This window comes from Papio anubis, chromosome 5 (genome assembly GCF_008728515.1).
Source record: "Papio anubis isolate 15944 chromosome 5, Panubis1.0, whole genome shotgun sequence".
NCBI lineage: Eukaryota > Metazoa > Chordata > Mammalia > Primates > Cercopithecidae > Papio > Papio anubis.
In genome coordinates, this window is record NC_044980.1 from 7,560,325 (window position 1) to 7,632,413 (window position 72,089).

The 72,089-nt window shown below is 38.8% G+C and overlaps 1 long non-coding RNA gene across 2 annotated transcripts; it reads left to right on the plus strand.

Moving 5' to 3' along the window:
- Positions 1 to 3,192: 3,192 nt before the first annotated feature.
- On the plus strand, positions 3,193 to 36,025 carry LOC101009192. Of its 2 annotated transcripts, none has more exons than XR_001903224.2 (3): positions 3,193 to 3,292; positions 28,715 to 28,788; positions 35,727 to 36,025. It is a non-coding gene; the product is annotated as an uncharacterized LOC101009192 (long non-coding RNA). The 2 variants fall into 2 exon arrangements; XR_001903225.2 differs by having other exon boundaries at positions 35,730 to 36,025.
- The last annotated feature ends 36,064 nt before the right edge of the window (positions 36,026 to 72,089 follow it).

Below are 72,089 nucleotides of genomic sequence, written 5' to 3' on the forward strand. Positions count from 1 at the left end.
AAGTAAAACAGTCTTTTTGCTCATCTGGGGAAAGTTTTAGCAGTCTGGATAGGTCAAATCAGACATATCATTCCCTTAAGCCAATGTTTAATCCAGAACAAAGCCCCAGTTCTCTTCTTTTCTATGACGACTGAGAGACATAAGAAAGCTGCAGAAAAGTTTAAAGCTGGCAGACACTGGCTGATGAGGATTAAGGAAAGAAGCTGTCTCCATACATAAAAGTGCAACGTGAAGCAGCAAGTGCCAATGTAGACACTGCCACAAGTTATCCAGAAGATCATTGATAAAGGTGGCTACACTGAACAACAGTTTTTCAGTGTAGACAAAATAGCCTTATGTGGAATGAGATGCTGTCTAGGACTTCATCTGACATGCTTTATTGTGATAATCACTTTATTGAGGTGGTCTGGAACTGAATCCCCAATATCTCTGACATATGCCTGTAATTTGCAAGGGGGGAAAACAACTTTCTGCTATTACATTCAAAATGGATTTTGAAGGGGTCAGTTTTCCTTTTTCTTCCTTTTCTTTTTTTTTTGAGACGGAGTCTTGCTCTATCACTCAGGCTGGAGTATAATGGCACAATTTCTGCTCACTGCAACCTCCACCTCCTGGGCTCAAGCAATTCTGCTACCTCAGCCTCCCAAGTAGCTGGGACTATAGGCACATGTCACCGTGCCTGGCTAATTTTTGTATTTTAGTAGAGATGGATTTCACCATATTGGTCAGGCTGGTCTTGAACTCCTGATGTCGTGATCTGCCCACCTTGGCCTCCCAAAGTGCTGGGATTACAGGTGTGAGCCACTGCCCCTGGCCCAGGAATCAATTTTCTATATCACTTGACTTTCTTTGCTCAGAAAGTTCAGCAACATGTTGCTCTAGGTCTTTGTTTAAAAAAATGCTATTGTGCCCAAATTATTAGAAACTTTCTAAGACTTAGTATCTGTTTCTTTATTAGAACTAAGAAAAAGAGAGATCACAGGTAGTGTCTGATCAAAAACCACAAGTATGCTGCACACTTGGCCTATTTAGGATTCAAGTTAGAAACTGTTAACCGAGAGATGTTAATTATCTTCTTTTTAAAAGTTGCTTGTAGATCCCCTTTTTCAGCCCAGAATATTTCATAAAATGACACTGATATGTTTTGAATATATGTCCCCACCAAATCTCACGCTAAATTTTAATCCCCAATGTTGGAGGCAGGGGCCAGTGGGAGGTGTTTGGGTCATGGAGGCAGATCCCTCAGGCTTGGTGCTGACTTCCTGATACGGAGTTCCTGCAAGATCTGGTTGTTGCAAATTGTGTCACCTCCCCACTGTTTTTCTCTCTTGCTCCTGCTGGCCTTCCACCATGAATAAAAGCTCCCTGAGGCCTCTCCCAGGAGCCTAACAGATGCCAGCACCATGCTTGTACAGCCTGCAGAACTGTGAGCCATTTAAACCTCTTTTCTTTATAAACTACCCAGTCTCAGGTATTGTACTGTATTTCTTTAAAGAATGGACTAATACGGACATACCATTTTTTTGTGTGTGGTAAATTCTTCCAATTTCTCACCTTGTATTCCCAGCGCTGCCCTAACCGGACCTGGGGAGTTTCATCTTACTTCTTTCAATACAAAGATTGTGAATATCTACGAACTCTTTTAAGACAATTTGTATTCTGCCACCAGGCTTCCTAAGCCTCCTTGTGGATCCACATGCAACAGAATTAGAACTTTCAAGGCAGTCACCAAACATGTAATTGACAGCTTTTTTAAAAAAATTCAAAATGAGATTAACAAGCACCAAAAGTGTTATTCTCTTGTATTTCTTTTAGCAGCATTCCATCACTATGTTTCTTCCATTTCAGAAATCTGCAAAACTGCTGTAGAATATCAAGCAATTGTTCTTGTAAAGTGAATTTTTGTTTTTTAGCTCACTGCAAAACATCTATTCCCCCATGTTTTAGTCTTTTGTTCATTCTCTTCCAAGTTTGTACTTGGGAAAACAACAGGACACCAACCAGACAAGCTCATTACCATTGTCTGCAGATAATCTTTTACAGTCGGTGTGAAAAATCTCACCCTGAACTATGGTAGCTATAGTGAAAAGACCCATGGACACAAGTATGACTTGTGAACATGATTCATAAAGCACCCAGAGCCCCAGTGTGGCAACACCAGATGAATGAAAAAGGTTCTTCTACCAAGTTATCAAAATCGTGTCATTCTCACTTTCCCTCAACAGTACCCAAATTTTAAAAAGAATATAAGTATAATGATGAAATACTACAAAAGTATCATGAGATCACACCGCACTCAATGAAAATTATCCATGTTTATGAAAATAAAGATCTGTATCCAAAAAAGATAGCGAAATGTCCACAATAAATTATAAACACCAGAACATCAGGGACTTTGATCCCAAGGCTTAGAAAACTGCCCAGCACCTAATAACAATATTAACTTTTGAACATTTCACCACGTGCCAGGCACAGTTCTGATAGGCTCCATGTTTCAACTTAAGGCTTACAGGCCACCAGTGAGTCTATAAAGTTTCAGTTTATATATGAGAACTGAAGCACGGGGTTAGATAATCTTCCCAGACAACACAAGTTAGTAGCAGATGGGTTAAACTCAGGCCGCGCATGTCTAGAATATGCACGCTTACATGCTTGTTGAAAAAACCGTGTTGATTAGGATCAAACTAGTTTTAGAAAATAGAAGTTAAAAAAGGCAATAGACTTTGGCCAATTATTTGGGTAAAACGTCAAATGTCAGATATGTCGAGGCATGGGTAGCCTTCTAAGGAGCCATGGCTATGGAAGGAAAAAGTTTGACTTAACAAATAGTAAAGTGAGAGAAATAATGAAACAGTAAAATAACAGGATCGTGATGGGGCAGAGGTGGCCTGCCTCGCGGGAGACGAGGGGACGACTCAGCAGGACAGAAGGGAGGGAAGCTCCAGATGCCAGGGCCCTCTTCCAGATGAAAGAACCTCCCATCCTAAGTGTCTGGCGTTCCAGGAACACCTTCGCTGGCTGAGCCGGCTCAGTGAAGCAGAGCGGCCAAGCCTTCAGCCCACCTCCCCAGCCGCTGAAAAACCGAGGACCGCGCAACGCAGCGGCTCCGCGCACGCGTAACAGGAGGAGACACCGCCCACACGCTAGACGCGCTGTGATTGGCCCCAGCTACCCCCCGACCGAAATTCCTATTGGTCCCAGGTGCCGAGCATGCGCACTTTGGACGTGGGCGCGTGTGTGGATTGGGAGGAGGTCGCGCTGTCCATGGGCTTCCCTGGCCTGCGCCGCCCGGGTGAGCGCTCCAGAGGCTGCGATCCCCGGGTCCCGACCGCCCGCCTAGCACTGGCCTGATGGGCAAGCGTCCTGGGGCTGGAAGGGCAGCCGGCTTGCCCGCGTGGTTCCCACGCCCCTCAGGCTCAGGGGGTCGCTGCGAGTGGTGGCTGCGCGCTCGGTCGTAGGGGGGACCCCAGGAGCTCGTCCCTGGAGCCCGCGTCGGCCTCTGCGCAGGGAAGCCCCTGGGCGGTGTGAGGCCTCTCCGCTTGCCGCGCCTTTGGCTCTAGGCGCTTCCCAGGCCCGGGGAAACCGCACGCGTGGACGCGGGGAACGGGGGACGTGACGGGGAGGGGCGCGCCCCGGGGACCCGGGGAACTGCCGAGCGTCCACCTGGCCGGAAGCCCCGCCCGCCGTCGCAAAGTCCCTGGGGCCCCTGCTGACAGGCGTGAGAAGGTGGTGCTGGGTTGTGGCCCTGTTGCAGGGATGAGGGGTTGATCTGGGAAGCCCTCAGGATGTATGTGGCTCCCACAACACCACGTTTCCGCAGAACTTGGTTATAATAACTATATTGCCTTCCATGTAGTACTTTTGGGGAGTTACTCATTTTAACAGATACTACGTGTTGAATGTTCTCTTGTTTGCCAGGTGCAGTTCTCATCTCTAGGGGTGGAGACTTGAAGAAGATATATTCCGTTATTTTCTTTTTTAATGTGTGAGCTAACAATGATTTTATCCTTTGCCGCCTTTTTTTTTTCCTCTCAAATTTATTTATTTATTTTTTATTATTATACTTTAAGTTCTAGGGTACATGTGCACAACGTGCAGGTTTGTTACATATGTATAAATGTGCTGTATTGGTGTGCTGCACCCGTTAACTCGTCATTTACATTAGGTATATCTCCTAATGCTATCCCTCCCACTTCTTCCCACCCCATGACAGGCCCCGGTGTGTGATGTTCCCCACCCTATGTCCAAGTGTTCTCATTGTTCAATTCCCACCTATGAGTGAGAACATGCGGTGTTTGATTTTCTGTCCTTGCGATAGTTTGCTCAGAATGATGGTTTCCAGCTTCATCCATGTCCCTACAAAGGACTTGACCTCATCCTTTTTTATAGCTGCATAGTATTCCATGGTGTATATGTACCACATTTTCTTAATCCAGTCTGTCACTGATGGACATTTGGGTTGATTCCAAGTATTTGCTATTGTGAATAGTGCCGCAATAAACATACGTGTGCATGTGTCTTTATAGCAGCATGATTTATAATTCTTTGAGTGTATGCCCAGTAATGGGATGGCTGGGTCAAATGGTATTTCTAGTTCTAAATCCTGGAGGAATTGCCACACTGTCTTCAACAATGGTTGAACTAGTTTACAGTCCCACCAACAGTGTAAAAGCATTCCTATTTCTCCACATCCTCTCCAGCACCTGTTGTTTCCTGACTTTTTAATGATTGCCATTCTAACTGGTGTGAGATGGTATCTCATTGTGGTTTTGATTTGCATTTCTCTGATGGCCAGTGATGATGAGCATTTTTTCATGTGTCTGTTGGCTGTATGAATGTCTTCTTTTGAGAGTGTCTGTTCATATCCTTTGCCCACTTTTTGATGGAGTTGTTTGAGTTTTTCTTGTAAATTTGTTGAAGTTCTTTGTAGATTCTGGATATTAGACCTTTGTCAGATGGATAGATTGTAAAAACTTTCTCCCATTCTATAGGTTGCCTGTTCACTCTGATGGTAGTTTCTTTTGCTGTGCACAAGCTCTTTAGTTTAATTAGATCCCATTTTTCAATTTTGACTTTTGTTGCCATTGCTTTTGGTGTTTTAGTCATAAAGTCCTTGCCCATGCCTATGGCCTGAATGGTATTGCTTAGGTTTTCTTCTAGGGTTTTTATGGTTTTAGGTATAACATTTAAGTATTTAATCCATCTTGAATTAATTTTTGTATAAGGTGTAAGGAAGGGATCCAGTTTCAGCTTTCTACATATGACTAGCCAATTTTCCCAGCACCATTGATTAAATAGGGAATCCTGTCCCCATTTGTTGTTTTTCTCAGCTTTCTCAAAGATCAGGTGGTTGTAGATGTGTGGTATTATTTCTGGGGGCTCTATTCTGTTCCAATGTTCTACATCTCTGTTTTGGTACCAGTACCATGCTGTTTTGGTTACTGTAGCCTTGTAGTACAATTTGAAGTCAGGTAGCGTGATGCCTCCAGCTTTATTCTTTTGGCTTAGGATTATCTTGGCAATGTGGGCTCTTTTTTGGTTCCATATGAACTTTAAAGTAGTTTTTTCCAATTCTGTGAAGAAAGTCATTGGTAGTTTGATGGGGATGGCATTGAATCTATAAATTACCTTGGGCAGTATAGCCATTTTCACAGTATTGATTCTTCCTATCCATGAGCATGGAATGTTCTTCCATTTGTGTCCCATTTTATTTCATTGAGCGGTGGTTTGTAGTTCTCCTTGAAGAGGTCCTTCATATCCCTTGTAAGTTGGATTCCTAGGTATTTTTATTCTCGTAGAAGCAATTGTGAATGGGAGTTCACTCCTGATTTGGCTCTGTTTGTCTGTTATTGTTGTATAGGAATGCTTGTGATTTTTGCACATTGATTTTGTATCCTGAGACTTTGCTGAAGTTGCTTATCAACTTAAGGAGATTTTGGGCTGAAACAATGGGGTTTCCTAAATATTATAATCATGTTATCTACAAACAGGGACAATTTGACTTCCTCTTTTCCTAATTGAATACCGTTTATTTCTTTCTCTTGCCTGATTGCCCTGGCCAGAACTTCCAACACTATGTTGAATAGGAGTGGTGAGAGAGGACATCCCTGTCTTGTGCCAGTTTTCAAAGGGAATGCTTCCAGTTTTTTCCTATTCAGTATTATATTGGCTGTGGGTTTGTCATAAATAGCTCTTATTATTTTGAGATACATCCCATCAATACCTAGTTTGTTGAGAGTTTTCAGCCTTTGCCTTCTTAAAGGTTTAATTTGCCCTTAGGTGGACAGAGAAGCATAAAGTTAATTTTAACTACTAGTTGGTTGCAGTTCAAAAGCCTTATGTGTGGTTTGAGTTTCAGCTTAGATCTTTCCTTACATGTCTTTCCTGACAGCTCCTCAGATTTAGATAGTGTGAGGATCAAAACTGTATGAAGGTGCTTTACTCTTGATAATCTGTGAACGTCAACTAGGATAATTTTGAGTGCATTTGAAATGTTTTTTGAACTCTTTGAGAGTCTAGGCAATTTCACTTGGGTTCTATGATTAATTTGCTAAGTATTAGGATTAAATCAAGAAACCTGCAGTTTTATTTGAATTGCCTTTGATTTTGTTTCTCAAAAAATGGGACAACAAAAATACCCACTTAGGACTACTGTTTCAGGCACTGTCTAATTGCATTTATCAGATCTTCTTGTATTCATTCCATGAGGAATCGAAGACCAGTTCAGTCAAGCAGCTGCCAAGGTTACATGTATAATAAAGGGCACATTCCCAGATCAAGCCCATGTAGACTGATTCTAGATTCTGATTTTGAACTGCTCTATTTCTGAATTGGAGTTTAACTTCTCTGTTACCCCTAGATTAATGGTGAGTGTTTTCTCTCTCTCACCCGAGTTAATTCCACTAACTCTAATCAGAACCCTAATTTAGCGTATTTCCAGTAGAGTTATCCTACTCTAGAGTTTTTGTGCTATGTCTTAACTGTATGTTATAAATGAAGGGACATATTCCTCTGTAACATATGGGTGTATTGTATAATCTTTGAACAGGCAAAGGCATTCCAGAGAAAAGATAGATGAATTTCATATATTTGTATTAAAGCAATTCATTTTATTAAAACATAGATAAATAGTGGATTATTTAGGCAAGTTGCAGTCTATGTAGGTTAACCACTAAGCTATGCTTCCTGTCTTTGCATGCATGTGTGTATACGTGTGTTTTTCCTAAAGATGTATCGAGGCTTAGTACTTTCAGGATGAGTTTAGTCCTGCACTGTGCCTTGAAAGATGAAGGGAAGGAGTTAGAGACAAAGATAAATTAACTGGTTAGCAGGATCCAGGTCCAAGTCCTTAGATGCCTATTAAAGAGTTCAGGCTTCACCCTGGCGGGAAGTAGGAAGATTTTTGAAAGACTGAGTACTAGAAGGACGTGATCAGGTTTGCAACTTAGAATTATCACTGTGGCTGCAGACATAAGAGTAGATGAGAAGGGTGGGTAGAAAGGTTAGGAAACTACGTTTTCCAAAGAAAAACATGGAAAGAACTGAAAGGGTGATCCTTGGAGTCAGAGCCAGGTAGAGAGTTTAGGACTTAAGGAGGATTTGGTAAGAGATTTATTGTGAATCCTACATCCTAAAATTTTAATTTTTTTTTCTTTTCTAGAGATGATAAATAGCCAAAGATGTCAGTGGCACTCATGGACATAGTAAGCATAGTAGGAGCTGAAAAACTAGAAACAATGAAAATGTCAACTATTTTGACCTAAAAGAAGCAGTGTCTTCGGAACATTTGGTCATAAAACCAGAAATTAAATGATGAGAAAACATTTTTCTGAAGCTTATACTTTCACATTTACTAGAGAGCATATTTGTATGGATGGTGTTGGGTAAACACTCAACAAAAGTTTCTTTAAAAAGAAGAAACCATCCTGGTTTGATGTTACATAATCACCAGTTACCCACTGCTCCCTTCCCTCCCCAAACTGCCCTGTTGCTTGCAGGCTCACCTGAGCTGAGAGGCAGCCCTCACTCCCCATTGGCACCTCACTGGGGCCTTCTTTATACCCTGGAGAACTTCACAGGGAATCTGTATCTGTAACACAAAGGCTTCCTGGTCCAGATGTAGATACTAGGTCTGACTGGATATTTAAGTCCTGTGGACTTACTCTGCCAAAATTATTTAATCATGTAAAAATAATTTATAATTCTTATAAAGTATCCCATTCATAAAATAATGAATGTTGGGGTTATTGCATTTACTTGCACATGTACAGTATACAAGATTATACATTAATAATAATGTTTTCAAATAGTTATTGTCAAAGCTGTTTTTCTTATGTTTATGAAAGTGCTTATAAAATTAATGTTTTATGAGGCTAGAGATGTATATTTTGTAATTTCATTCTGATATTTGTTAATACTCTCTTCCACTGCTGGGTTTGGTTGAGAAGATTGGCATTGTCTAATTTCAAGCTTTTTGAGTGTGTACTCTTTCATGGCAAGTACGAAATAACTAGTAAAAAATATACAAATATGCTTAACAATCAGTAGACTTTCTCACATTGATTACTTACAACAGCTTTAGGTGGGGTGAATCAGATGCCTGTATTACAGAAGCATCTAATGCAAAGCAAAATCAAATGACTTGTATGAGCGCACAGAGGTAGGTGTGGAAGAAAGTGAAACACTATTTTAGGTTTTAGTTACACTCTGCTGTGGTGTGCTGCCTCGTATTTGCATTAACCTGCAAATACTGGGGTTATGAATTGTTTCTAAGTCTATTATTAAAAATAGCCTTGCTTCATTTCTTCCTAAAATGGAGACAAACGTGTATAGTGTCTATCTTACCAGTATGTGTAAGAATAATATCTTAATGTGTGTAACATGTTTATAGGAACCTGTATTTCAAAGAGCTATTTTTGCAAGTGAGACTAACCTTCTAAGAAACTTTTTTATTCAAACTTTTTTCTCCATTTATAACTGTTCTATTATTTCTTAATGTTCAGAACCCTTTTCATTATCTGTAAGGCTAAGTTTTAGGTAAGTTATGAGAAAATAATAATAATATATGGAAAAGGAATGAATGAGGAGTCAAGATGTCTGTCAATCAAGAATGAGTATGTCAGTCCTTGTATTATGATTTTACCTGGGAGGTGATAATTATTGGATGATGTAATGTAAGGGCAGTGATACTACATAGTATGTAACACTGTTAAAATCACTGAGGTAAGATATTACTTGAACTAAGCACAGAAATAGAGACAGATTTTTAATGCATTTAATTATCAAAATATCTAAATTGAAGATTTGGTGTGGCTGTTCACTGGAAACAAATGGCAGACAAACAGAATATTTCTTGGAGTCATAAATGACATCATACTGTTTCCAACTTTCTGTGTAGCTTCTTTCTTCAGTTGGTCTTTGCTTAGATTTCCCTCTGTCAGAGAAGACTTCCCTGGACATCAGTGACAGTTATTGATTGCTCATGCTATGAGCTCTTCCCATTTCTCAGCCCGCTTGCAGTAGGTGAGGCCATGATACTAGTTATAGCTGATTGCTTAAAGACTTTAAGGCTCCATATGTGACTTTCCAGCTCTTGTCCACTGCTACTGCAGCTCTGGCAGGACTACGGAGGTGCCCTGTGTTTCAGATAGGGCAGCCTCCATCCGCTCTGTGTCCTGAATGACTAGAGCACAACCACTGGTGACCTGTGGTGGACACAGAATGTGGGTAAGAAATAAACTTATGCTACACCACTGGGGTTCAGGGGCTAACTTGTTACCACAGCATAGTCAACCTTTTCTAGCACCCCATTCTGTCTAAATTTTGCAGTCCTACCCCACTCCATGCCTCCCCAACCCTTCACTCTGCTTAGTTTCTTTGTAGCACTGGTCACCGCATGACCTGTCTTTGTTTTACTTTCTCACATCACTTCTCCCTGCCTCCATGCACATACACAAAAATTTAAACTCCATGCCTGGCCAAAATAAATGTTTGGTAAATAAATTCTGCCAGTTCTGTTTGCAATTTCTCAGAAGCAAGGAAAGAAATCCTATATAAAGTGGATCTGTGCTTTGGCAATTTTCATTTAGGGTAATTGCCCTTTTTAAAAATGGCTGTGCATTTTTTATGATGAATATAAAGTATTTAGTGGAAATATTTTTTATTAAAATTGTTGAGCTTGTGGAATGACTCTAGCAGCCTGTGTGAAAGAAACACTATGCTAGAGGGTCATCTTTCTGCCACGTGTAATCGTTACATTTAGCTCTAGTTCTCCATGGGAGATCCATGCAGAGATGTGAAAATGGGACGTGTCTTCCTTCTTGAAAGTTGCTCCAGGTTTTGGCTTCAGGTGCCTCCTGTTTTCTGCCCTCCCTTTTCCCTGGGAGTTCCTTCTGTTTACTTTCATGAGGACTCTGGGCATAAAACATATTTGTATACCTGGGTGTGTGGGAAGGAATTGAAGGCAAAGGTAGCAGTCATTTCAGGCTGAAGATGTTAAGTAGTCATCTAGCACTTGGTTTTTGTAGAACCTCCTGTGGCAATCTCCACAGTGTCGTATTGGAAAGAAATCTTGTGTAAGAACTGGTCTAAGGGCCACTGACCGCGAATGATGGATGTGGTGACAGCATGGCCATTTTAGAGACAGGCAGACCAGATATTGGTTACTTTGATTTTAGTTGACAAAGTTTACTTGCTTTTAAGTTTTGAAACAATACAGCAGTGTGAACTTCAAGTTGTAAACTTTCATTTAGAAAGTTCAAAATTTAGTTCAAATATAAAATATTCTGAATTTGAATAAAAACTTTAAAACTCATTCTTCCTTTTCAGTTGTTTTAAACACAAATGAATAAAGAATATGATTATCACCAATTATTACATGTTTATATTTCTGTTGTATACTGAAGGGAGTGGTAAAATGAATGCTGGAGGAGGATTTTGGTTGAGAAATTGGGAAGAGGATGAAGTAGCAACTAAGACTGAAACGAATGGCCAGTTAGGAAACTCAAGAATATTAAACAGTAGGGAACAATAAAGTGTTTCAAAAAGAACTTAAGGTGCAACTGAGTCTATTACAATTGATAGGTCAAGTAGGAGGAGAACAGAAGTATCCATAGAATTTGACAGCATTCAGGTCATGGAGACTGAGGAGTGATTTTTGTGAAGTGGTAGGCACAAAAACCTGACATGGGTGGTTGTAAGAGGAATCAAGGAGAATGAGAATCCATGATTATTAGGGGTATTTCAGTTCAAGACATATTGAGGCTGGGCGTGGTGGCTCACACCTGTAATCTCAGCATTTTGGGAGGCCAAGGAGAGCAGATCACTCCAGCCCAGGAGTCAAGTCTAACCTAGGCAACGTGGTGAAACCTGGTCTCCACAGAAAGTTCAAAAATTAGCCAGGTGTGTAATGTAGTCCCAGCTACTTGGGAGGCTGAGGTGGGAGGATTGTTTGAACCCAGGAGGTCGAGCAAGCATGCAGTGAGCCATGATCTTGCCACGTACTCCAGCCTAGAAGATAAAGCGAGACCCTGTGTTAAAAAAAAGAAAAAAGACATTGAAAAGTAAAGTAAAAAAATCTGTTTAAAGTTAGAGAGCTAGATAAGAGAATAATGAAATAAAGCCAGTAGAAGGAAATAAATGAGAAAAAAACAGGCAATGACATAATAGAAAAATTTTAAAAAATAATAAACCTAAATCTATTATTGAAATGACTGATAAAAACTGAGGGAAAAGAGCAGAAATAGACATCATGATAAAAAAAGGGGGACATAACTATAGGTACAATAATTTTTAAAGAATCTGAAATAACATGCACTGCTTTCTGTGACCTCTTGGCTCTCAGCATCCATTTCTACATCATCATGATGAGGGGAAAATCAGGGTCTAGAGTCACAAAATAGGAACTGTGGCTTCTCAGAGGGGCAGTAGAGCATAGTGGTTTAAAAGCATAGACTCTGGTGTCAGACCACATGGGTTTGAAAACGTCCTGACCCTTATTGGTTGTGACTTGGCTAATACCTCAGTTTCTCATCTTTAAATGAGGATAATGGGAGTCCTTATGGCGTTATGTGAAAAAACAAGTCAGTTTGTGAAGAAGCACTTAGAATAGCTCCTAACATAAAGTGAACACTGTCTCGTGTGGGTATAATTGAGTACAAAAATTTGTTTCATATATATGTGTGTGTGTGTGTGTATATGGTTTTTTTGTTTGTTTGTTTGTTTGTTTTTGAGACGGAGTCTCGCTCTGTCACCCAGGCTGGAGTGCAGTGGTGCAATCTCAGCTCACTGCAAGCTCTGCCTCCCGGGTTCACGCCATTCTCCTGCCTCAGCCTCCTAAGTAGCTAGGACTACAGGTGCCCGCCACCACGCCTGGCTAATTTTTTTTTGTATTTTTAATAGAGATGGGGTTTCACCATGTTAGCCAGGATGGTCTTGATTTCCTGACCTCGTAATCCACCTGCCTCAGCCTCCCAAAGTGCTGGGATTACAGGCATGAGGCACCGCAACTGGCCTGTTACATAATTTTTAACTCTACTGACTGAAATGTATTATACCCCCTTCTTTAAAATGCAGCCAAGATAAATTAGGATCATTAGTGGCAACTTTATTTTGATTCTGAGGTATTAGTAAATCCTTTATTTTATAATTTTAAGCATTAAGTGAGCATTTGTAAACTTGAAAGGTTTAAGCTAGATCTACTCCTATCCAGAGCTAAATGAGTAGAAAATCAATACCCCAAGTTACCTGCTGACAGCCTAGTCACTCCCTTGTGTCCAGGGCCAGGTGTTCCTAAGTGCCTTCTGTTCTGAGTGATCCAGATTAGTCTAGGAAGCCTGTAAGTTGTTCTCTTGGTGCAATTTTGCTTAGAGTACCTACGTATCAAAGTGGCTTATTACCTCGAAACCCTAAAATCCTAATTTTAGTATGTTTAAAATACTTCAGCTGACATGATAAACTTTCCCCATCTGCAGAGGACATTAACTCAATTGCTAATAAAAGACTTATATATGATGTTTTAAAATTATTTTTCCACATTTTTATCTCTGTTAAATGCTGACCTTTTTCATTTTAAATATTACTGGCTGATACTTAAAGGAAATCCAAATACTGTCTTTGACAACCCTTAGATATTCATGGCTAGAGCTTATGAATCATGGTTTTCTTGAGTTAGGAAACGTTACTATTAAAATAATTTTTCAGAGTGAGAGAATGCTAACGTAGATTAGTTTATTTATGTCTAAACAACCTAACTTTAGCATTTATTGTTTTCTGTTTGTGTGTGTATAATCTATCATTGTTATCAGAGACATAGCCAAAGAGGTGAAGATCCAGCTCACATGCTGTAAGGGGGTACAGCTACTCATGTGTCCTTCATCTGCAGAGTTTAGCAGAGGTCCTTATTAAGCGAGCTAAAAGTACTCACACAGGTGCTAAACACTGTGCCCAATATTTGTGTTGAAAGCAAACAAAAACAGCCCCTGACATCCAGAACTGATCTGACATTCACATTTAGACCTCAGTACAAGCTAGTCTGATGTTCATGGCCAGACCCTTGTGTTCTGCCCTTGGGCATGTACAGTCTCACAGAATGTCAGAAGTGCAGTCTGGAATCATAATAAAATGAGACAATAACAAGATCACTCTGCAACACAAAATTCTAAACATTCCCGTCACCAAATGAGTGCCTGCTACTGTACCAGTTATAGCTGTATCTTCATGCTAGTCTGTCCTCCCTATGGATAAGATTTATTGAGATACCCAATTATAGGTTCACTCAGAAATCTGTAATTTCTGACACCCTCCAATCTAGAGCAAGCCCCCACTTCCTTAGATGCTCTGCCAATTTGCCCAACCAAAGCCCAGTTCCTGTAAGAAGCTCTTAATAACACCGTCTTATTGAGACATCTCTTGGTTCCCTATGCTGTGTCTTCTCACTAATTGCAAGGAGGAATAAACCCAACCTGTTTATAGGTCTGTTCCAGTGGGCTTTGGGTAAAGGGTGTTGATGATGTATATTGTCTATTAAATCCTCAAGGCAATTCCATGACTTAGTTCTGTCAATTGAGAAAAATGATGACACAAATCTCAGTCATTTTAGGAGATTTATTTGCCAAAGTTAAGGATACGTCTGCGAGACAGGTCTATGCCCTTCTCCACAGATGATTTTGAGGGCTCCAAATTTAAAAAGGAAAGGGTGGGAAATTGAGATGTACACAATTTTCATGTAAGAGGGGCATAGAGAAAAATAGTTAATCATGCCTTTGGCTCAGCGAATCTGCATTTTTTACATAAGATGACAGAAACAAATGGGGCAGAGGAAAAATATAGGGAATCTGCATTTTACATAAGATAAACAGACAAAATGGGGAAGGGGAATAATCAGATAGACATTTATGTCTGGTGGGCCAGGGTAACTGCACCTGTAAAGATAAGCTGTCAATTAACATTCTCATGAAATTTTAACAGGCCACTAGGAATTTCCTTGTGGGCAAAATATGAGGAGGCATGTAGCTTTTCATCTTGTAGCCATCTTATTTAAAACCAAAACGGGGATGTGGGTTTGTGTGACCTAATTCCCAGCTTGACTTTTTCCTTTGGCTAAATGAGTTTAGGATCCCAAAATTTAATTTCCTTTCACGGTTCTCATTATTCTCATTCTCCAGGTGAGGAAGCTGAAATTCAGAAAGCTTAAGTACCTTGCCTAAGTTGATGTGGATGATAAATGGCACATCCAGGCTTCAGAATTAGGTCTGTTGTGCTCCCAATCCTATGCTCTTTAAAATTCAAGTTTTCAAATTGCCATAATATTTTATACAGGCCAAAAATGAAATGTAACATGCATTTAAGTTATGATACATATTAAAATGAACACACATGAATTTGCTGCCCAACTTAGGAACAGGCAGGAATTTTAGATCTATCATTGTATATTTCTTAAGGCTTTAAAAAATCCTATCCTATCTTTTTTATCTTATTTCCCAGAGCAAATCAGTTACCTATGTATTATGGTTATCATTGCCTTCCATTTTTTTCTTTATTTTGTAAAATTTTGAAGGCAACTCAAATTTACAGAACAAAAATGCAGGTATAAAGTAACTTTTTCTTTTGTTTTTTTCTTTTTTATCTCTTAAGAAATAACTTTTTCTAGACCATTTTCAAGTAAGTTGCAGACCTGATGCCCTGATCACCCCCAAATATTTAGTATTTTCTACTAATAAGAACATTCTTCTGCTTAACGGCAATGCACAATCAAAATCATGAAATTAATGTTGATGCATAATTATCATACAATCCTTGATCTCCATTCATGTTTTACAGATTGTTCTCATAATGCCCTTCATATAAAGTAGAAGAGATCAGTTTAGAATCATACATTAGTTGTCAACTAATCAATCAGCTAATCATCATAGAATCAATACTTAGTTGTCATGTCTCTTCCAGTGCTTGTGGTGTACATTTTGATCACCTGATTAAGGTGGTGTCCTCCAGATTACTCTGCTATAAAGTTGTTTTATTTTCCTTTGTAATGAACAGGTATTTTGTGGAGAAGGTCTTTAAAACTACGCATGTAGTATGTTCCTCATGAAACTTTACGTTAGTTGTTCATATCAATAAGACTCATGGTGGTTTATTTCATTCATTGGATTATAACCCATCACTATCATATATTTTGATGCTCAAATTCTTCCAGATTTAGCCCATGGGAGACTATTCATGTACTCTTGTTTCTTTTAGTGAAGAATATTTTAAATCAAAATCTTGGCTGTAAGTGTGCTTACAGTTATTGGAGTGCCCTTGCTCTCATCTGAATGCATAGAGCAAGAGAATGTAGAAAACCCTCTTTTTGATGCTCAGGCTCTGATACACCAACCCCATCCATGCCCACATCCATCTTGGGTTCTGACATTCCACACCAACTGATCATGGTCAGGCTTCTGACTTTGCTCAATCTTTGACAGTCATCCTTCCTTTGCATGGACATCTTCCCACCCACCTCAAGCTTTGACCCAAGTACAGCTGCTCCTTCTCATGGACATGCTCCTCACACCCTGTGGGCCCTGTCCTCCTATTGCCAGCTTAGATGATTTTCAGGAACGGACTTCTTACACTGGGCTTACCTATGAGATCATGCTTCTCTCCACAGGAATCCTCCATGCTTGTGCGTGTAATAGTTACCTAATTTGTTTTTACTGATGAATATTTTTCGAGGTATAAGTATGTCCAAATTTAAATGTCCATTTTTTGAAGATGCATATTCAGCTTGTTTCCAATGCATCCCTTTATGGACAACACTTCTTCATATGTACATTTGTATACATGTCTTCAGTATTCATACATATTCCTGTAGTGTGTCTCTAAGGACAGAATTGCTGGACCATAAGGTATACTGATGTTTCATTTATATTACAAGATAACATTATAATTTTTAAAAGCACATCTATTAACTTACTTCAGCCAGCATAAGCATATTGATACCTATGGTCACTAATATCTTGACATTTTCAGATGTTTTGTTTTCCAAACTAATGGTGGTAAGGTATCTAACTGTGGGTTTAATTAGCATTCTTGGTTACTAAAGTTGTAAGTTTTAGCATTTTTTTCTACATTATGATAGGAAAATCATTTTTATCTCTTCAAAAATATCTTACCCATTATTGGTTCTTTGTTCTTCAATATACAACAAAAAAGTAGCTCATCAAGTTGTTCAAAAAACAGTTTTGGGATTTTGATTGGTGTTTTATTGAACGAATGAATCTTTTTTCCTTTTTTTTTTTTTTTTTTAGAAATGAAAGCTTTATCATTTTTCAGCTTTCTGTCCTTAAGCAAGTTATAGCTTCCCATTTATATAGATCTTTCTAAATATCTTTCAGTACAATTTTACATGTTTTTACATAGGCTATATATATATTTGTTAATTTATTCCTAGATATAACATCTCTTCCTGTTTTAAAATTATATCTTTTGAAAAGTTCCATGTTCTAAATTATATTTACTAATGTATGTAAATGTGATTGGCTTTTCTGTATTGCTATTGTATATTTATTAAATTTGAAACACTTGCTCATGAATTCTAATACTTTACCTGCAGATTACTTAGATTTGATCTATAGAAAATCATATTGTCTGAAAATATGAGTTGTATTTCTTGATTTCCAATCTTCATGTATACATTGTCTTTATTTTTTTAAATTTTACAAAACTGTGTAGTACCTCTGGTATAACATTGACTGTAAGTGCTAACAGTAATTATGTAAATCTTATTTCTGATTTAAAGGATATTTATAATGCTATACTCATTGTATTATATCATTTTCACACTCTATAAAGAACTGCCAGGGACTGTGTAATGTATAAAGGAAAGAGGATTAATTGACTCACAGTTCCACAGGGATAGGGAGGCCTCGGGAAACTATAATAACGCTGGAAGGGAAGCAAACAGATCCTTCTTCACATGGTGGCAGGAAGGAGAAGTGCCAAGCAAATGGGGGAAAAGTCTCTTATAAAACCATCAGATCTCATGAGAACTCACTATCACAAGAACAGAATGGGGGTAAACACTCCCATGATTTAATTACCTCCCACCGAGTCCCTTCCACAAATGTGGGGATTATGGGAACTGTAATTCAAGATTAAATTTGGGTGGGCACATAGCTGAACCACATTCGACCCCTGACCACTCCCCAACCTCATGTCCTCACATTTGAAAACACAATCATGCATTTCCAACAGTCCCACCAAGGTCTTAAATCCTTCCAGCAGTAACCCAAGAGTCTAAGTCCAAAGTCTCATCTGAGACAAGGCAAGTCCCTTTTGCCTATGAACCTGTAAAGTCGAAAGCAAGTTAGTCACCTCCTAGATACAGTGGGGATACAGGCATTGGGTAAATGCACCCATTCCAAATGAGAGAAATTTGCCAAAACAAGCTACAGGCCACATGCAGGTCAGAAATCCAGTAGGGCTGTCATTAAACCTTAATGTTCCAAAATGATCTCCTTTAACTCCATATCTCACATCCAGGTTATGTTGATACAAGAGGGAATCACGTATCCTTGGGCAACTCCAACTCTGTATCTTTGCATGGTACAGCCCTGCTCTTGGCTGCTTTCACTGGCTGGCCTTGAGTGCCTGCGGCTTTTTCAGGTGCATGGTGCAAGCTGTTGGTGGATCTACCATTATGGGGTATGGAGGATAGTGGCTGTCTTCTCACAGCTCTACTGAGTATGCCCCAGTGGGGACTGTGTGGCTCCAACTACACATTTCTCTTCTGCACTGCCTTAGCAGATGGTCTCCATGAGGGCTCCATCACTGCAACAAACTTCTGTCTGGACATCCAAGCATTTCCATACATCATCTAAAATCTAGGCAGAGGTTCCCAAACATCAGTTCTTGACTTCTGTGCACCTGTAGGCCCAAAATCACCTAAAAGCTGCCAAGGCTTGGGGCTTGCACCCTCTGAAGCAATGGCCTGAGTTGTACATTGACTGCTTTTAACCATGGCTGGAGTTGAAGCAGGGCACCATGTCCCAAGGCTAAGCCTGGAAGGGGCCCTGGGCCCAGCCGATGAAACCAATTTTTCTTCCTAGGCTTCCTGGCCTGTGATGGGAGTGACTGCTGTGAAGGTCTCTGACATGCGCTGGAGACATTTTACCCATCGTTTTGATGATTAACATTTGACTCCTCATTACTTATGCAAATTTCTGCAGTGAGCTTGAATTTCTTCTCAGAAAATGAGTGTTTCTTTTCTATTGCATTGTCAGGCTGGAATTTTCCAAACTTTTTTGTTCTGCTACCTTTTGAATGCTTTGCCACTTAGTGATTTCTTCTGCCAGATACACTGAATCATCTCTCTCAAGTTCAAAATTCCACAGATCTCTAGGTCAGGAGCAAAATACTGCCAGTCTCTTTGCTAAAGCATAGCAAGAATCACCTATATGCTAGTTCCCAACAAGTTCCTCATCTCCAACTGAGACCACCTTAGCCTGGACTTCATTATTCGTATCCCTATCAGCATTTTGTTCAAAGCCATTCAACAAGTCTCTAGGAAGTTCCAAACTTTCCCACATCTTTCTGTCTTCTGAGCACTCCAAGACTCTAGAAAATTTCAAACTTTCTCACATTTTCCTGTCTTCTTCAGAGTCCCACAAACTGTTTCGATTTCTAACTCTTATGCAGTTCCAAAGTCAGATACCCACATTTTTGGGTATCTGTATAGCAGCACCCCACTCTCTGAGGTATCAATTTACTGTATTAAGCTGTTCTCACACTCCTATTAAAAAAAACTGCCAGAGACTGGGTAATTTACAAAGGAAAGAGATTTAGCTGACTCAGTTCCACAGGGCTGATGCAGTCTCAGGAACTTACAATTATGGTGGAAGGGGAAGTAAACATGTCCTTCACATGGCAACAGGAAGGAGAAATGCCGAGCAAGGGAGGAAATGCCCCTTGTAAAACCATCAGACCTCCTGAGAACTCACTCACTACTAGGAGAACAGCATGGGAATAACCGCCCCATGATTCAATTGCCTTCCACCATGTCCCTCCATGAAATGTGAGGATTAGGAGAACTACAATTCAAGATGAGATTTGGGTGGGAAATTTCTCAGTTTTGTTATTGTAAGCTTTTAAAAAAATACACTGTATTTTTAATGTTCATAATTTTGAGAATAAGATTTACCTGTATATTTTTTCTATAATTTTCTTGCCTAACATTAAGCATATTTATGCCTCATGAGCTGATTTGGGGAGAAAACAACTTATTTAAATTTTTGGAAGAGTTTGTAAGATATTTTAATGATTCATACTTTGAAATTTTGGTAGAACTCGGTGTAAAACTCAGTGTAGAATTTTCTTTATGGAAATCAGGAAGACAACACTTCTCTGGTATGTAGTGCTTCACACGTGCTATCACAACTTATTCCTAGAGGAATCAAATGTGTCATCCTGTGTGACTCCACAGGGAGAGAACTCTAGGAAGCTTGCTCCTGCTTTCCTCTGGACTTCACTTCATGTGCCTTTTCTCTCTGCTGAATTTGCTTTGTATCCTCTTGCTATAATAAACTGTAGGCAGAAGTGTGCCTATATGCTCAGTCCTGTGAATATACTTAGCAAGTCATCAAACCTGGGGGTGATCTTGGTGACCAACAACACAGTGATATTTTCCCAGAAAATTTTTCATTTAATTTCAATTTTCTAAATTATTGTCATGTGTGTTCATACTACTTGTGTTATATTTTAGAATTTAAAAACTATTGTTCCTTTTTAAATTTAATATTTCATGTTAAATATTTTTTATTTAGATTTTTTCTTATTAGCCTATATTATTTTGTCCATTTCTTTAGTATTTTGAAATAAACTTCTTTTAGATATGTTGATTTTCTCTACTGTATCTTGTTTTCTATTTCATTGTTATTTAATTTTATCTTTATTATCTTTCATTCTCTTTGGTCTCATTTATTTGATTTGTGATCTAACTTAATATGTATATGTAACTCCTTAGTTATCAGCCTTTTCTTTTCTAACATAAATATTTAAAACTATGTATTCCCTTCTTAGTGTTTATTTTAACATGTTCCACTAATTTTTATTTGTGATAAATTTTTTACTATTCTAATTTTTTGACTACTAAATTAGTCAGTTGTCAGAATACATATGGTATATTTCTCACTATGGTTGACACAGGATTCCTTCTGTGCCACTTCACCAGATGGAAATCTCAGTGGCAAGGGCACCCTTGCCTGGGCCTCTCTTGGCTCCATACTCGCTACTGGGCTTGCTTCACCTACTCTGCCTGGCAGCCTGCACTCAGCTCATGCTACCGGCCTGGATTCTGTGCTCAGCCTGTGGGTGGGCTGGGCATGCAGCAGCCTGCTTCCACCTTGGGTACTGGCATCTGGATGAGGGAATGTGGTGGAACCTGTAAACTAGTAGATGACAGAAACTGCAGAGCCCAAGCGGTGTTGTGGCTCTCACCCACAGAGTCCCAAGGTCTGAGCCCCCAAGCACTTTTACTGTTCTCTCTCCTTCCCACCACCCACAGATAAGCAAATGGGGCTGTTGGCGGGGGGGCCGTGGTGGGCGTTACAGATTGTTCATGTTACAGCTCATGTTACAGCTCCCATTTGTTCCTCCCAATTGGTGGGTTTTGGGTTCTTGTCCTGCATCCAAGAAAAATTAGGCTACATGGACACTAGAGAGTGAGGAATGTAGAAAAGGGTTTTGTTAAGTGACAAAACATCTCTTGTCATGAGAGGGTACCTCTCATACAACACATGAGTGGGTGGCCCTCTGTGTGAGAGGGGGCCCAAAAATGAATAGCCCCACATGTGGCTGAGTCTGGGGTAATTATGGGCTCAAAATGGGGGAATGTGAGGTGATTGGTCCATGAACAGGCCAGGGAAAAGCCCCATTTGATTGGCTAAAAGGCATCAAAGAAGTTCTCACTCTAATCATGGACTCTACCTGGACTGCCAGCCCTGTTTTCAGGCTTTAAATTGTCCTTGGTTTGAAGGTTGGGTTTTACTGGGGACCTTTCCCTGTCTGCCTAGGAATTTTTCTCCCTCCTGCTGCTATCAGTCTCCCCTCTGAAAAGGTACATCTAACTGACGTTAGGGTAAGGACAGTTACTGCTCTCTTACTGCTTCATGTTGACGGGGGGGCATTGTTTTGGGAAAATGCAGTCAGATTTCTCTCAGAGGTTTATCTAAGGGTCCCCAGTGAAAGCCATTACCCAAGGCTCCATTTGCATAACCATTTGGAGTTTGATGGTCTCTAGGTGAGAAGAAACAAATTTTACAGGAAGATTAAGTATGAATGGGCCAAGTATTAGTATTATACAAAGAGGAGCTAAGAGGAAAATTCTAGTGCCAAAGATAACAGAAATAAGAAGTAAAAGAGACTAATCATTCTAAAAACAATGTTGTGGCCAGAACTGTTTCACTCTGGTGAAAAATAATTAAATCTTTATAAGGGGCAGTTAAACTTTAGAGGAGAAATAACTGTTTATGGAAGCAGATAATCCCATGGGAATTCGGGATTAAGGGGTCCTTGGCAAACATGCCTGATGGTGAGGAACAGAACAAAGGTGATAACAGCAAGCATAGGGGAGGCCATAAAGAGGATATTCATGGAAAGTTAATTATTGACACTTATCTTTGTGATTGTTTGCCTGAGGTCTCCAATTTCTTCACACTGATATTTTGGGTGCTCTTCTAGGTCTATAGAGGTAATTCTGTCAGTTTCCCAGGCCTTTACTTGAGTATAATCAATCCAGGAATATATTTCAGTGACCTTACTGTCATAGGAGTAGAAAGAAGAACAGTGTAAGGTCCCTCCCACTCTGAGCCTAGAGAGGGAGAAAGGGAAAGAGGTGCCTTTACCAGTACTAAGTCCCCTGGGTTGAACAGACATGGCCCTAGTTCACAGGGTTAGGCCTCCAACAATTGTTTCAGTTCCTGTTGTAAATGGGCCAACATAGTTACATGTTTGATTAAATCAGAGGTTTCTTGGTCTGGCAAGAAATCATTAGCGGGAAAAGACCATCCATATCATTTCAAAGAGACTTAAACCCAGCTTCAAAGGGGTGTTTCTAACAGGTAGCAGGGCTATGGGAAGAAGAGTAATCCAGGGACGACGAGTCTCTTGAGACACTTTCCTGAGGTGTCTTTTGATAATATCATTTGTCTTTTCTCCCTCTCCTGAGGACTGTGGTCTCCAATCACAATAAAGATGATATTGTGTGCATAGTGCATTTGAGACACCCTGGGTGACAGCCACCTTGAACAAGGGGCCATTATCACTCTGGAAGTACTCAGGGAGTCTAAAGTGAGAAATTATTTCATTAATTCATACTTTTATTACCTCAGAAGCTTTCTCTGTTTGACATAGAAAGGCTTCTACCTAGTTAGTGAAGGTGTCTGCCCATATTAGGAAGTACTGGATGTCTTTTGTCTTTGGCATATTGGTGAAACCAGTCTTCCCCTGGGTAGCCTGTCATTCTTTGGTTTCCAGCAGGAATAAGTCAATAATTTAAGAGATTGCATTAGAGTAAGGGAGTAAGGTTGTCAAGATCATAAGAGGATTGTAGAGATACTCTGAGTTGTACTGAGTGCTTCCTCGCAGCGAATATGATTACATAATTACAGATATTTTTTGAACTTTCATTGCCTAGACTACTACCATTTATTCTAATTAGCCACCATTTTTTATACAGCTGGCTATCGCACACAGCTTTCCTTCAGTGCACTGTCAGTGCATGGGGCTTTGAAAGCTACCATGGCTCTTGGCAGGAAAAGTCTGAGGTGTGCTTGGAGCACTCTCCACACCATTTGATTCAAAATATGAAACTAATGCTGAGGGGGAAAAAAGCACATTCACACAAATTTTTATTCATGTTCCAGGTCCCCTGCTAAACAATTTTTTTAAAACAATAATGTATCATTTATTCCTCACAATTACCCTATGAAGCGGTTGCTACAAAGACCCTTCAGCTGTGGCTATTTCTGCTCATTCTGAGCCAGGGTTCTGATTGTACAGTCGTCATTAAAAGGCTACCCCTTTTGGAGGATGTTTCTCTTTCACTGCTCATGTCGACTCTCCATGAGTCTTAGCAAAGGTTGGCATATTTGTCACGTGGGTGTATTGTAGAATGTGAAATTAAAATGAGACTTGCTTGAGAGAGATTTTTGTTCTGAAGGGAGTACTGTAGAATGTGAAATTAAAATAAGACTTGCCTGAGAGAGGTTTTTGTTCTGAAGGGAGAACAGTATTTTAGTACTTATTTCCATCACTCTTAGGATACACGGACAGAAAATGTCTGCCTGAAAGAATTGGTCGAATGAAGCTGCCAAGGTTACAAGAAACACGGTGGTAGGAGAAAGAAGGCCAGGGAGCATTGCTTTTTAGGTCTTTATACAGAACACGAGGCTTGGAAAAAGCCATTCTTCCAGCAGCTTTTCTTCCTTGTGTTGCTTCTGTGGGCCAGAGGATTCAGTTTGGGAAGGATATTGGTATTCTTTTTACCACATGCAATGCTTTCTGCATAAAGAATGTTTTTTTCTATATTTCCTTAAAACCATATCATTTTCTCTAACATTCTTTAATTTCTGCCAGTTACTTTCTCAGTGAGTTTTGCAATATCACACTTGTTTTTTTCTTTTCCTTACCTAAGATTTTTTTTTTTTTCTAAAGATTTCTTTCTCATCCATGTTTACATTTTTGGGTATGTTCTTTTTATCATCATCATTATCATCACCAGTATTATTCTAGATTGAACACAAAATTAACATATAAATCTTTGACAGTTAAGAAAAATGTGATTTAATTTAGTTTTGTGTAGTGGAAAGAGTACTTGAAATCACACAATCTCTATTTGAATCCTGACTCTGCAGTGCCCTCCCCTTCTGCCACATTGGATGAGAGCTTTGTATTCTCTTTAGTCTTCAATTTTCTCATTTGTGAGATGAAGAAGTTAAATCAAATACTCTCTAGCCCCTCTTCCAGCACTGCTAACACAAGGACCAGCTTTTTCCCAATACGATACTGCCTCACACAGTGATTTAATTTTTCTGTTTATACCCACCTTCTTCCAAAAATTGTTTGAGGGTATCTGAAGGATACACAAGAAACCAATAACATGGGTTATTTTTGGGTGAAGGAACATCAAGGCTGGGAAACAGAAGTAGAAAAGAAGATTCAAGTCATCTGGATTTTGGCCAGATAAACCCGCTTTCAATTCCAACAAATAAACAAAATGTAAAGCTGTAATTAAGAGAAGTTATCTGAGCAGAATTTTTTAAATTCATTTTGGTCTATTCTGTGATTATAGTGACTCAAAATAATACTTTACTAAAGCTGTAAGGGTAGGAAAAAATCAGTAGAATTTCACTTTTTCTTTACCATTTTATTAGTAGAAAGAAATGCTAATGAACAGCAAAATAGCCAGAAAAAATAAAAAATTTGAGTAATGTATTGAGACTTTTAGCACTGGAGACTTGCATTTTTGCAATATTTATTGGGTCTCTGTTTTATATTTCTAGACAAATCTAGAGCTAAGACTTGTGAGTCTAACATTCTCTGCACACACACTTAAGAAAGATGTTGGCCGGGCGTAGTGGCTCACACTTGTAATAACAGCATTTTGGGAAGCCGAGGTGGGCAGATCACGAGGTCAGGAGTTTGAGACCAGCCTGGCCAACATGGTGAAACCCCATTTTTACTAAAGATACAAAAAATTAGCCAGGCGTGGTGGTGTGCACCCATAATCCCAGCTACTTGGGAGACTGAGGCACCAGAGTCACTTGAACCTGGGTGGTTGCAGTGAGCCAAGATCATGCCATTGCACTCCCGCCTAGGCAACGGGAGAGACTCTGTCTCAAAAAAGAAAAAGAAAGGAAGGGAGGGAGGGAGGGAGGGACGGAGGGAGATGTTCCACAAGACCTTTACTCCCCCAGCTGTTATTATAGGCCTCAAACTTTATTAAGCAATTATACTGTTCTACACATGTTGATAAGGACATTTAAATATGGTTATTCATTTTTAGAAAAATTTAATATAGAAAATGAGAAGTTATGTCCAGTTTGTGAAAATAATCCAATTAAACACAAATTTTAAAAGTTACAAAAATTACTCTGAGTAAATAGACACATTCAAAAACATTTTGTATGTCTTCTAACTAATAATCATTACCTTTTTTTCAGGTATGTTGGGGCAAATCAGTGTTTAAACACCTGTTCAGAAGAATTAACAGAATGTAGTATAGCAGAAGTACTATCCCTCTGGTCTTTACTTATTTTGGCACATAGGCATGGAAGCATTTTGTTTGCTCAAGGCTAATTAGTCTGTATTGATTCTTCACAGAGAAATGAATATTAAAAAATTACTTTAGCTCAAGCCTGTAATCCCAGCACTTTGGGAGGCCGACGGGCGGATCACAAGGTCAGGAGATCGAGACCATCCTGGCTAACATGGTGAAACCCTGCTTACTAAAAATACAAAAACTAGCCGGGCGAGGTGGCGGGCTTCTGTAGTCCCAGCTACTCGGGAGGCTGAGGCAGAATGGCGAACTCCAGGCAGCGGAAGCCGCAGTGAGCCGAGACCGGCCACTGCACTCCAGCCTGGGCGATACAGAGCGGTGACCTGCCTCAAAAAAAAAAAAAAAAATTACTTTAAAATTGTACTTAATTTTTTAAAAGAGCATCCTTTGCTATATAATATTTGTTAAATCAAACTAAAATTTGGCCTGATAAAGACTTCATACTTGCCTTCTGTATTAGCTCCTTCTCCCGCTGCTATCAAGAAATACCAGAGAATGGGTAATTTATAAATGAAAGAGGTTTAATTGACTCACAGTTCCCCAGGGCTGGGGAGGCCTCAGGAAACTTACAATCATGGTGAAAGGGGAAGCAAACACATCCTTCTTCACATGGTGGCAGAATGGAGAAGAAGAGCCAAGTGAAACGGGAAGTCCCTTGTAAAACCATCAGGTCTCTTGAGAACTTACTGTCATGAGAATAGCATGGCAGAAACCTCCTCTATGATTCAAGTACCTCTCACTGGGTTCTTCCCACAACGTGGGGATTATGGGAACTGTAATTCAAGATGAGATTTGGGTGGGGACACAAAGCCTAAGCATATCACATTCTTTAGTTATACTGTACAAACTGCAATATATGCAAACTGAAAACCTAATTTAGGTGTGCGCTTCTGTAAAATAGCTGAGTTTCAGCCAAACCCAGCAACCAGACTTCATCCACTCACAGGCAACCAACTGTTTATTGTTGAAATAAGGCAAAAGCTGAGTTGTAACTAATCCAATTGTTTCTGGAGGTTACTTCCATTTTCTGTATGTCACTTTGCTTTTTCTGTCCATAAGTTTTATCCAATCATGCAGCAGCCCTGGAGTCTCTCTGAATGTGTTCTGATGCTAGGAACTGCCCGATTCAAGAATCATTTTTTTCTTGCTTAATTAGATTCTATTATATCATATTAAATTTAATTTGTTTTTTTAATTAATTAATTTATTATTATTATTATACTTTAAGTTCTAGGGTACATGTGCATAACGTGCAGGTTTGTTACATATGTATACTTGTGCCATGTTGGTGTGCTGCACCCATCAACTCGTCAGCACCCATCAACTCATCATTTACATCAGGTATAACTCCCAATGCAATCCCTCCCCCTCCCCCCTCCCCGTGATAGGCCCCGGTGTGTGATGTCCCCCTTCTCGAGTCCAAGTGATCTCATTGTTCAGTTCCCACCTATGAGTGAGAACATGCGGTGCTTGGTTTTCTGTTCTTGTGATAGTTTGCTAAGAATGATGGTTTCCAGCTGCATCCATGTCCCTACAAAGGAAACAAACTCATCCTTTTTTATGGCTGCATAGTATTCCATGGTGTATATGTGCCACATTTTCTTAATCCAGTCTGTCACTGATGGACATTTGGGTTGATTCCAAGTCTTTGCTATTGTGAATAGTGCCGCAATAAACATATGTGTGCATGTGTCTTTATAGCAGCATGATTTATAATCCTTTGGGTATATCCCCAGTAATGGGATGGCTGGGTCATATGGTACATCTAGTTCTTGATCCTTCAGGAATCGCCATACTGTTTTCCATAATGGTTGAACTAGTTTACAATCCCACCAACAGTGTAAAAGTGTTCCTATTTCTCCACATCCTCTCCAGCACCTGTTGTTTCCTGAGTTTTTAATGATTGCCATTCTAACTGGTGTGAGATGGTATCTCATTGTGGTTTTGATTTGCATTTCTCTGATGGCCAGTGATGATGAGCATTTTTTCATGTGTCTGTTGGCTGTATGAATGTCTTCTTTTGAGAAATGTCTGTTCATATCCTTTGCCCACTTTTTGATGCGGTTGTTTGTTTTTTTCTTGTAAATGTGTTTGAGTTCTTTGTAGGTTCTGGATATTAGCCGTTTGTCAGATGAGTAGATTGCAAAAATTTTCTCCCATTCTGTAGGTTGCCTGTTCACTCTGATGGTAGTTTCTTTTGCTGTGCAGAAGCTCTTTAGTTTAATGAGATCCCATTTGTCAATTTTGGCTTTTGCTGCTGTTGCTTTTGGTGTTTTAGACATGAAGTCTTTGCCCATGCCTATGTCCTGAATGGTACTACCTAGGTTTTCCTCTAGGGTTTTTATGGTATTAGGTCTAACATTTAAGTCTCTAATCCATCTTGAATTAATTTTCATATAAGGAGTAAGGAAAGGATCCAGTTTCAGCTTTCTACTTATGGCTAGCCAATTTTCCCAGCACCATTTATACCATGCTCATGGATAGGAAGAATCAATATCGTGAAAATGGCCATACTGCCCAAGGTTATTTATAGATTCAATGCCATCCCCATCAAGCTACCAATGAGTTTCTTCACAGAATTGGAAAAAACTGCTTTAAAGTTCATATGGAACCAAAACAGAGCCCGCATCTCCAAGACAATCCTAAGTCAAAAGAACAAAGCTGGAGGCATCACGCTACCTGACTTCAAACTATACTACAAGGCTACAGTAACCAAAACAGCATGGTACTGGTACCAAAACAGAGATATAGACCAATGGAACAGAACCGAGTCCTCAGAAATAATACCACACATCTACAGCCATCTGATCTTTGACAAACCTGAGAGAAACAAGAAATGGGGAAAGGATTCCCTATTTAATTTAATTTGTTTAAAGGTTTGTTTTGGTTTCTTTGATTTAACAGATCTGGTGTCAAAAGTGAGAATCCAAAGTGAAACTCCAGTGAACCTCAGGACCACCAGGTGACCAGGAGGCAAGGTACTGTGGAACCCACTGTGCTCCTTGCTCTCTTGTTTGTAACTGGAGTTCATGGACAAGTATTATTGTGGATTCTGAGCTCTACCAGTTTGTGTTCTGAGCAATTTTTTAAGCAATATTTATCTGCAGTGAACCGGAGGATCAGATTAGATCTGATAGTTAACTGGTTCAGGTTTAGAGGCCTGGAACTTCAGATAGTGACCTTTGTGATAATGAGTTTATCTCAATCAAAGGAGTTTGGAACTACAGCTTCTGGTATTCCAGCTATTTTTTTTTTCTTTTTTTTGAGATGGAGTCATGCTCTGTCGCCCAGGCTGGAGTACAGTCGTGTGATCTCTGCTCACTGCAAGCTCTGCCTCCCAGGTTCACACCATTCTCCTTCCTCAGCCTCCCGAGTAGCTGGGACCACAGGCGCCCACCACCATGCCCAGCTAATTTTTTGTATTTTTAGTAGAGATGGGGTTTCACCATGTTAACCAGGATGGTCTCGATCTCCTGACCTTGTGATCCACCCACCTCAGCCTCCCAAATGCTGGGATTACAAGCATAAGCCACCGTGCCTGGCGGGCGATTCCAGCTAATTTTATGTATAAAATTAGGAACCCAAGAATGTGTGTCATTTTTAAAAGATGGGCTAACCTTACTAAATACAATGTAGAATTAAGATGGCCACAATAGGGAAGTTTTTTTTCTTTTTTCTTTTTTTTTTTTTCCCAAGACTGTCTTGCTCTGTTGCCCAGGCGGGAGTGCAATGGTGCTATCCTGGCTCACTGCAAACTCCGCCTCCTGGGTTCAAGTGATTCTCCTGCCTCAGCCTCCCGAGTATCTGGGATTACAGGAGCCAGCCACCACACCTGACTACTTTTTGTATATTTAGTATAGACGGAGTTTGACCATGTTGGCCAGGCTGGTCTCAACTCCTGACCTCAAGTTATCTGCCCGACTCAGCCTCCCAAAGTGCTGGGATTACAGGGATGAGCCACGACACCTGGCTGGAAGTTTTAATTTGAACAAAATTGCGTATTTAAAGGCATATTATAAAAGGGGTGACCAAAAAGCCTGCAAAAACAATTTCATGTATTCTTTAATTGGCATGTGAAGGCATCTAAAAGATTAAATGAATGAAAAATTGCTATTGCAAAAAAAGCAAACAAAGTTTAAGCCACAGACTAAGGACATAATAGAAGAGGATTGTACTCTTGATTGAACTAACCCCAACTATTCCTTCTCTTTATCCATCTCTACCTAAATTCTCTGAGTCCACTAACCTTTTTCTAGATGACCTTTTCACCTTGATGATGATGAGAACAGAGAAGTTAGACAGATGCCTTACAAAGTAAGACCTTCTGATCAGCCAGACCTTCAGGCTGTTACCACCTTTTACTGTGTGGTCTAAAACTGAGCATAGAGTCATTGTGAAGAACTTCCCTGACTCAAGGGAACATCCTCAAAAATATATTGAGGAATTTAGAATCATCATAGGAGCTTACGATCCAGGGCTTTCTGACCTTTACTGATTTATTCCCATGACATCGGGACTTAGAAAAACTCAGAAATGGATGGCAGCATCTGATTGGGACAGACCTAAGGAGGATATTAAAGATCTTCCCACACCCCCTTATGAGAAGGACCAAACCAAGCTATGAAAATTGCTGAAAACCCTTTAGATTCAATTTCTACATATGTTTCACAGAAAAATAATTGGTTCATCATTCAATTTTGCAGACCAAAAAACAAAAACAAAAACAAAAAGTTGACCCAGTTTTAGATTACAGAACTCAGAAATACTGTATTTGAAACGTTCTGGGCTCAACATACAGCAAGCAGTCTTTTCTGCAGGTACTGAAATGGGATTAATTAATCTGTTTATAAATAGATTCTGTCCTTAACAGTTTAATTTTAAAACATAAACTTAGATGGGTAGTGACAGATGTGACTCAATTGATAGCCTTAGCTGAACATTTTGAGAGGACATCAGAGCAAGAACAAAACCCCAGAAGTGTTGCAAGCTTATGTCTGTCCTGTTACAATGGTTATGGAGTTCAAGACCAAAGGGGCCTTCTTGTTTTTATTTTAAATCACAATCAAGAGGTAGAGAATAAGAGATTCTGTACTCCAGGATATCTGCCTTCATTGCAAATAACAAAGACACTGGAAAAGAGATTGTTCAGGTTTATATCAGTCCACTCATAAATCTCCTCCATTTAGTGCAGACTGTTTCTCCCTGAGAGGCAGCCTAAGAGATCTTAGCCCTGTGGTGATAATGGACATTGTGGAGGCCTTAAGGGATTCTCCTGTAAATTGCCCTTGCTCCCTCCCCAACTTCGTGTCCATTCTTCTCCACAATATCCTTTAAGTAAACCTGAAGAAACAGGGTCAAAATAAATGAGCAATCCTGTACAATACTGGTGGATATGAGAGCCACATTATCTACCATAAACTCCACTTAAATCGATCAACAAATCCCTCTGAATAAAAAGGTAATTTCTGTGGTGGGGCTTTTAAATTAAGTTCAAGAGGCTTCCATATCTGAACAAATCCAATTTACTTTGCAGATATTTTCAGAAAAATGTACCTTTCTGCTATGTGATACTGCCCCAGTAAATTTGCTAGGGTGAGAATCATTTTCATTGTTAACAGGGCATATGAAATTCTTCTATGAGGGAGAAGTAATCTTAGAGTTTTTGACTCTCCTCAATGAGAACAGTTATGCTCTCTACAGGCAGAAATTGGTAAGATCAAAAGTCAGGCCTATAAACCTGTGTCCTTTCTAAAATACCTGAAGGTTTAAGGGCCTCTTCCTTAACCAATATAGAAAGAATTAAAAGTGTGGAACTTTTAAAAGTCCAAATAGATCGTTCTAAATCGTTGCCTAAATTACCTCAGTATCCACTAAAACTCAAATTAGTTCAAATGCTCTCACCAGTGGTAGAAGAGTCGATTAAACAAGTACTTATAATTCTGTGCACCAGTCTTTGTAACACTCGAATCCTACCAGTTAACAAACCAGATAGACAAGCTTAGAGATTTACTCAAGATTTACAGGCGATTAATAAAATTGTAATACCAAGGTTTCCTGAGTCCCAGATACTGATATCTTAGTGTCTAATATGCCCACTGATTCAAAGTGGTTTGCAGTAGCAAACCTCTGCTCAGCCTTTTTTTAGCATTCCAGTTCGTAATTAGAGTCAATACTTATTTGCTTTACTTGGAAAAATCAGCAGTACACCTGGATAGTAATGCCACAAGGATTAATGTAGTTTTCCCAGGCATTGCATCACGACTTAACTCTATAGAGTGCTGGAAATTCTACTCATATTCAATATGTAGATGACCTGTAGTTATGCACTCTACCACTAAAGAGTGCTCTGAAATTTACTCAATTTACCTTTTATAGCAAGTTGCATGTAAAGGTCACAAGACTTTGACCGTAAAACTTTAGTTTTCAGGAGAAAAAGTTGACTGTTTTTGACATAATTTGACCATTGAAGGGATTTCCTTCTCACCTGAAATAATACAAACTACCTAAAGTTTTCCTTGCCCTGCAACCCAACACAAGGGCTTTTCTTACGCTTATAGAATATTACAGATACTGAGTCCTGAATTTTTCCTTTATGGCCTCACCATTCTATGAACTCACTAGAACATAGTACCAGGGTCTTAACCATGGAAAGACAGTCATGCACCAACTTTTAACCAAATGAAATTGGCCTTAAAACCGCCCTTAGCTTTAGAAATTCCAAGTTACAGTACATCTTTTACCTTGTTCCCTTCATGAATGTAATAATCGGGTACTAGGGTTTCTTACCCAAGAACATGGGGGAAACAGGGCCATGGCATAATATAGCCTGCAATTAGAACCAATAACTGAAGCATATCCTAATTGTTTAAAAGCAGGAGCAGCAGCAACTACTTGATAGAAGCAATTGCCTGGCTTTAAGAAATGAACTTAATTTGCAAGTCCCACATAAGGTGGAAAGTCTATTAAATTCCAGCCAGACTCAGCATTTTTTACAAAGTAGACTAACATCTTAGGAAATTCTTCTCTTGTCTCCTAACCTTTCATCAAAAATGCTGAAACCCACCTAAGCCTGTTGCTCTATTACCTCTGCCTGACGATGTGAAGACCACATTTGTGTAAATGTAATATCAGAAATAGTGTCCCCTCCAGTAGATTTATGAGCTGCTCCACTGTATAATCCTAAATTAATACTTTTTGTTGATGGGTTCTATGCCAAAAACTCAGAAGAAAAATATCAGTTGAGGTATGATGTTACCACCAACAATAAGTTAATAGAGAAGGAAACTCTTACCTAACTTAAGCCACCTCAACCTGTGAAGCTTATTGCTCTCACCCAAGTTTGTCATACAGCTAAGAACAAGTCAGTATATGTTTATACAGACAGCAAATATGCTTCCAGGGTCTTACATGATTTTGGCATGTTATGCAAACAATGAGGGTTTATCACCTCTACTACTACCACAGGATAGCTGTAAAACAGATGTTACAGCTATCGAGTTACAATTACAGATTGATGTTGTTAAGATTGAAGCTCACATGTGTAGAACTGAACTGGAATATCAAGGGAATGCCTTAGAAGATTTTTGTGTTAAATGAGCTAGTGTTGAAATTGCTAGAGTATGCAATTTGAATGAACTCCATCAGATTGATCCAAGTCAACTCTCTTGTGATGACTTATTTAATAAACAGTGCAATGACCCTAATTTTAAAAAAAGAACAAAATAGGTATCTGACAGGATATAAATTCAATGTTAGATGTGGACCCACAGAGGGTCTGGATGGTTGTATGGCCTTTCTTCAGTCTTTGAAGCTTCCATTGTTAAAAGTTCTGCACTCCAAAAATCATCACAGAACAGATAAAATATTCAAATTATGAAAAAATTTTGGTGTGGTGACTTCTAAAATTACTAAAACAGTTTATAATCAATGTTTGGTTTTTCAAATTTATAATCCCTGGAAAACAATAAAAACCTTAGGTGGTATATTTCTACCACTTGATTTGGACATTTACAGATGGACTTCATTTAGATATGACCCTCAGGAGTATTAGTATGTTTTTGTAATATTTTTCATGTTATCTAGTTGGGTACAGGCTCTTTGATGAAGGAAAACTGATATTGTGACAATAGCTAAACAATCATTAGAAAATGTGTTTCTTTCATGGGACATCCCTGGAAAAATCTCCAGCAACAGTGAAACTTATTTTACTGGGCAAGTTATAAAGAAGTTAAATAAAATGTTAGGGACACAGTGACATTACCACTGTCCTTATTAATTTCAATTTTTGGAATGGCTGAAAGAACAAATAGTTTATTACAACTGAAATTGGCAAAATTAACTGAGTCAATTGGGTTGTCATGGCCCAAGGTACTACCACTGGCTTTATTGGCAATCAGATCCATTGCCTTCGAAAAACATTAAGTTTACCCTTCACGAAATAGTTACTGGAAAGCCTATGTCCCTAATAGTGGAACCTCCTGCATCTCTCACTCTTGTAAACTCTGATATGACTACATACTCTAAGGTTTTAATGCATTATGTCAAAGTGTATTTTCACCAGATAAAGGATGCTTTTCGTGATCCACCAACTGAGGAAAATCAAATATTTTATGGTCTAGAAATTAGAGATTGGGTCTTCTGGAAATGACATTCAAGGAAGACCACCATTGATCCTCCTTGGAAAGAACCATATGTGAACCCCAAAATCTGAGACAGGCCTTGGTTAATTTAGAAAGTTTATTTTGCCAAGGCCGAGAACGCACGCCCATGACACAGCTTCAGGAGGTCCTGATGACATGTGTCCAAGGTGATCAGAGCACAGTTTAGTTTTATACATTCTAGGGGGACAAGAGACATCAATCAACATATACAAGATGAACATTGGTTTGGTCTGGAAAGGCGAGATGACTCGAAGCAAAGGCAGGAAGACTTGAAGTGAGGAGAGGGCTTCTAGGTCATAGGTAGATAAGAGACAAATGGTTGTATTCTTGAGTTTCTGATTAGCCTCTCCAATGGAGGCAATCAGATATGTATTAATCTCAGTAAGCAGAGGGGTGACTTTGAATAGAATGGGAGGCAGGTTGGCCCTAACAGTTCCCAGTTTGACTTTTCTCTTTAGCTTAGTAATTTGGTGGCCTCAAGATTTAGTTTCCTTTCACACATATCAAGTCATCTCACCAGCCACACTACAGTAAAGCTTCAGGGCCTCGAAACTTGGGTCCACATTTCACAATTCAAAAGTGCCCCTTCAAACGTTTGGAACTGCACACCTGTTGGAGACTTTAAGGTAAAGCTAAATAGAAACATTTATCCCCAGAAGCAGACAGCATCCTAGCTGTAGACAGCTTTCAAGACTTTTGTCTTGACCAAAGACTTTTTAAAAAATTAACCTTTTTAAAAATTAGTGTTCATTTTATTCAGAGGGGCCTTAGTGGGCTACCAGTTCCATGAAATTTAATGCTAATTCATAAATTGGGAAAAATCTTAAATAATGTATCCAATTAAACCTCCCGGGGATTTAGATAGGTAGAAGCCACTCTCCAAAAGGCAGATGATAACACATGGATTTGACAAAATCAAACAAACATACAAAAGAAACAATGAAACATAGTGCAGCTTTAGATCTCTTTTATGCTCAAGGTTTGGGATTATGTTCCTTATGTTTAGTTTTGAACAAAACTGAATGTTTTACCTATCTGTCACCTGATTTTATTAGTGCAGAAAGCTTAATTTAAAAGTTGAGTGCTAACTACTGTTTTCTTAAACATTGCCACCAAGTACATTAAGGAAATCTCTCCAGAGAAAGAAGCACATCATACATTTAAGGGGGCAACTAACAGTTGGTTTTCAGGCATCTTAAATAATGGATGGCAAGCTTAGGTTTTCCAAAATTTTCTCATTTTTGTATTTCTTCTAGTAGGTCTATAAGGACACTTAAAGCTCATTACACGTGGTACTCTATGGAAGGAAGTGTCAATGCTATGGAAAGCAACCCTGAAAGAGAGAACATCATGAGAGCTTGGAATGACTACATTATTGGCAATGCCATCATTGTTATGGAAAAGCCATGAAAGCCATCAAGCCTGAAACAACAAATTACTGCTGGAGAATACTGTGTCTAGAAGTGCATGGCTTCACAGGATTTATGACTGAACCAATCAATGAAATAATAAAAGAGGTTGTGCGTATGGCAAAAAAAAAAAAAAAAAAAAAAAAGATGGGGGTAAAAGGTTTCAAGACATGGGTCTTGGATTAATTCAGGACTTAATAAATGCTACACCAGAGAAATTCACAGTAGGTGACTTGATGGAGATGAGTGCTTTCAAACCAGTGCCAGATGATGAGGAAGAAGTCATAGAAGATGCAGGGCCAGGAAACAAGTTGACTTTAGACATTCTGGGAGGAGGGTTCCAGTTATTCAAGAATCATTTTGACTTCTTTTATGACATGGGCCCTTCTATGATACAGGCAATAAGATTAAAGCAAATGATAAAGAAATATTCGTACTGTATAAAAACGTTTTTAGAGAAATGAGAAGACAGGAATTCAGATAGAAATTATGGTGTATGTCTGTAAAGTTACACCAAGTGTGGCTGCTTCTTCTGACTACTCTTCCACCTCCTCCCTATCTTCCACCTCTATCACCCCGAGACAACAAGACCAACCCCTCGTCTTCCTCCTCCTCGGCTTACTCGATGTGAAGGCAACAAGGATGAAGATCTTTATGATAATCCACTTCCACTTAATGAATAATAAATGTATTTTTATATCTTATTTTTAAATAAGATTTTCTCTTCTGTAGCTTACTTTATTGTAAGAATACATTTTATATATATATATATATAAAAACATAAAATATGTGTTAATCAACTATTTATGTTATCAGTAAGGCTTTCGGTCAACAGTAGGCTATTAGTAGGTTAAGTTACCGGGGAATCAAAAGTTATATGCGGCTTTTTGACCGCCAGAGGGCCCGGTGTCTCTAACCCCAGCATTGCTCAAGAGTCAACTGTATATTTCATGACAATTTCTTAACTACTTATATTTAGATTTAGTATAAACAGCAAAAACAACCAAAGAGAACCTTATTACAGCAAAAAAAGTTTCACTGTGTTGTTTCCACCCAGACCCTCTGCAACCTCAGTACCTCCCACTGATTTCTGAAAGCCCTCATCACTCTCTGGAAGAAACAAAGTATTGACTTTTTGTTCAGGCTCAGGTAAGATAAAGTGAAGAGGATCATTATTTCGCTTTTGAAGAATAGATGATTATGAGTTTATATTTTAGGTTAAGATTGTTAAGAGATTGACTTAAATATGAGATTTTAGTACAAAAAAAGGTAATGAATGCTCACCCTTCTTTTTTGACCTTGGCTAATGCCTCTGCTCAGCTGGGGACCCTTATGTTAATGAGACAATATTATATTCTGAGCAGCAGGCCCTGCTTTGAAGTAGTTCCATTCTCTTGTGAAAGCTCAAAGCTGCTTTCATGCAAGTACTATTGACTAAAAAATTATTTCTTCACATGAAGCAAAAATATATATATATTTCATAAGTATCAGCATTGAGAATGTTCAATTTTAAGAAAGTCCCCTATCCTGGATTTTCTAACTTTGAAGGTATTACTAATAGCAGTAACCATTGGTTTTTTGCTTTATTTTTAATCACTATCTTATTTTTTCTGACTTCGTAATTTCCATTTCATAAGGATAACAGGTAAAGGGCATTTTTGGCCTCTAAATAATTAATCATAACTCTCTAGTGACATATTTCAAAAGGCCAGGAGCAAATCGGTATTCACAGTAAAAGCTGAAGAGTCGGGATTTGCCTTTCTAAATTCTCTGTTGTTTAGAAATATTTATGCATTGCCTGAACTTGGAAATTTAGCATAAAACTTGGCTTTATGATTTAGAGCTTTAGTTCCAGATGTTTTTTGTGCCTATTTAACAGTGGTATTGCTTATGAGTGTTTAAGAATGATTTTTGCAGTATAATATCTCATTGATTAAGTACTACTATTGTCTGACTTCAAGAATGGTCCCCACAAAAATGGCTTGGACCTATTCAAGTTCTACTCTACACTTGAATTACTCTTATAATTATTTTTGACTCCTGTACCAAGTGAACTGTATGCTGTTTATTTTTAAAACCCTTACAGGAGCAAATGATTGATCTTAAATATATTTGTATGGGTCAAGGGAAAGCTTCTCTTTGCCCTCTGAAGGTTTGCTTGAAAAATCAACTCCAAAAAGGAGATTAATATGACATACAGATTTATTAATGTGCATATGAGGAAGAAAGATTGGGAGCTTGGATCATGGCAAAACAGATTATCATGGTAAACAGATTCTGGGAGAAGGAGAAGAGGAAGTGTGGCTGGCCAAGGTGGTCTTGCTATGCAGATGAAACCTCACAGATTGCAGCTGTTAGACCAAATAGATGGTAAGTGTGTCTTTTAGACCTTTCTAGTGTCAGACTGTCAGTTAACCTTCCCTACATCCAGACAAGAAAAGGCCTGGCTGCATCACTACAGATTTTGCACAGAACCAAATCTCCCCCACCAAAGACAGCTTTGCAAGGCCACTTCTGTTGGCTGGTTCTCTGAACATTCATCTCAAAATATGTCTACAAAGTATATTTTGTGGTACAGTATTTTGATTTCTTTCATATTACATGAATAAAGGGTTAAGTTCCAATTTAACTTTTAAATATCTTTATTGAACTTAATTGAATTCAGTACTCGACATTGTCTTTTGTTGTCCCCACCACTCAATGTAAGAGCAAATGCAAATTAAACATAAGAAGGCTAATTAATTCTCCCTATAAAACATAAAGGGAGAAACAGCTCCTTCTTCTATTTCTTAGAGCATTCATTTTAGAAAACTCAAGATTATAGGTTCCTTCTCTGTCTCTTTGAAATGCATGTAAATTTTTTACAAGCTAAATAAATCTTTTTGTCAGTTTTATATTCTAGTAACACCTCTCTCAAAAAACTGGGAGCCATCCCTTTTAAATATAATTATCAAAGATAACATTCTTATCTCCATTTATCTGTGTGAGGGTAGGAGCCTAACTTCTGTGGACACCTGGCTCCCAGTTGTATAACTACTTCCTGTCATAAATATATGAATAGTTTATTTTTCCTTTGAATAAAGCCAATTAACTAACACAGATGGTGACCACAATTACCAGGTGAATCTAGGATAAATTAAGTGTAACAAATGGTAGTGTCAAGTCCTCCTCCTTGAGGACTGGTTATTGTTTATCTTGAAAACATGTTAGTAATGAGTTATGTCTGTTTAGCTATATAAAACGGTAAGATTTCTTTGTCTTTGCCATCTCTCAGTATGCTACCTCTGATATGCATCACATTCTGGTTTAATGCTTATCAATAATAAACCATTTTCTTTCTCTGCTACATTTGTATAGAGTTTTTTCTGGATTGGAAGAAATTTTGCTTTTAATTATGTTTTCTCCATATCAGCAATATTACTCCCCTCATTTGCCATGTCCACACACACAATTCACACAATTCCTACAGAAATAGCCTGCAAAAAAACTGGGAAAAGCAGAAAGGAAAGTTTTGGATCCCTAATTACTGCAATGGTAACTTTTATTATTCCTCATGTTCATTTATAAAAGAAAGATAAGGACAATAGCTAAAAATCACATGTAAAATGACATGTAACTGTCCAATGAGTTCATTTTGCCTGCTGCCTAAATAAAGCCAACTTATCAAGACAGGGGAATTGCAATAGAGAAAAGAGTTTAATATGTGTAGAATCAGCAGGAGACTTAAGCTGTATTAATGCTCAAATCATCCTCCCCCAAAATTTGGAGGCTGTGGTTTTTTAAAGATAGTTTAGCATGCAGCGGGCTTGGTAAGAGGGAATGCTGATTGGTTGGGTTAGGGATACAAATCACAGAGAGTCAAGGCTGTTTTCTTGCTCTGAGTCAGTTCCTGGGTAGAAGCCATAAGACGAGATGAGCCAGTTTACTGATGTAAGTGGCACCAACTGATCTATTTGAATGCAGGGCCTGAAAAATATCTCAGATATCAATCTTAGGTTTTATGATAGTAATGTTATCAACAGAAGCAACTGGGGAGGTTAGTGATCTTGTGGCCTATGACTGCGTGACTCCTGAGCCATAATTTTTAATCTTTTGGATAATATGTTAGTTTTACAAAGGCAGTCTTGTTCCTAGGCAAGGAGGGTATTGGTTTTGTGGAGGAGCTGTTACCATCTTTGTTTAAACCATAAACTAAATCCCTACTAATGTTAATTTGGCCTACGTCCAGGAAAAAATTAGGGCAGCTTGGAGGTTAAAGGCAAAATGGAGTCAGTTAGGTCAGATCGCTCACCATCATAATTTTCTCACTGTTACAATTTTTGCAAAGGTAGGTTCATTTACATACAGTGAGAATATGCACATATGGTTATCATTACAAAGCAGAAGGTAACTTCCAGTTTTCTGAAAATCACTGAATACTTATCAAATATGGTAGTTATGACCTATTGAAAACCTGGAGATAAATGGAAAGCAATACTTAGTCTACTGTAAAATGACTCAAACCAATATAATCCTTCATGATTTGTAGGGTTTTGTTTTGTTTTGTTTTGTTTGAGATAGGGTATCACTTTGTCACCCAGGCTAGAGTAAAGTGACGTGATCTTGGCTCACTGCAGTCTCTACCTCCTGGGCTCACGGGTTCCTCCCACTTCAGCCTCCCAAGTAGCTTGGACTACAGGTGAATGCCACCACATCTGAAATTTTTGTTTATATTTTTTATAGAGACAGAGTTTTGCTATGTTGTCCAGGCTGGTCTCCAACTCCTGAGCTCCAGTGATCTACCTGGCTTGGCCTCCCAAAGTGTTAGTATTACAGGTGTGAGCAACTGTGCCTGGCGGATTTGTAGGTTCTTTTTGGTATAAATTACCCCCTACCTTTAAACCACAGGACTAGTCTCCTCCCCCACAACAAATTGTCTTGGCTCAATCTATTATAAGAGTCAATCAAAGATTCATTCTGGCCTCTGGAGACATCGTGAGCTAGCAGACACACAAGCCTGTAGCCCATTCTGAAAGCATACCGAGTCCTTTCATTCTGCCTTTAAGGTCATGGACTACATCTGGCATGAAAGGTTCCATGTGTACAGCCTGAAGGTAACATAATTATTATCAGGGGTATTCATGACCACATTCCTCTGCTTCAGAGACAGAGAAGGAGTATTTGAGAAGTTGTAAAAGCTTAGATTTGAAGTCAGGCAGGGAGTCCTGTTGCTCTTTCATTTCACTAAGTTGTGTTGTGTGCATACAATGACTTGGCAATAACTATGATGACTCACATTACTTGACAATTGGCCCTATACTATAAGCTTCTAAGGAATTATTTTCTGCAATCTCACAATAACTTTCTGAAGGGATCCCAACTGAAGGTGAGGAATCTGTGGTATGGGGAAGTAGAGAGGCTGATCCAGAGCCACAGAATTGGTAGAATAAGACTGTAAGGAGGGCTTTGAGCTGATTGCAAACCCAGCTTAGTGACCACTGAGCCAAAGGCCTTGGTACAGGGAGCCCGTATGTGAATGTCTGGGCAGAGTAGTTGAGGGTTCTTCAGGTTTTATCAGGGCCTTTTCAGGTTGTACCTCATCTGAGTGCCAAGTTTCAGGTTGTCAAACTTATGGATGGAGCTTTCCTTTCAGGATTCTTAAGGCCATGTAGATCCACCCCAACAAGAGTGGGGGTATAAAAAACAACAAAAAACAAACAAACAAACAAACAAAAAACCACAGAGCACATTCCTTGCTCCCTAGAAATCTGTGGGGAAACATAGCTAGTGTTACAGCAGATGCATTCCTGTGTTAGGTCTTGTTGCACAGGTACTTAGGCATTGCAAGTGGGCCCAGCAGTATCCTGACATTCTTCAAAGTGAATGGGCTTTCTTTAGTGCCCTCTAAGTGCATCTTAGAGAGAAGGAGTTAATTTTTCAAAAGGCAAACTTGGAATAAGGATTTATTGTGGACATTCACTGGAAATTGGTGGTGAGATTTATTCTTTTTCTTTGTTTCTGGGACACCTAAAAGGAAGCACAACCTCTCACTGCCACAAGAAATGAATTGAATATATGTGATTTTATATGCCTGTTTTTTCTTAAACTCGCTGACCTTTTTCTTCCATATAATACTGTTGACAATAAAAGCCAAGCTCTGTAAAATATTTGAAGAGATTTATTCTGAGCCAAATGTGAGAACCATGACCCACGGCAGAGACTCAAGAGGTCCTGAGAAGATGTGCCCAAGACAGTGGAGTTACAGCTTGATTTCATAGATTTTAGGGAGACCTAGGATATCAGTCAATACATGTGAGGTATACTTGGGTTCAGTATGGAAAGGAGGGACAATTTGACACAAGGGACTTACAAGTCAAAGGTGGATTCAAAGATTTTCTGATTGGCTAGTGATTGCAAGATTTAAGTTATTATTTAAAGACCTGGAATCAATAGAAAAGAATATCTGGGTTAAAATAAGGGGTTGTGGATACCAATGTTCTTATTATGTAGATGAGGCCTTATAGATGGCCATCCTTAGAGGCAATAGATGGCAAATGTTTTCTATTCAGAGTTTGAAAAGGTGTGAGACTCTCAGTTAATCTCTTCAGGATCAGAAAAAGACCGGGAAATGGAATAGGATTCTCTACACAATGTAAATTTCCCCTACAAGAGACAACTTTGCGGGTCATTTCAACAGATGTCAAAGAAACATGTTTTGGGGTAAAATACTTTGATTTTTTTAAGCCTGCTATCTCTCATGCAATGCTATACAAGAGTCAGGTTGCAATTTGATATCTTACTGCTACAATGAGTCTGTTGTGTCAGTCTTAAGATCTCTATTTTAATGTCCATGTTGGTAAACTGTGACTGAATTCCAAAGGGAAGAGAGTATAATGAGTCATGTCTGACTCCCCTTCCCATGATGGGCTGAGCTAGTTTTTCAGACTTCTTTGGAATCCCCAAGGCCAAGAGGAGGGGTTCATTCAATTGGTTGGGGGGCTTAAAATTTTATTTTTGGTTTGCAACATAATATGCCCATCACTTTATAATAAAAAAAGAAAAATGAGCCCAACTGCATTTTCTCCCTGTTATTTTGGCAAATGTTTCTCATTTTGGCATGTCTTTTTATAAAATTCTAACAAAAATATTCTGGGTGCACCCCAAGGATAAGAGTGATACCTGATCTCCAAGTGGAAACTGCAATGTTTCCTGCCAATAACCTGAATGTGTTAGGATTTGTGCGGCCGAAGTCTGTCTCACTAAGAACAGAAAGGGGGAAATATTACAACAAGCTGTTAATATGGGAAGTGTTGGGAAAGCAAGCGTAGTCACTGAGCAGAGTGAGCAACTTTACTGTGTACCTCATAGGCTTGCTTTCTTTCTGTTTCTTTTCATGGAAGTCCATAGCCTTGATAGTTTCTCTTTTGCATTCAGTTTCAAATTGTATCTGCTGTTGTTAAACATTTTAAGGAAGACGTCATGATCAAAGCAGGTACTGACTAGTCTATGAAACTGTGAAATGGAACCTATTTAATAAATCACCTTACCCCATGATGAGCTCATCTCCTCCAGAGATGAAAATTTTCTGGAATAATGCCTGGCACTATATGCTAATGTATATTGTTAAAATACTAAATAAAAGTTAGGTATTTGTTTTACATTTAAGTTTCGCTTGTCATCAATTTCCATATGAGGGTCATTCTGAAATGTGTGGTCAGGTAGGGACATTTACTTTGAAATACTTTATTCAGAGAAGCCAATTAGCTGTAATTTGGCTTTTAAAATACTACTATCACAATAAATTCTAGTATATACACTGTTTGAAAAATAAGGATGTTTGGAACTTTTTTACCTTTACTAAGCCATCTGGTTCTTATTTCCCAATAGAATGTCTATAGAAAAAGGAGTAGGAACACTATTAAATCTGAGCAACTCAGCTTACTCAAACTTTGAAGTCATGTTATCAAGAGATTTCGGCTCTTAAAAGTAATAGAAAAATGGTTACATACCATTCCAACTCAAAAATAATCTTTCATGAATATTTCATATAAATCACTGTCCTTAATTTAAGCCATAGCTTAATGTGGTGATTTCACTTTGTAATAAATTTATCAGAGATTATTTCTGACAAAATGATGAACTTTAATTTAAACTTTGTAATTATAAGTTCAAAATTAGATTTATTGCCAGAGTTTTGACTCTGTTCTATTTTAATTAAAAAATAAAGGAATAAGCTCTGATACAAATGTCTCTATTTTTTTTCCAAATGCCGGAGTTATTGTGGTAGAAATAACATTACATATGAAGAGCTGTGCATCCTTTAATTAATAGAGATATATTTATTTGTTAATTCCAAATAACTAAAGTGACTAAAAGTCATTAACAACAAAGAACTTGCATTCTGTGTACTGTAATAATCCAGGAACTGCTGATATAGCGATGGCATATTGATCCTTAACCTTGAGAGTCTAGTGAAGGACAGACAAGCAGAGTGCTATGGAAGCCCAGAGGAACGGTATATGAGAGGGGCTGCCCAGAGTCAGGGAGGGAAAAACAGTTAAGGTGAATGATGCAGGGCAGCTAGTCAGGCAAAGAGGAGAAGAGTGGAATCCGAGAGCAAGGAATTGCACAGAAAGGGAAGGTGACAGATTCAATAGACAGCAAGGACTCCACAGAGAGAACTAGGGCTGCAGGAGGGCTGAAGGCAGAAAATAATAATGGAGGCATAGGCAATGGCCAGATTAACATAGCTTTTCATGACATGCTAAATATCTATCCCCAGATGATGAAAGTTCATTTTACAGGTGTCTTAGGAATAATTGTTTATTAACTCAAGTAACTTGTTTATAGTTGTTAGTTAATACATCATGATAATATAATATTTAAAATTTTTTTACCATTTTAAGATGCTGTGTGTATTTGTGTATGTATTTTACACACACATGTGCACATCTTTTAATCTTCAGAGCAGAGTCAGTGATTTACACAATCTTTTAAGATATGTTGCAAACACTGAAAAGAAGTGTTGCAAATACTGAAAATACATAAGTTGTTTTTGTTTTGTTTAAAACAGATGTAAGAAATTTCCTTTTTGTATATACAACAAAGCTCTTTTTATCTTCTGCCTTTTAAAAAATATTTACCTAATACTGAATCATAAATGGAAAACATTTTTATATCATCTGAGAGCTTTCAAATCTTCTCAAACTATACTTTGTCACAATTACTGTTATTTTTTAAATAATGCATTAAACCAGGCTTAAGTAAAATGATAATGACTATTCAATAAGTCTGACTTGTGCTTCTCCAGCAACAACTGGGCTTATTCGAGGCAATGTTTGATGGCAAATGCTATTCCTTGCTTCCAGCACTGTCTACTGTCTGCCCATTTGAGTCAGCTGGAGGGCTTTTAACATAGCATGTAGAGCAAGCAAGAAAATCACATTTTTTTTTTTTTTTTTTTTTTTTTTTGTGGGGGGGATTGATGTTCTGAGAACAGAAATATAATTACAAAGTTGAGAGATCATATTAGCAAACTTAAGCTCTACTACTTGCCATTTCTGGCCTGTAGAATCAACTTTACTTTAGAAAACCTAAGGATCTAGAACTAGAAATACCATTTGACCCAGCCATCCCATTACTGGGTATATACCCAAAGGATTATGAATCGTGCTGCTATAAAGGCACATGGACACATATGTTTATCGTGGCACTATTCACAACAGCAAAGTCTTGGAACCAACCCAAATATCCATCAATGATAGACTGGATTAAGAAAATGTGGCACATACACATCATGGAATACTATGCAGCCATAAAAAGGATGAGTTCATGTCCTTTTTAGGGACATGGATGAAGCTGGAAACCATCATTCTCAGTAAACTATCTCAAGATCTTAAAACCAAACACCGCATGTTCTCACTCATAGGTGGGAATTGAACAATGAGAACACTTGGACACAGGAAGGGGAACATCACACACCGGGGCCTATTGTGGGGAGGGAGGAGCGGGGAGGGATAGCATTAGGAGATATACCTGATGTAAATGAGTTAATGGGTACAGCACACCAATATGGCACATGTATACATATGTAACAAACCTGCACATTGTGCACATGTAGCCTAGAACTTAAAGTATAATTTAAAAAAAAAAGAAAGAAAACCTAACAGATGAGTTGCTTGAATTATGATTTATTTACGCCAAGAACTAAAAGAAACTTTTAAAACCCCAGAAGCTAATAGCTCATATATTGATCTGTAGGATACTGAATCAATGGAATTCAAAGAAAATTTACATTTTAGTTGCAAAACCACATTTTACCTAACAAGGTAAATTTATCTCAGAGGCTCGCCAGGTGTAGGCAGCATAAGAATGAGGAACTGGCAGCTAGGCGTGATGGCTCATACCTGTAATCCTAGCAGTTTGGGAGGCCGAGGCAGGCAGATCACGAGGTCAGGAGATTCAGACCATCCTGGCTAACACAGTGAAACCCATCTCTACTAAAAATTCAAAAAAATAGCTGGGTGTGGTGGCACGTGCCTGTAGTTCCAGCTACTCAAGAGGCTGAGGCAGGAGAATCACTTGAACCTGGGAGGCGGAGGTTGCAGTGAGCCAAGATCGCGACGCTGCACTCCAGCCTGGGCGACAGGGCAAGACTCTGTCTCAAACAAACAAACAAAGAAGAAGAATGAGGAACCGGCATTGGTTGGGTTCCTTTTCTCACTATGGGACTTTTATGGGGTAAATTGTGCCCTCCACAACTATGTTAAAGTCTAACCCTCAAAACCTCAGAATATGACTGTATTTGGAGATACGCCCTTTAAAGAGGTAATTAAGATAAAATAAGGTCATAGAATGGGCCCAAATCCACCACGGCTGGTGACTTTATAAGGAGAAGAAATTTGGATACACACACACACACACACACAAACACACACACACACACACACGAGGAAGATGATGGAAAGACACAAGGAGACAGCCACCTGCAAGCCAAGGAGAAGAGACCGCAGAAGAAGCCAACTCTGCCAATATCTTGGTCTTTGACTCGAGTTTTCAGTATTACGAGACAATACATTTCTTTTGTTTAAACCATTCAGCCTGTGGTACTTTGTCCTGGCAACCCAAGCAAGCTAATACAGACATAGTGTGCCCAGCAAGGAAACTGTATTGGAAAACATCTCAAAGGGCCAGAGGGAAAATACAGTCCATTGGCCACGTCGGACACAGAGGTCTCTCCCTCTGAGAGAACTGAGCCCCATATTTCCAGCAATTTGGTCAGGTTGGCTCACAATTATTTTGAGCTTTGCCTACAAGTAAAAATCTCATGTGGTTCTGTAAGGGCTGGACGAATAGTAAATCCTAAAATACTTTTTGTGTTGTTTTGGTGTATCTAGAAAATATTTAATAATAATTGAAAACGCTTATGATGCAGCATTGAGTAAATAAGGCATTGCTCAAAAGTGTATAATCTGTTTGAAATGCATTTTAAAAGTAGGCATGCATATCTGTCGAAGACTGTATTTGAAGCTCTCCACAATTCCTCTCTTAATTGTTTCTGGGGAGTTCAGAGATGTTAGTTATGCATTTGCCAACACTTGAAGAGTCTGTGGGTTGCAAAAACACTTAGAGTCCAAGGCACTACTTAAATATAAGTTTATTAATGTTTAAAGATGCAGTACAGCTAACTGCATTTTGACTACCAAGTACTGCATGTTAAGAGGGAGATTAGGAATAAAAAGAGCCCACATCGATGAAAAAGAAATTTTCTGTTACCTGCTGAATCTTGCCTCTTCACATATTATCAGGCTGAACTCCTGAATTTTTTCTCATTAATTTTTTATTTGTGCACCATATATCACCCATTGCTCCTTTTATGAGTTCATAAGAAAGAGTATAAAACCGTGTTTCCTCGGGCACAATTTCCTTGAACAAGTTTTAATAAAACATTCATTCAGGTCTGCGAGTTGCACCTGGTGCTGTCAGCACTTCCAGCAGCAAGTGCTTCTTGCCTTTGTTACTGATGTTACAACAGGAAGCATTAAAAGCGAAGTCTGGACATTGTGTCCTAACCCTGGAAACACCTTCAAAGACATTTTAAGCCTGATTCCCTGAATGTTCATATGTAAAATCATACAGTACAAGTAAATACCCATTCTCTTGATGATATTGACACACAGAAAATAAACAACCTCTCTCTGCTTGTCATCACTTCCAGACTCATAGTCTTCTTAAAATAGCAGTATGTTTTTCTGGACCTCGCTTGTAGGGTGTCTGGATAATAAATGATTTAAGTAAATATTCTTCATCTCAGATCCATTTCTTTTTTCTGTCATCTCCTGCCCTCTTGTCTATTGGTGGAAATAGGTCTGGTAAGTTTCCCAGACATTCGCAGACAAAACAATAGTATAAAAAACAAACAAACAAAGAAAAAACTACTCTGGGTGGTAAAGCTGTAACAGATTGAGTACGAGTCATATGTCAGACATCATTCTAGTCATTTTCCATGTCCTTATTTTCACAATAGAGCAAATAAGTATGAGTGTCTCCGTTTTACAGAAGAGGAAACAGAGACTGAGACAAGTTGAAATAATTGGCAAAGAGACTTTCTGATTTAATCTGCTTTCACCCATGTGGCACTGAATCTAATTGATCTTTATTTTGGAGACTGAGGATGAGGTAGTGAGATGGATATTGAATTTTATAAAAATGTGGGTTTAATTGACCATCTTTCTACTGAGTTAGGCTGCACCAAGGCAGGGATTGTGAATGACTGTTTTTCCACTGCATCCTCAACATAGGTAGGAGTTCTGGGACTTCACAGAGGCTTGCTCCATATTGAAGAATGAATGAGTGTATTGAGCTTTCAATTCTAGTAACATCTCTACTGAGAAGAGTGTCTTTAATAGGAATGTTTATCCCCAAAGGCATCAAAGATCTGCTTACTCTTCTGTCTTGCCTGGTTATTCTTATCTCCCAATTCCCTGACATAGTTGATCACTCCATCTCCATTTCAAAGAGTTCTTTTCTCCCATCTTGACCTAAAACTTGCTATAACAAGTTTTAGATAAACAGGAGGGTTTATCTTGCATTTGTTTTAAGTAAACACCCTTGTTTGAAGCTCATTGGGTGTTGGTTTCATGACAAAGCCCACCCTTCTTTAAAAGCCTGTGGGCCACCCCCTTCACCACAATGGGGCCAGTCATAGGCTCCTCAGACCTCAGTCTCTGTCACACAACGCTGCTCACTTGAAAACAGACACTGAGGCTCCCCCAACATCCTAGGCGGGCTCGCATGAGGTCCCATCACACTCTTCTTACCCAAGGATGTAGCAGGCATGCCCCGTTTTGGGCCCAGGGTCCAGAGAGTCCCTAGTAGATAATGCACAAACGTTATCTATGGACAAACTTGAATACAGCAAGAGAACTGACCATGGTGAGAAAAAAGGACAACTCCACAGGAGTCCTGAGTGGGGTAGGGAGACCACCCTCACAAGGTGAGGACCCATCCAACTCCACAGGAATCTTAAGCGGGGCAGGGAGGCTACCCTCACACGGTGAGGACGCATCCAGAGACAGACCAACCTTTGCTTCCTTTATTCCCCCTTCACCTTCAGATTCTACCCATGGCCTCTGGGGAAGACAGCAATGCCACCGTCCTCTGAAAACGAGTGTCACGTGTCTGTGAAAAAAAGCAAGGCCAACTTGAATGTAAAATTGAGTGGCATTAGTTCCAGATTCAGATGTATGATTGCCTGTACCATTTTATTGATCTTTCAGTGGAGAAATATGCTCAGCCAAGCATCTTTGCCAATGTTACCGGAAAACAGAGAGTGCTTTGTAAGGCTAAAGAGAATAAATAATGCCAAACCAAAATCATAATTTTCATTTTATACACAAAATAATGTGACATTGTAATTGTGCATTCTTGCATTGCTGTAAAGAAATGCCCAAGACTGTGTAATTTATAAAGAAAAGAGGTTTAATTGGCTCACAGTTCCACAGGCTGTACTGGAAACATGGCTGGGGAGGCCTCAGAGAGCTTTTACTCATGGGGTAAGGTAGTGCTGGAGCAGGCATCTCACGGCAGGAGCAGGAAGAAGAGAGGGAGCGGGGAGTTGTTACACACTTTTAAGCAACCAGATGTTGTGAGAACTCACTCACTATAAAGTGCCAAGGCGAGATGATGCTAAACCACGAGATACCGCCCCCATGATCCAATCACCTCCCATTGGGCCCCACCTTCAACACTGGGGATTACAGTTGAACATGAGATTTGGGTGGGGACACAGATCGAAATTATATCAGACATTGCCCTGATGACTAATTTTAATCTATTTTCTTAAGTTTTATTACATAATGAGCAAGGGACTTATTCACCAAATTGCTTTATAAGCCGTTTGAGCCCAACAGCAGTGGAGGGAAGAGGTGTCACAGAGTTACACTGGGAGAAGTTGAAATGATTGAATTACATAATTATAATATTTGCAGTGATGATATTTGACTTTTTTGATTTGGAAGTAATTTTTTTGCTTCAGTTTTGAATCTTTTAAAAAAAATATTGTCTAGGGGATGACATTTGTTATTTGGCTTGTTCCTCTTGGTTAGGAACTCTCCCCTTCTGTGTAGGTGTTCTGTTGAAGGACTATGTGTCCTGCTGTATCTCTTGTGGCTTATTAAATCCAGGTGCTAATAAGCATAGTTATTGAATTTCTTAATTTTCCTGCCCCTCTCCTGAAGTGCTGCTGTAGTTTACCATGCTTAAACTAAGTCAGGTTAATGAGGTACTTGCCCTTTGAGATAGCTGTTATCACAAGGAGCAATTATCTCACTGTGGTAGGGTTTAATCTCCAGGTCATCTTTCACACCAAGGCAGGAAAGGCAATGTTGCTACTGAAGAGCTCCTTACAGGGACCTCTCTAGATTCCAGTAGAAAATTAAAGCAACATGTCAGGCTTTTAGTGCACATACTTCCTGTGTTACCTCAAACCTGATCCGTCACCATCTATTCTGATTAAGTATCCCAAGACTCTTCTTAAATGTTTGCAAGGAGGACCTGGAGTCAGGGCAGGCCATGAACCTGCTACTTGAGCAATTGCACAGGGCCCCATGGCAGAAGGATTCCAGGCTTCATTTAATGCTCTGCTATTGAGTCTTAACAATTTTTAAAGAAGGGACTCTGCATTTTCATTTTGCTCTAGGGCCTACAAATCCTATGGTTGGTTCTGTCTAGTTGAGGCCCAGGTAAGGGTAACCTTCTAAAGCAGGCTTAGACTTGGTCCTAATTATTCCTTCCCCTCTGACTTTGCAGGAATCTTCATTTATCCATAATTCCTTCTCTGGAACTCATGCCTTGCTTCCTTGGAGCCCTGCCTTCTTTGGGTGGCAGTGAGCTGGCAGGGGTGGGGGCGGGGGCGGGGGTTGCAGGGACAGAATCATCTAGGGAACGGGCCTTTGAGCAAATGTGCTATGCACTCCGGCTGTATGACACTTTAGTCTGGAAAGAGCAACGACTAATGATAGTTAATTCTAGAATTTCAGGTGTCGCACATGAATTAGCTGAGGTTTTTGTCTAGAGGAAAACTCGGGAGCCCCTAGTGGTGACTATCAAGGACACCTCGCAAGTACCCACGTGCAGTAAATACTGTTTCCTCATTGCGTCCTTCCCTCCTCCTTACTCCACTTCTATCCTCAATCCAATGGGACCTTTTAGTGAGCCCCTGGACTATTTTTTTAAAATAAATAAATGAGATACAAGTTGTCCAGGGTCTTCTGCGGAGTGTGGAAAGAGGGTTTTAGCCTTCACTGCACAGATCTTGGTGGAGAAATCAGACAAGCAGCTCTGGCGTCTCCAAGGGCTGGTGTTTACTCATCTCCATCTTCTGTTTCCTGCTGCTCTGAAGTCTTTCCTTTCTTGTAACCACCTGCTTTTGTTCCTCCTTCCTGTCAGCCTCTCTCCCCAGTATCCCCTTCTGGGACATCATTTTATTCCTATTTAAAGGGAGACGGGAGCACCTGCTCTCTAATTTCATCTATTTGCAAAATGTGGCTTTGGGCACCTCACTGACATGCTGGGCTGGAATCTTCACCTTCTGTGTGTGTTCCCGTACAAGCACTCACGAATGCCCTTGCCTTGGAACTCCCATCAGGGACTAAAAATTATTTTAAATTTGCCTCCTGTAACATCTGTGTGACTGCGGCAGCTTGGTCAGGACATAGTTCCCTGTTAGCTCAGGCCTACCAGGGAGATAGTGCTCATATCCGGGCCTGGTTCAGTATTTATTACTACTTACATGGACCCACGAGGAAGCATCCCTTGCTCCAGATTATTTTGGTGGTTCATTAAGGGATTTTTGAATAAAACAATGTACATTTTTGTAAGTTGATATTATAATATTTAAAGTGAAAAAACAGTCTCTATGCTCTTGCATTTAAACATAGGGTTGGAAGTGAGCACCTCCCAAACAAACTGCACTTTCTTTCCTTCTGTTTAAAATTCTGTGTAATTACCTGAGATTGGTGACTTTCTGATAAAACAGTCTACTTCAGCTCCAGTAATGAGTCCTTCATTTATCCTGATTAATTTTTAATGCTAAAGATTAATGTAAAATCTTGTTCAAACATTTGCCATGAGGTAAGAAAAATAATTTATTTAAAAGTCCACAGAGAAATTCATTTGAGGGCCAAATTCTCTGGCAAGTATTTGGCTTCTTCACTGATGCTGTGATTCTTGTCCTGAACACATGGAATCAATTGTCACAGTGAGGTGTGTTTTAAATGGGGGTAATATGGTTTGGCCATGTCCCCACGCAAATCTCATCTTGAATTGTATCTCCCATAATCCCCATATGATTGAATAATGTGGAGGTAATTCAATCATGAAGGCGGGTCTTTGCTGTGCTGTTCTCATGATAGTCAGTAAGTGTCATGAAATCTGATGGTTTTATAAAGGGCAGGTCCCCTGCACATGCTCTTTTGCCTGACGCAATGTAAGATGTGACTTTGCTCCTCCTTCGCCTTCCACCATGATTGGGAGGTCTCCCGAGCCATGTGGGACTGTGAGTCCATTCAACCTCTTTTTTAAAATGAATTACCCAATCTCGGGTATTTCTTCATAGCAGTAGAGAAAATGGAGTAGGCTGGGTGCAATGGCTCACACCTGTAATCCCAGCACTTTGGGAGGCCAAGGCAGGAGGATCAACTGAGGTCGGGAGTTCGAGACCAGCCTGACCAGCATGGAGAAACCCTGTGTCTATTAAAAATACAAAAATTAGCCAGGAGTGGTGCACATGCCTGTAACCCCAGCTACTTGGGAGAGTGAGGCAGGAGAAAGGCTTGAACCTGGGAGACAGAGGTTTTGGAGAGCTGAGATCACACCATTGCACTCCAGCCTGGGCAACAAAAGCGAAACTCTGTCTCAAAAAAAAAAAAAAAAAAAAAGGACTAATACAGGGGGTAAAAAGCTACACCCAAAGACCTATTTTACCAGGTTTTATTAACGATTATTTCTCTCCTGTCCTAAAACTCCCACAACTACTTGGTTAACTAGGTTTTATCTATGCAATGCATTTTTTTAAAATGACATATAACTATATAGCCAAGATACATGATTATTTTAAAAAGCACAATAGCAAGGTGTGTGGAGTTTTGGATTCATAAAAGTTTTGAGAAATATATATATATAAAATATATATTTCCTTTCTCAAAAATACGTATTTTCCAAACGTGTGTGTGTGTGTGTGTATATGCTTGCATAAAATGTTTTTTAGAAACATAATAGTGGTTAATTTTGTGAAGAAGGACTACACTTGGGGCCGGGTGCGGTGGCTCAAGCCTGTAATCCCAGCACTTTGGGAGGCCGAGACGGGAGGATCACGAGGTCAGGAGATCGAGACCATCCTGGCTAACAAGGTGAAACCCCATCTCAACTAAAAAATACAAAAAATAACTAGCCGGGCGAGGTGGCGGGCGCCTGTAGTCCCAGCTACTCGGGAGGCTGAGGCAGGAGAATGGCGTAAACCCGGGAGGCGGAGCTTGCAGTGAGCTGAGATCTGGCCACTGCATCCCAGCCTGGGCGACAGAGCGAGACTCCCTCTCAAAAAAAAAAAAAAAAAAAAAAAAGAAGGACTACACTTGGAGCTTCTATTTTATCAATTATTGCTTTCTGAACTGGTTGAATTTGTAATCATTAGCACAGGTGACTTTTTTATTTTGACATCAATATGGGCTACCTCATATATTTGTCCAGGTATAAATTAGGCCGAAATAGCCCCAGCAGCTCAGGGGCTTCATATAATATACATTTATTTCTCACTCACAGAACATATTCACATGCAGTGGCAGGAGGCCTAATTCCTCACAATGGAGGTGCTGCCTCTGTATGGCATGAACTTCTCATTCCGGGGGCAGAGGTAGAGAGACAGGAGAACCAGAGTGCGCTGCTGCTGACTTCAGCCAGCAAGCGGGAAGGAGACATGGTACTCCTGCTCAGTTTCTTTTTTTTTTTTTTTTTTTGAGACGAAGTCTCGCTCTGTCGCCCAGGCTGGAGTGCAGTGGCCAGATCTCAGCTCACTGCAAGCTCCGCCTCCCGGGTTTACGCCATTCTCCTGCCTCAGCCTCCCAAGTAGCTGGGACTACATTAGCTGGGACTATAGGCGCCCGCCACCTCGCCTGGCTAGTTTTTTGTATTTTTTAGTAGAGACGGGGTTTCACCGTGTTAGCCAGGATGGTCTCGATCTACTGACCTCGTGATCCGCCCGTCTCGGCCTCCCAAAGTGCTGGGATTACAGGCTTGAGCCACCGCGCCCGGCCTCCTGCTCAGTTTCTATGACCCAGGACAGTTCTAAGGTCTTGCCCAACTGTAAAGAGGACTGGGAATGATAAACATTCCATTCCAGTGGGAGAGGTAGAGAGACAGGACTTTAGAGACGTTACTATGTTCAACACACAAAAGGGAATACTATTGATACGAATGCAACAGCAACATAAAAGTGTGTCTTGGGAGCACCTCTCCTAGCCAGCACTTGACTGTTCCTTTTTGCTATGTAACTGTTTCGGGTGCTGTGTCCTATTTGACATATGTCAGTGAGGATCCCTCCGTCTCTCAGGGTTGGCTCCTCATGGTTGCAAGGTGGTTGCCACCTTCCTTTGGTATCATATCCTCATGCAACTACATGAAAAGTCAGGAAGAAAAGATATTTTATTTACTGGTTTCTCTTTATCAGTATATTAATAAAGGTTAGGCTCAGAATTATGCATTCACGATCTAAATTTCACAGTGGCTTAAATGCACAAGAAATAGTGTTAGCAGGTTGAGGGAAGCACAGATGTTATTACACTATTATGAATCAATTTATTATGGTTTTATGTTTCTTCCATTATTATACTCTTTAATCCCTAGGGTTTGATCTTCATTGCATGGTCCATAGTGGTCACTGGAGGCCCAGTAATTATACCTACTTTCATACAAGCAGGGAGAAGAAAATAAACAAGTAAGAAGAAAAAAAAGGTCTCTGTCTTGAGGAAGATTCTCAGGAGCTGCTGCTGACTCTTTGCTTACTTACCATTGTCCAGAACTCAGTGGTGCCATCTTACCTAGCTGAGAGTTTAACTGGGAAATGTAGTCCATATCATGGGACTGTTGTCCCAGCTGAAAATCCTGTTACTTTACAAGGAAGGGAGAGTGGGCAAGGAGATAACTCATTATTTTTGTCATAATCATGGAAGATGATGTTTTCTGAAATCCCTTAGGGAATGTTCCCTCTGTTCCCACAGCCAGAATTGAGTCACATGCCTGTAGAAGGATAGCTAGATAAAATGCAAGAAGTCCAATTAAATTAAAACTTCAAAGAATATATATATAATTATGTATAATATATTTTAATATATAAAATATATATTAAATATATAAAAATATAATTATAATATATATTATATAATTATATATAATATATAATATATTTAATATATAATGAATATATTTTTATGTACAAACCTGAATTTATATATTATGCTTTATGGCTGTATTGTTGTATAATATAATTATGTAATTATAATTCTATTGTGTATATTACTATTTATGCTTATAATTGCCCCTCTATATTTATAATTATGACATATATATAAGTATGCTGCCTGTATGTATATATAACACATAATATATATATTATGTTATATTAATTGTTATATGAAAATATAGTGCTTAATGTTGTATTATTTTGCTTATACTCAAAGTATGTAAATGTATTTTATATATAAATTATACAATTATATATAATTATATATTATACATTATATAATATATTATATATAAAAATATATAAATATGTATTTATAAATACATATAATTATATATATGTAATTATATGTAATTATATGTAATTATATGTAATTATATATAATTATATATGTAATTATATATAATTATATATGTAATTACATATAATATATAATTTAATTATAAATTAAAATTATATATATAAATACATATATATATTTTTGGCAGAGTCTCACTCTGTTGTCCAGGCTAGAGTGCAGTGGCACAATCTCAGCTTGCTGCAGCCTCCACCCCCCAAGTTCCCTCTCCCGGGATCAAGTGATTCTCCTGCCTCAGCCTCCTGAGTAGCGCAGCTAATTTCTGTATTTTCAGAAGAGACGGGGGTCTCACCATGTTGACTAGGCTGGTCTTGAACTCCTGACCTCAGGTGATCCGCCTGTCTCTGCCTCCCAAAGTGCTGGGCTTACAGGTGTGAGCCACCATGCCCAGCCCTCAAAGAATACTTTTAAAAAAATATTATTAATTTATTATTTTTAGAGACAGGGTCTCGCCCAGGCTGGAGTGCAGTGGCATAATTATAGCTCACTGCAGTGTCTAACTCTTGGGATCACCTCAGTCTCCCCAGTAGTTGGGATTACAGTCCTGTGCCCCTGCATCTGGCTAATTTTTTAATGTTTTGTAAAGACAAGGTCTCACTAAGTTTCCCAGGCTGGCCTCAAACTCCTAGGCTCAAGAGATGCTCCTGCCTTGGCCTCACGAAGTGCTTGGATTACAGTTGTGAGCCACCATTCCTGGCCAATGAATAGTTTTTAATTAAAATTAGGTCTATGTAAAACCCATTGTTCATCTGAAATTCGAATTAATGGTGTGTCTTGCATTTTATGCTGAATCTGACAGCACTGCTGTGTTCTACATGCAAAGGATGTTGGGAAACTGAATGGCCTATTTATACTCTTTCCCTTTTGAAAGAAAAGGGAAAGAAATGTCTGAGAGAGGTTGTGTTATCTTGTTCAAGGTCACACATACAAAGATATTGCAGAGCTTGGCTTCAAAGCCAGGTAGGATGATTTCAGAGCTATTACTCAGCCACGTTATCAAGAAATATGCTTCAAATTATCCACCTCCCAGATGCTGGGGTTCACAGATTAGTATATGTTTGTTTACAGGGCCCATTATAAGGCATCCAGTCTTTATTTCACCAATTAGGGGTGGCATTTTTGGCTTTCATCAACAGTGTAATTGTGGCTTCTCCAGCTGGTGACCCTGGCAATCTACCAAGCCAACCACTTCCTGATCTAAATATTCATTTTGAATTAATCAAGACTGAGGGTCTTTTATGTGGGTAACCTTGCCAGGATGACAAAATATATCCTTATTTTAGAGTCATTACATGGTTTAGTTTTCAAACCAAGACACTTTGGAGAGTGTGTGGGACACTATGAAAAATTATATTTAAACAATAGTCCAACTGGAATTGTACCAGACCAACTGGGGTACCTGGGCACCCAGTGGGTTGCCTTGATAGTTGAATCTCTAATCACTTGAGGCATTCTCTAAAATAGACAAATAATGCCTAGGCCTGTCAGTGGTGTGTTATGTTTATATTTTATAAGTAAGTTTCTTGTTTATAATAGCCAAAAGTGGAAACAACCCAAATTTTTATAAAATGTGGAATCCATGAAAAACATGCAGTATATTTATACAATTTGAGAATAAAATATGGCTTAGGAATAAAAAGGAACAAAGTGCATATTAAACACTGCAACATGGATGAACTTCAAAAACATAATGCTAAACAAAGGAAGCCAGGTGCAAGAGGCAATGTATTGTTTTATTTCATTTATATGAAATGTCTAGAAGAGACAAATCTATAGAGATAGAAAGTAGATTAGTGGTTTCCTAGGACTGAGGATAGAAAAGGGGTTTACCTATAAGTGGTCATGAGGGATCTTACTGGAGTGATAAAAATAACCTGAAGATGAATTATGAGGATGATTGCACAACACAGTAAACTTATTAAAAATCATTTAATTGTATACTTAAGATAGGTAAATTTTGTAAGATGTAAATTATCCCTCAATAAGGGGCATACTCAAAAACCTACATCTCTCCAAATATGTATTTGGGTAGGAATTGGGAAGAACTCCATAGTATGTTGAACCAGAACAAAATATTTTGATCTGGCTGCATGGCATAGAAGATAATGGAGATAAATATGTGAGGAGCATCTGTTTCAGTAAGATTTCCTTCACTATTTTGATATTAGATTGGCATGATATTGAGTTTTAAGGTCTCTTGGAAGATTTTGTTTTCTCTTTAATGAGGTTTAAAAATGACAATTCAGGGAGGTATTTATGTTTTTAAATATTAAGATAAATGAATAACATAGATTGGTATTGAGTGTGTATTTTCTCTTACCTACTGGAGGAGAGTGAAAAGTAGAAGATGAAAATCATAGCGTGATTAAAAATTTGTGAATATCTACATTATAGTTGTATCCAAAAGTTCGGACATTTCAGTTTAAATAGCATTTTCTTGTAGCCAGATTGCCATTGTGATAGTTGTTGTTATTGTCATTTATTTATTTATTTTAATTTTTAATTGTTATTTTGATTTTATTTTACTTTAAGTTTCAGGATACATGTGTAGAACATGTAGATTTTTACACAGGTATACGTGCGCCATGGTGATTTGCTGTACCTATCAACCCATCATCTAGGTTTTAAGCCCCACATGCATTAGCTGTTTGTCCTAATGCACTCCCTTCCATTGCTCCCTACCCGCTGACAGGCCCAGGTGTGTGATGTTCCCCACCCTGTGTCCTTGTGTTCTCATTATTCAACTCCCACTTATGAGTGAGACCATGTGGTGTTTGGTTTTCTGTTCCTGTGTTAGTTTGCTGAGAATAATGGCTTCCAGCTTCATCTATGTCCCTGCAAATAATATGATCTCATTCCTTTTTCATGGCTGCATAGTATTCTATGGTGTATATGTGCCACATTTTCTTGATCCAGACTATCATTGATGGGCATTTGGGTTGGTTCCACGTCTTTGCTATTGTCAATAGTTCTGCAATAAATATATGTGTGCAAGTGTCTTTATAGTAGAATGATTAATATTCCCTAGGGTATATGCCCAGTAATGCGATTGCTGGGTCAAATGGTATTTCTGATTCTAGGTCCTTGAGGAATTACTACACTGTCTTCCATAATGGTTGAACTAATTTGCATTACTACTAACAGTGTAAAGGCATTCCTATTTCTCCATAGCCTTGCCAGCATCTCTCATTTCTTGACTTTTTAATAATTGCCATTCTGACTGTGGTGAGATAGTATCTCATTGTGGTTTTGATTTTCATTTCTCTAATGATCAGTGATGTTGAGCTTTTTTAAACATGTTTGTTGGCCATGTGACGGTCTTCTTTTGACAAGTGTCTGTTCATATACTTTGCCCACTTTTTGATGGGGTTGTTAGATATTTCTTGTAAATTAGTTTAAGTTCCTTGTAGATTCCGGATACTAGACCTTTGTCAGATGGTTAGATTGCAAAATTTTTCTCCTATTCTGTAGGTTGACTGTTCACTCTGATGATAGTTTCTTTTGCTGCACAGAAGTTCTTTAGTTTAACTAGATCCCATTTGTCAATTTTGGCTTTTGTTATAATTGCTTTTGGCATTTTAATCATGAAGTCTTTGCCCATGCCTATGTTCTGAATGATATTGGTTAGGTTTTCTTCTAGGGTTTTTATGGTTTTATGTCTTACATTTAAGTCTTTAATCCATCCTGAGTTAATTTTTGTGTGAGGTGTAAGGAAGGGGTCCAGTTTCAGTTTTCTTCATTTGGCTAGCCAGTTTTCCCAGCATCATTTATTAAGTAAGGAATCCTTCCCCCATTCCTTGTTTCTGTCAGATTTGCTGAAGATCAGATGGTTGTAGATGTGTGGTGCTATTTCTGAGGTCTCTGTTATGTTGCATTGGTCTATATATCCGTTTTGGTACCAGTACCATGCTGTTTTGGTTACTGTAGCCCTGTAGTGTAATTTGAAGTCAGGTAGCATAATGCCTCCAGCTTTGTTCTTTTTGCTTAGGATTGTCTTGGCTATACGGGCTCTTTTTTGGTTCCATATGAAATTTAAAGTAGTTTTTTCTAATTCTGTGAAGAATGTCAATGGTAGTTTGATGGGAATAGTATTGAATATATAAATTGCTTTGGGCAGGTTGGCCATTTTCATGATATTGATTCTTCCTATCCATGAGAGTGGAATGCTTTTACATTTATTTGTGTACTTCCTTATTTCCTTGAGCAGTGGTTTGCAGTTCTCCTTGAAGAGGTCTTTCATGTCCCTTGTAAGTTGTATTGCTTTGTATTTTGTTCTCTTTGTAGCAATTGTGAATGGGAGTTCATTCATGATTTGGCTCTCTGCTTGTCTTTTGTTGGCATATAGGAATGCTTGTGAGTTTTTCACATTGATTTTGTATCCTGAGACTTTGCTGAAGTTGCTTATCAGCTTAAGAAGCTTTTGACCTGAGATGATGGGGTTTTCTAAATATAGAATCATGTCATCTGCAAACAGAGACAATTTGACTTCCTCTCTTCCTATTTGAATAACCCTTTATTTCTTTCTCTGGCCAGATTGCCCTGGCCAGAACTTCCAATACTAGTTCAATAGGAGTGATGAGAGAGGCCATCCTTTTCTTGTGCCAGTTTTCAAAGGGAAAGCTTCCAGCTTTTGCTCATTCAGTATGGTGTTGGCTGTGGGTTTGTAATAAATAGCTCTTTCATTTTGAGATATGTTCTGTCAATACCTAGTTTATTGATAATTTTTAACATGAAAGGATGTTGAATTTTATTGAAGGTCTGTTCTGCATATTGTCATTTATTTTTGCTGCCAATTGGCTTCACACTTGTCATGTAACCTTGGGCCTCTGAACAATTTTCTTTCCAGAATATGAAAGTGATATCAATTTTCTTAAATATGGGAATCAAATGAGGTAACATGAAAAGTGTCTTGAAAATTATTAAGTTAAAAAGAAAACATTTATAATATCTGATTATATTTATAAATAAGCATAAGACATCTACTTTCTTGTTTTATCCTTTATTTTTCACATCTATCTCAGTGGTAAACTGGCTCCAGACTAGTAATTTTTTATAGGCTGCATTAATCAGCTCTCACACTGTTATAAAGAACTACCTGAGATCTGGTAATTTGTTAAGAAAAGAGGTTTAATTGACTCATAATTCTACAGGCCGTACAGGAAGCATGATTTCGGAGACCTCAGGAAACTTACAATCATGGCAAAAGATGAAGAGGAAGAAGGCATGTCTTGCATGGCCAGAGCAGCAGGAAGAGAGCGAAGGGGGAAGAGCCACACAGTTTTAAACAACCAGATCTCATGAGAACTCACTGTCATGAGAACAGCAAGAGGGAAATCCATTCCCATGATCCAATCATCTCCCACCACACCCATCCTCTAACACTGGGGATTACAGTTTTACATGAGATTTGAGTGGGGACACAAATCCAAACCATATCGTAGGTTATGTCTTCCTCTGAAATACACAGAAAAGAACTGGAGTCTAGAGTCGTAGGTCCTTAAGAATAGGGACTCTTGTTCATTCTTATATTTTAAGAACTTCAAATAAAGATTAGTTTTATTTAAATTATTTTCAAGTTAATGAATTAATTTTGTCTTTGTGTACTTAATATGACATCTCCCAAAAAATAGTGTCATAGTTCATCATGTGAGAGAAACCGATGCTTTCAAGCAGTTGTCATTAGAATACACAAGGCTCATAAGACAGGTCCTCTGGAAAACTCTGTATGAAATTAATTTGTGTTAATAAATTAGTTTCATCTAGGATTCTGTTCTTACGTTATGTGCATTTTTCTTCCAGAATATAGCACTACTAATTATACCTCCTTCTTTTTATATACTTGAAGAAAACTTTTTATTTTATTTTATTTAAGTTCTGGGTTACATATCCAGAATGTGCAGGTTTGTTGCATATCAAGCAGTCATCTAGTTTTTAAGCCCTATATGCATTAGGTATTTGTCCTAATGCTTTCCATCCCCTTGCCCCAACACCCTGTCAGGCCCCGGTGTGTGATGTTCCCCTCCCTGTGTCCATGTGTTCTCAATGTTCAACTCCCACTTATGAGTGAGAAAATGTGGTGTTTGGTTTTCTGTTCCCATGATAGTTTGCTGAGAATGATGGCTTCCGGTTTCATCCATGTCCCTGCAAAGGACGTGAACCCATTCTTTTTTATGGCTGCATAGTATTCCATTGTGTATATGTGCCACGTTTTCTTTATCCAGTCTATCATTGATGGGCATTTAGGTTAGTTCCAAGTCTTTGTTCTTGTAAATAGTTCTGCAACACACATGTGTGTGCATTTGTCTTTATCTTGTAAAACAAAAATACCCCTTGTATGCAACAATCTAGATTTGGTCTTTAGAAATGTGGCCACATTTTTATTTCATCAGACTGAAATAATTGAAATACAATGGAACAAAATAACTTCAACCACATAAAGTTCATAAAATTAAATGGGCTCATCTTGTTCACATTCAGAGGAGAATCACTTGTGGGAATGGAGAAAGCAAAAAGACAGAATGAAATTCAGTTCAATATTCACTGTAAGCTGGCATGTCCAATTTTAATACTAACAACTAAATGTACAACCCACTGAAGTATATTTATACTTTTAGCAAAAATATTGCCATTTCTTTTAAGGAACGGCACATCCAATAGCAAAAGCACTGAAAATTCTCTCCTCGTGGCCAGGAGAGTTTATAGACAGGTGAAGCATTCTTCCTAGTCTGGCGTTCAGGTGAAGATGCTTACACTGCAGCCTGGAGCTGAGACATCGTTGTGATCAGCTGGGATGAAGATGAGCAGTTGTTATTGGTGGTGGTGGTTGTGTTGCAGTGGTGGTGGTTGTTATTGTTGTTGTTGGTAGTGGTGATTGTGGGCTGTTATTTTTCACGGCAATGGTGGTGTTAAGGAATATGATGGTGATGGTGGTGGTAGTTGTGGTGAAGGTTGTGGTGGTGTTACCTCAGCCTTATTCCTGGTATTTCCTACCTATGTCTACTAGATTGTTATAGTTGGAAGGAACTGGATCTCCCTTGGATTATCTAAGCTAAAGAAAGGGCTAGGAGATGTGATGAGTGGAGCTAGTATTGTTGGTAGGTATTCGAAAAATGGACGCAGAATCAAGAAACTTTGACTTCATGCCTAGACATCTTGGAAACCCACATAAAGTTGTATAAGTATTTTCTCTGAAACACAGGGCAGTTGTGCAGACAGGCCATGGAAAATTAAAGAATGTGGTTAAGTATGTCAGAATCACCAAAATCTCTTCCTAAAATTTACCAGGAACTCCCCATTCCACCTAGAATGAAATGTATGTGCCTCTGCTGCTCTCCTTGGTCCCACATGGTCTGTGGTCATTCCATCATCTCTCAGGCTCATCTCAGTCCACTGACTCTCTTCTCACTCTGCTTTAGCTATGTGGACTTTCTCAAAATCAACTTCACCAAAGCTAAGCAAGGGTCTTGCAGTGGCTGTTGTTTTCTACCTGGAAGGCTACTCCCCAAGTTGCCACTCTCCGGTCTCATGCTAAGGTCCTTATTTCAGAGATCTCCTCCTCAGTGTGTCCTCTCCTCATCAGTCTTGTTAAAGTCTCCTGCCTCAGGCACTCACCTCTATGCATCTTCTGTTCAGCACTGTTCTCACCTAAAATTATCAATGAGTTTTCTTTGTAATTCACCAGAGCCAGTGTAGTCTGCAAGTGCAGGTATTTCACAACCTGAATGAAAAAAACATTTGAAAAAAAGGCCAGCCCTGCTAATGCAAGAATGTGACTGTAGCCAGCTCTTAAACAATTGGCTATACCATGACTATGAAACAAAATGGACATTTAGCTAACAGAGTAAGTAAAACTTGGTATGTGCATAGCAGCTGCTTTTTGTGAAAGCTGTCAGGCTAGACCACAAAAGTGTAATGTGTAAAGTAAAAGATGTGACTAGATCTAATAATTATGCAGTGATTAAGAAAAAAAAGCTATAACAACTACTGCATCCAGTGAAATCTAGATTTAATTAAAAAACTGCAAATGTACAGTAATAGATTTTATAGTTATACATTTATAGCTACTAAAAACATTATCAAGTGATTTCCCACAGAAAAAAACTTTGTTTCTATGAGTCTGAAATGCTCTCCAAACTCCCTTTTCCTCCATTAAAAAAATGAATCTTATAATTTTATTGTTATAACTTTTTATTTTGCTATAATTTCACATTTACAGAAAAATTTCAAGATTAGTACAAAGAACTTCTGTATACAGTTTACTCAAGATCAGAAATTGTTTATTTTGCCCCATTTACTTTTTCTTTCTCCCTCTCAATGTACATATATATATATTTATACGTATTATTTTGGAACCATTTTAAAGCAATTTTGAGACATAATGCCCCATTACCTCTAAATACTTCATTGTATGTTGTCTAACATAACCACAATGATCAAAATCAGAAAATTTTGTTTTGATAAAATATTATATGATTCAACTCATTCAAATTTGAACTCATTCAAATTTTCCAAGTGTCTTAGTAATAGCATTTATATATATATATTTTTCCCTAATCTAGGACACAATTTGAATTGGATTAAGTGCTGCTAACATCATTCAATCTAGAAATGCCTTGGCCTTTCTTTGACTTTCTTAACCTTGTTATTTTTCAATAGTGCAGGCCAGTTATTTTGTTGCATATTTCTTAAATTCAGTACGTCTGATGTTCACTTATGATTAGTTTCAGCACTGTTGACATACACCACCATAAAAATCAAGTCTAGCAAATAGAGTACACTATTTATTTACAATATATTTAAGTAAAATGTATATATAATGAAATGAAGAAATTCTAAGCGTGCAAAGTGATGAGTTTTGACAAATGCATGCACCTGTTTAAACTGTGCTGTTATCAATATATACAACATCTCTATCTCCACAAGCTATTTCCTAGTGAATTCCTCTGCTCCAGATGCAGTCTAAGTACTGATCCTTTTTTCTGCCATAGATTAATTTTTACTGTTCAAAAATTTCCCATGAATGCTACTACGTAGTATACACACTTTTGTATGGAGACTCTTTTGCTCAGCATGTCTGTGAGATTCATACACGTTGTTTTGTGCATCAAAAATGTGTTATTTCCTATTTGATGAGCAGTTGTCCATGTGCAAATGGTACAACAATGCATTTATCCATTAGTTTTATGATGGCTTTTTGGGTTGTGTGCTAGTTTTGTATTGGTTGAGATTCATCCAAAGTAACAGAACCAGTAGGAGATGTATGAAGGGATTTGTTACAGAAAGGTGGCTTACAAAATTGTGGGGGCTGGCTGGTTCTGTAGAGGTAGAGCTGCTATCTCTTCCTCTGATGGCAAAGCTAGAAGTTCATAGGCTATTTAGTCAGAAAGTGAGGATCATGAGTATGCAGGACTCACAAGCATGAGCTGGAATCCCATGAGGATGAACTCAAAGTGGTGTTTGTCCTGGTTATCTGTGTCTGTGGTCTCACACTGAGGTCCTGCAGAATCCAGAGCCTTTCTTCATAAAGCTAAATGCACGTAAACATCTGGCCCAGGGGTTGGAGAAGCTGTAGGAGGATCCAGGGGAATGTAGAGCAATTGCAGATGAAGCTGCTGCTTCACATCAACAGGTAAATCCTCAGATCAACAAAGCATGTGCGCTACAAATTGACCAGTGCCTTCTTACCCTTTCAGCTCTCTCAAGAACCTTCCTGTGGTCTGTCATAACTGGAAACATACAAGAAAGTGAATTCTGAGAGATGTAATCTAGTCTAAATTAACATACTCTAAAGCCATCACAGCCCATCCCTTGTCAACTTGACACCCATACACTATTCCTTTAACCATACTTGCTCTCCAATGAAGGGCACCAATAAAGTCATACTTCTGTCTAACATATATCCCACCTGCAATTGAAAACATGCTCACCATTTCCCTAGAAAAGGTTGCAAAGTTTTATGTTTCTTTTTTCCCCTTTGGGGTGATGTTTACTCTTCTCCTAGCTGATTCATACTACTTTGATGTTCTGTAACTAAAATACTGAGACATACACCTGCACCTGTTTAAAGTGTGCTGCTATCAAGATATACAATATCTCCATCTCCACAAAAAGATCTCTTGAGCTATTTCCTAGTGAATTCCTCTGCTCCAGATGCAGTCTAAGTACTGATCCTTTTTTCTGCCATAGATTAATTTTTCCTGTTCAAAAATTTCCCATGAATGCTACTATGTAGTATGCACACTTTTGTATGGGACTCTTTTGCTCAGCATCAATATTATTAATATATATTTTGTTAGATAATAAAGATATGGGAAGAAAGAAACAAAATATTTTATTTCTATACATGCAAGCATATTTATATCAAAATAAAGACATATTCATTACATAGTTACTATTTTTGGAATTGTTTATGTGGTCATAGCTGGTATTTATAAATACCTTTTTCTGCAACCTGTTTTATAGTTTCTCCTCAAGTATCTCAGCTTGCCAGGATTGCCTTGCCTGATGGGGTTACCTAAACCTCATTTTGGAAGGGCCTGTGCCATTAGCAGTCCTGCTCAAATTGGATTGTTTTAATTTTCCATTGACTTTATTTATTTTAATTTTAATTTTAATTTTTTTTATTTATTTATTTTTTTGAGATGGAGTCTCGCTCTGTTGCTCAGGCTGGAGTGCAGTGGTGCAAACATGGCTGACTGCAACCCCCATCTTCTGGGTTCAAGCAATTCTCCCTGCCTCAGCCTCCTGAGTAGCTGGGATTACAGGTGCCCACCACAGTGCCCAGCTAATGTTTTGCATTTTTAGTAGAGACGAAGTTTTGCCATGTTGGTCAGGCTGGACTTGAACTCCTGACCTCAGGCTATCTGCCTGCCTTGGCCTCCCAAAGTGCTGGGATTATAGGTGTGAGCCACCTCGTTCGGCCAACTTTATAATCACAGCACATGAGAATACTAAAGGACACCCTGGATGATCCACATTTCAGACATACTCCTTACCTGCATTATGTAATAGCAATTCACTTTTCCCTTTGGAGCCAGGATCAACCAACCTAGTCAGTACCAAAACCTGCATCTTTACTTGTTGAATCAGAAGCACGAGGAGCTCAAACTGCCCAGCTGGCTGTCTCAACTTCCAGTTCAATGGAATAATTTATTTTTTTAATCCCCAGGTGAGACCATTCCTTCCTTTGGACTTAAGACTGCTAGACCAGCAGAATCTAAAGTCAAAGAAACAGGAAGCAAAAGTTTTCCCAGTGGATCAGAGGGGGTAATAGAGAAAGGAGTCCCTCTCATTCCACCCCTTGATTCCCGGAACAATTAATCTTGGCTATAGGAGTGATATGGTTTGACTGTGTCCCCACCCAAATCTCATCTTGTAGTCCCATCATTCCCACGTGTTGTGGGAGGGATCTGGTGGGAGATGATTGAATCATGGGGGTGGGTCTTTCCTGTGCTGTCCTCGTGATAGTAACTAAGTCTCATGGTTTTAAAAATGGGAGCTTCCCTGCACAAACTCTCTCTGCCTGCCACCATTCATGTAAGATTTGACTTTCTTCTCCTTGCTTTCTGCCATGATTGTGAGACTTCCCCAGCCACATGAAACTTTAAGTCTAATTAAATCTCTTTCTTTTGTAAATTGCCCAGTCTTAGGTATGTCTTTATCATTAGTGTGAAATGTACTAATATAAAGAGAAATAGCACCATAAATTAAATACTGATTTTGAGCATATGTTACACTTTGGAGTTTATTTCCTCCACCCCACAAGGTGTTGACACCCAGCTGACACTTAACTGAGTTTTGAAAAGGTCATTCTACCATTCCTCCAAGGCAGCTACTCAGGATGTTGGGAAACATGGTGATACCAGTAAATACCATAAACATGAAACCAATGGCATGCATCATTTACTGGGGAATATGTTCTATGTTCAGAAGTGATCACTTGTAGAATACCATGAGGATTGAGAAGGCATTCTATTAGTCTGTGGGTGGTAGTCTTAGCAGATGCATCGCAAGAATGGAAGACAAACATACCTAGTGTCTATTCTACTACAAACAAGAAACTCTATCCTCCATAATGGAAATAGTGTGATGTAATCAACCCACCACTGGGTAGGCTGGCCGACCCTTCTGAAGGGTTATGCTTTACCACAGGCCAAGAATTGCTGTAATTTTACTATCTATGTTTGTAACTCAATACATTGTTACTATTACTACTTTAAACAAATAGGTATCTTTTAGATCAATTAAGAATAAGGAAGATTAAAGTTTTATTTGACTTTCACTTATTCCTTCTCTGATGCTTTTCCTTTGGTTTATATATACATATGAGCCATATTATCACTTTATTTCCCCTGAAAAACTTCTTTTAACATTTCTGGCAGGGTAAGCCAGCTCATGGCTCTAGTGTCTATGTCTTCAGTCAGGCAGATCTGAGCTCTGAATCTTAAAATTCAACTGTCTATCCACACTGCAAAATGGCAGTTTGCTTTGCAACCTAAGTTTTGTAATAGGCTCTGGAAAAGCCATGTATTCTGTCTGTTCAGCCTCTTCTTGTTATAGGGATAAAAGTGATGACTTCCAAAGTCTTTACATGTCAGAACTGTAAAAAAAAATCAGCATTTTTATAATTTTAATTTTCCCTTCTATTTTGGCTTGATGGTTATAACTCTGTTTTCTTTCTCCCCAGCCTCAGATTCTTCACATGCATGCATTACTTCATATCTAACTGAAGACCTGAGGGGGATCTTCTACTAATGCTTCTGGGCCTCTGTGTACCTCTGCCTTTCCCATTACTCTGCCCTGTGAATTACAAGCACCTCATTCTTCCCAGACTCTTCGTTCCACCCCTTAAACTCAGGAATCCACTGGACTCCACCCTCATTCCTGCCCCTATGCCATGGCCTGTAGACTCTCCTAGGCTAAAAACTGGGGTAATCCTATGGATTGTCTTGCTGGTTTTCCACTTCTCAGAGGTCACTGTTGTTGTTGTTGCTGTTGTTTATTTTACCTGGTGTCCAATGTTTTAAAAACCACTATTTCCATATTTTGTCCAGTGTTTTAGTTGTTTAAGGTGAATGATTACATCTGGGTTATGTTTTCTCATCTTACCTAGAAGGAGAACCCTATTTTAATGTATTTTAAAGTTAATTACAATAACATATATTGAGACTGTTTTCTTTATTTGAAATATAATTTATTTATATTATTTTTAAGTATTATAAGTTAAAACTATACACTTGGATCACTTGAGGTCACGAGTTTGAGACCAGCCTGGCCAACATGGTGAGACCCCGTCTCTACTAAAAACACAAAAACTATCCAGGCATGATGGTGGGTGCCTGTAATCCCAGCTAATGGGAAGGTAAAGGCATGAGAATTGCTTGAACCTGGGAGGCGGAGGTTGCAGTGAGTCGAGATAACACCACTGCATTCCAGCCTGGGCGACAGAGCGAAACTCCATCTCAAAAAAGAAAAAACAAACAAACAAACAAAAAAACAAGCATTCAACTATATCTCCACATTCTATCCAAGCAACTGTTTTAATTCTTTTGACTTTCTTCCAATTTTTGTGAATTAAAATATGCATGCTTTCCATATTGGTGAGTCACAATATGAAAACTTCTAAAAGAAAATTCACAGTTATGTTTCCTTTGCCAACAGCTCCTCTTTTTCATATGTATTATCTCAATTGTCCATCTCAGGTATCTGTTCCAACAGGTCAGAGATGTATTTTATCTGATAGAAAAAATAAGACCCAGTATTTGGTAGATCAGTAGGGTGACTACAATAATTTACTTTATATTTGAAAATAGTTAGAAAAGAATAATAGAAATATTTCTAGCATAAATAAAAGATACATACTTAAGGTTATAGATAGCTCAGTTACACTGAATTGATCCTTACACATTATGTGAATGAATTAAATTAACACATATGCCCCCCTCTCCCAAAAAGAAAAGAAATAATAGAAGACTCTAGAAAAACAAAACTGAGACTTCATTAGTTACTTCCTTCAGGAATATTCAAATTTTAAAAGATGAATATAAGTCAGTGAATAACCATGCATGGCACCTCAGCTGTATGTGTGCCTATGTGTATTTAGAGTGGGTGGTATGTGTGGGAGACTAGCTCATTTAGGAAATCTGTCTCACTGCTAGTTACAGGGATAAGAAATGAAAAAGGTTAATTTCCTCTTGTGAAAAATAATCCTTGAGGGAGATGATCCAGGGCTGATTTGGCATCTCTGGGACCACTGGCGATCTAAACTACTTCTGTCATTTCACTTTTATACCCTATGTGCAAAGCCACCATTTTCTTAACCCAAAATGTCTACTGATCTCTAGCCATCTGTGTTCTGGACAGTAGAAGGAGAAATGGAGGAATTTCATCCTTCCTGAGGAATGTTTATGTTTTGGGTTCACCCAAAATTCCTGCTTGTAATTCATTAGCTAGAATTTAGTCTCAAGGATTGCTGGGCACCTTGCTGTCTTTTAGCTGGGCACACTGCTGCCCTAAACAAATTTAGATTCTCATTAACAAGGAGGAATGAGCAAAGGATACTGGATAGATAAGTACAGCTCTCTTGTGAAGGTCTTCCCAAAACTTCCAAGTTAACCCCACAGCTGTTGCCCCAGACTAGGGTAAGGCTGGCCTTGTCCCCCATTGTCTCATCCAGCACTAGAATGTCTCTGGGCTTCAATCAGGAAATAATGTATGACTCTCCTTCCACTTTGGGCTTTAGGATTTTCTTCTGATGTCTGTCGGCAAAGAGGTATGTACTCGGACCTGCCTTAATCTTCCCTGCATTCCTGAAAACTAGGATGTCTCAGGTCACTCCATCATACCAGAATTGCTCTTTTCTGAAGTAAACCTAACTCTTCCCAGTGTTTTTCTTTAGTCTCATGGATGAAACAAAATATGTTTTGAGCCTGGAGAATTACTCAAGCTAAACCCATCTTGAACCGCAAGTCAGAAAAGTAAACCAATGTCAAAGTCAAATTAAGGAGCACTTTTTACTATATAAGGTAAAGTAATGTATGTCAGGATGTAGTGATGTATGATGGTGATGAAATTCTCAGAGCAGTGACCCAGGAAAAGGCAGCACTGAATTGCAAAAAGCTACATGTCATGCAATGATTAAAATTAGTGGCTGCCATTTCCAGACAGATAAATCAATACTAATGAATGTAAGGTTTGCCTTCCAGGGATGAAACAAATGGTTCAGGCCACTGCAGTGATGTCCTTGCAGAGGAGTGTATTGAACTGCAAAGGCCCATGTGTGGAGTCGACTGTATTATTTTCGATGTTTATGCCCCAGAGACAGTTTCTGGAGGTCTCAACAAACAAGGAAACCCAGTGAATAAGGTACAGGGCATTTAAAATAATTAGAGTTCTGTTTCTTCTAATGTTTTTTCTTATGGCCAGGGAAGGGCATGGACAACACTTTTTGTGCCTAAGATCACTGCAGGCTCTTGATCAGGAGGCAAATGAGGACTGTTTAGATCCCTGGCTTTCCATTTAAAAAAATTTTTTTTTTAATTTCAGTAGGTTTTTAGGGAGCAAGTGGTGTTTGATTACATAAATCCGTTCTTTAGTGGTGATTTCTGAGATTGTGGTGCACCCATCACCCGAGCAGTGTATACTGTACCCAGTGTGTAGTCTTTTATCCCTCACGCCTCTCCCACCCTCTCCCTCAAGTCCCTAAAGTCCAATGTATCATTCTTATGCCTTTGTGTTCTCATAGCTTAACTGTCACGTATGAGTAAGAGCATACGATGTTTGGTTTTCCATTCCTGGGTTACTTCACTTAGAATAACAGTCTCATCCATCCATGTTGCAGTCAACGCCAATTTTTGTTTTG